We start from the raw sequence: 72,089 nt of genomic DNA, 5'->3' as shown, positions 1-72,089 counted from the left end.
ACAACCTGGGCATCTCTTAACCCAGTCAAGTTGCCACATAAAATTAACCATCACAGACCTCTTTTTCTAATTTTTACAAAGGTATCATGTGAGTTAGTGTATGGGTCAGTGGTCCCCTTGTGATCTTGGACACTTGCTTATCTTTTATGGTCCTCAGTTTCCTCATCTGGAAAATAGGGAGAATAAGACATACTTTATAATAAGATATATAAAAAAGCAGTCCGGTAAGTGCTTAGTACTGAATAATGAACCCTTGATAAATAGTGCCTTTATTATCAACCCTGTAATACCAGCCTCAATGATTTACTCTGATTAAAGCCTCAGAATAATGTAATTAAATGAGTTTTGTAAACATCATGCAACAAATGACCTGTACTCAATTAATATTAGTAGGAATTTTTTAGTTCTCTTTTCCCCCCTACAGTTTGATAATGTTACGATAAATAGCAGAAAGTATGGGTGAGATGCAGGGTGAAGAGAGGGCTAGAGCCTTTAAGGGATCAAGAAATGTCATAGTAGAGGCAGAATTTGAGTTGAGTATTCTGTGTGCAAAGATGCTTGGCAAATAAGGCAACAGGAGATGAAAGTTATTTTTTTTTCTTTTTCTCACCATGTCTTAACCCATAATTTAAAAATCTGCAAAAACCCTGAAGACAGAGGATAATTTTGGACAACTGAGGAGCTTCTTGTGAACTGGCAGTGGGTTGTACCTTCTTTACCATAGGAGCCCTTATCTAGCTGGCCATATGGCATCTCTGAACCCAGTCAAGTTGATACAAAAAGTCAAGTTCCATTCCTGAGTTACTGAAGGCTTGGTAACTATTCCTTAAGGAACCTGTTTGACTTCTAGCTGCACTGATTAGACAGTATTACTTCCACAATTATGCTGATGACATTTCAGCTAGTGAAAAGAGCCAAGGGCAGTAATAAATGGATCTGTCACTATCAACTGATATCCCATCACACCCATTCTGTAAAGACTGGCTGCTGCTAATTGCTGTGAAGAAAGAGAGGGACATCTTATCTCCATCCCACATTCAAAGGCCTACTTAGTCTAAGATGACAGACAGCAAAAGGATGCTGGTTGTTTGTTTGTTTGTTTTTTTCCATCTGTTTAAAAGGTAGCAGAAGTCTTGCAACTTTTCCAATTATCAAAAGCAAACATGAAAATTCTTATTTCTCTTTATCATCTTTCTGCCTTGTGGACTGGATCTTGAATCTAGGTCTGATTCTGCCTGTAGCTGCCTGTGCAAGCATAGGCAAGTCACGTCATCCCTACAAATTATTTTCCTTCATTATTTAAATGATAGAACACCCATCCTTTTTAAAGTAGATCTTTTCACTTTGTAATTTTTTTATAACACCATCATTTTAATTTTCTTTCAAGATTTATCAGAAGTTATAAATACTTTATATGTTTATTACTTTTTATTTTGTTTATTTCAATATATTTTGTGGTACAGTGGTTTTTGGTTACATGGATAAATTATTACATATAGTGGTGAATTCTGAGATTTTAGTGCACCTGTCACCTGAGTAGTGTACCTTTTACCCAATGCATAGTTATTTATCCCACACCCCTTTCCCACCCTCCCCCTTCTGAGTTTCCAAAGTCCATTGTATCACTCTGTATGCCTTTGCCTACTCAGAGCTTAGCTCCAACCTATAAGAGAGAACATACAGTATTTGGTTTTTTGTTTGTGAGTTACTTCACTTAGAATAATGGCCTCCAGCTCCAATCAAATTGCTTCAAAAACATTTTGTTCCTTTTAATGGCTAAGTAGTATTTCAATATGTATATATGCCACATTTTCTTTATCCACTCATTGGTTAGTTGGCACTTAGGTTGATTTCAAATCTTTGCAATTGTAAATTGTGATACAATAAACATAGGTGTGGATGTGTCTTTTTCATATTATGACTTCTTTTCCTTTGGCTAGACACCTAGTAGTGGAATTGCTGGATTGAATGATAGATCTACTTTCAGTTCTTTAAGGAATCCATACTGTTTTCCAAAGAGGTTATACTAATTTACATTCCCACCAGCTGTGTATAACCATTCCCTTTTCATCACATCCACACATATGTCTATTATTTTTTTGGCCTTTTATTAATGATCATTCTTGCAGGAGTAAGGTGGTATCTCACTGTGGTTTTAATTTGCATTTATCTGATGATTAGTGATGTCGAGCTTTTGTAAATGTTTGTTGACCATTTCAGTATCTTCTTTTGATAAATGTCTATTTATGTCATTTTTTGATGGGATTATTTGTTTTTTTCTTGCTGTTTTGAGTTCCTGGTAGAAACTAGATAATAGTCCTTTGTTAGATGCATAGCTTTATAATGATTTCCTCCCATTCTATGGGTTGTCTGTTTACTCTGATGATTATCTGTTTTGCTCTGAGTAAGCTTTTTAGTTTAATGAAGTCCCATTCATTTATTTTTGTTTTTGTTGCATTTCCTTTTGGTTTTAGTCATGAATTCTTTTCCTGGGCCAATGTCCAGAAGAGTTTTGTCAAGGTTATTTTCTAGAATTTTTATGGATTCAGGTTTTAGGTTTATCTTTGATCCATCTTGAGTTGATTTTTTTTTTAAATAAAGTGAGTGATAGGGATCCAGTTTCATTCTACATGTGGCTTTTCAGTTTTCCCAGCACCGTTTATAAAATAGGGTGTCCTTTTCCAGTTTATTAAAAACTCTGTCTTACTGGGCTAGCGAAGACTATATCTATCTTGTACATTGATATATCCTAAGCATACAAAATGCAGCCTTAGTAAGTAGGAGGTGCAATAATAATTGATTAGCAAATGAATAAATTATATTTATTGAGTATGTGGAAGTTTTTTTAAAGAATAAGCTATTACACAAATTTGAGACATTACTAAAATCTTTGTCATTGAGTATTTGTTTTCATTCTTGTTTTTTTTCTGTCAGTCCACTTTTGGGTTAAAGATAAAATCAGGAGAAGAGTACTCTGAATCATTCATGTCACGGTCACCATAGATTCAGAATCTCTGACCAGTTTTACTCTGAGGCTATTTTCTATGCTTTAAGGGATTTTTACTCCTGCCCTTAGGACCCTTTCTGTGCAGGCAAGCACAGAGCCCTAAATCTACTCTGAAACATTAGCTCATTTTGTTAAGGTTTTATATTTCAAATATAAATAATGTATTAATAATATAAACTCATTCCTATACTACCAGGCATTAACAGTTTTCATTAGAATAAGAAGCACTGCCATTCAGTAGAGCCAGGAGCAGAGATCTGATGTAAAGGAGTCCCACAGACACATATAAAATAAGTGCAGCATTGGGCCATGTAATGCCATTTACAGAAAACTATCACTTTAAGGAAAACAGTCTGCAGGGATGTATCACTCAACCTCTATCAATATTACACTACTCCATAAAGCTATGAGCAATACAGACATACCACAGAGATATTTCAAGTTCAGTTCTAGGCTAATGCAATAAGGCAAATATCGCCATAAAGCTAATTACATGAATTTTTTGGTTTCCCAGTGCATATAAAAGTTATGTTTACACTACAGTCTCTTAAGTGTTTGACAGCATTGTGTCTAAGAAACAAATGTATGTATCTTAATTTAAAAATACTTCTTTGCTAAAAAATGGTGACAGTCAACTGAGCCTTTGACAAGTTGCAATCCTTTTGTTGGTGGAGGCTCTTGCCTCGATGTTGATGGCTGCTGACTCCTCAGGGTGGTGCTTGCTGAAGACTGGGTGGCTGTAGCAATTTCTTCAAATAAACACTGAAGTCTGCCTCATCAATGAACTCTTCCTTTAGCAGAAAATTTGTCTGTAGCATTTGATGTTGTTTAGTAGCATACTTTCCGGAGTAGAGTTTCCTTTAAAATTGGAGTGAATCCTCTCAAACTCCACCACTGCTTTATTAACTAAGTTTAGGGAATATTTTAAATCTTTCATTGTCATTTCAATAATGTTCACAGCATCTTTACCAGGAGTATCTTTCGTCTCAAGAAACCAATTTCTTTACTCATCAACACGAAACAATTCTTCATATGTTAACGTTTTATAGTGAGATTGCAGCAGTTCAGTAACAACTCAGGCTCCACTTCTAATTCTAGGTTGCTTGCTATTACAGTCACATCTGTCTGAAATCCTGAACCCCTCAAAGTCATCCAGGAGGGTTGGAATTAACTTCTTCCAAACTCATGTGAATGTTAACACTTTTACTGTCTCCCATAAATCACTAATGTTCTTAATGGCGCCAAGAATGGTGAATCATTTCCAGAAGGTATTCAATTTATTTTGCCTAGATCCATTAGAGGAATCACTGTCTATGACAGTTATAGCCTTATGAAATGTATTTCTTAAATAACAAAACTTGAAAATTGAAATTACTCTTTGATCCATGCATTGCAGAATGGATCATTGTATTAGCATGCAAAAAAAACAACATTAATCTCCCTGTACATCTCCACCTGAATTCTTAGGTGACCAGGCACATTGTCAATGAGCACTCATATTTTGAAAGGAATCTTCTTTTCTGAGCAGTAGATCTCAACAGTGGACTCAAAGTGTTCAATAAACCATGCTGTAAACAGATGTGCTATACTTTGTTGTTCCGTATATAGAGCACAGGCAGAGAAATTTAGTAAAATTCTTAAGGGCCCTAGGATTTTCAGAATAGTAAATGAGCATTGGCTTCAACTTAAAGTCATCAGTTGCATAGACCTCAACAAGAGAGTCAGTTTGTCTTTTGAAGCTTTGAAACCAAGCATTGACTTCTCTCTAGCTATGAAAGTCCTTGATGGCATCTTTTAAGCTTTTGTTAGAAAACTGGTTGTTCAGTGCAGCCACCTTCATTGGTAATCTTAGATCTTTTGGATGACTTGCTGAAGCTTCTATATCACCACTGGTTGCTTAACTTACACTTGTATATTATGGAAACAGTTTCTCTCCTTAAATCTCATGAACCAACATCTGCTAGTTTCCAACTTCTCTTCTGCACCTTCTTTGCCTCTCTCAACCATCACCGAATTGAAGAGAATTTGGCCTTTGCCCTGATTATGTTTTGGCTTAAGGAAATGTTGTGGCTGATTTGATCTTCTATCAGATCACTCAGCCTTTCTCCATATCATCAATAAGGCTGTTCCACTTTCTTATCAGTGTGCCTCCTGGAGTGGCATTATTAATTTTCTTCAAGAGCTTTTCCTTTGCATTCACAGCTTGGTTAACTGTTTGGTGCGTTTGGGCCTATCTCAGCTTTTGACATATCTTCCTCATTAAGCTTAATTATTTCTACCTTTGGGTTTAAAGTGAGAGATATGCATTTTTTTTTTCATTTGAAAACTTAGAAGTCATCGTAGTCTTCTTAATTGGGCTAATTTTAACATTGTTGTACCTCAGGGAATAAGGAGACACCAGGAGAGAGAGAGGGGGACAGGAAAACAGTTGGTCAGTTGGGCAGTCAGAACATACACATTTATTGATGTGACTCACTATCTTCTATAGGCATAGTTTGTGGCATCTCAAAACAATTATAATAGTAGAATCAAAGGTCACTGAATACAGATTTTGATGAACAGATATAATAATGAAAAACTTTGAATTATTGTGAGAATTACCAAAATGTGACACAAAGACACTGAATGAGCACATACTGTTAGAAAGAAATGGTGGCCATAGACCTGCTTGATGCAGGGTTATACAAACCTTCAGTTTGCAAAACACACAATAACTGTGAAGCACAATAAAATACATTTTTAAAACATAGCTACATAACTAAAATGCTTTTTCAAATTTTGATTTCTACCATCAACTCAAGAAATAGTCTGCTCCCAAATTCATCCTTCTCGAAAAGCAGAAATTATTTGCAACTGTAAATTCACAGTATTTTCACTTTCAAGATTAATAATAACAACAAAAATCTGGGAATCTCATCCTCAGACATAATATCTCATATTATATAAATCTGATCTATTCACAATCCATCAAATGTTTCAAGTAACAAGAATCTACAAATAATAGTTTCAATGTATTACATCTGCATTATACTTTCAACATTATGATACATGTTTGCAGGTGTGTGTGTATATATGTATATATATATATGTATTTCTTAATCCTTTTTCATAAGGTTATACTTGAAGATTAACTCAGATAATATCATGTAAACTGCTGTTATATAAACAACTAGCTGTTTACTAAAATCCATGCTCTCCTTAAGTAATAGAACCATAGCTGTGTTCTTCCTCTCCTGCTAAAGAAAAACGTTTTGATTTTGGACTTACTGTTTTTCTCTGCTTCCTGATGAAGGACATGATGTTGGTGACAGCAAACATGGAGGCTTGGTCCCAAACATGGTATCACAGTTGTCATCACTGGTCCTTAAATGACCTCAAGGAGAGTAGTGTTAGATTCTTGCATGAGTAAGAAATAACTTATTTTGCTTGAATCCCTGCATTTTAGGGACCCTTTCTAAACAACAGCTGATATCGTAACTAATATAAACATTAAGGAAAATTCCTTGAACATAGAAATGGCTAGCTATTAATACCATTTCTATTGCTAGAAGTCATTATCCTTAAAACAGCCCTCTTTTTTTTTTTTTTTTGATGAGAATTATGGTAGATGATATAGTGAGTACAGGAAAACTATGTGCTATATAAGCCAGAAATTAGTTTCTAATGAATGAAACAAGGAGGCTCAGTGGAAGAGATGAACATTCTCCTAGTTGTTACTTCAATTACTAATTGGAAATCTGGCCTATTTTTGAAAATTTCATTTTTTTTCTTGTTCTGCAAATTTATGATAAGGGAAAGCTGAAAATAGAAAATGCCATTACAAGTAGAGGGATTCTGAATAAAACATCTATGAGAAGGGAAGCTGGTCTAGCACATAACTCTCCCCACAGATGAAGGATTCCATAAATCTAAATTCTAAGGAAATGGGAGAAAAAACATTCGCTTGCACTTTTCACTTCTAATGGCAAGTATTGACTCTTTGGAAAACACGCTATTTCTGAGGGGACCGTTCCAGAAAAAGTGATGAACAGTTCTGATTGTGATGTGTATGCCTTGGGGCCAGGATATGGAAGAAGCGTTCTGTGCTCCATTTAAATATGGGTTCTTCTGTCCATAGATTAATGAGGCACTTTCTCATATCCCACCAGCTTTCCTCATTATTCCATCCAAAATAGTCTAGGCTAAAACTGCTTAGACTAAGAAAACAAGAGAAGTAAGCAATTTGGAAAGCCTCCAAAATGAAGAATTTGGGCATGGCTTTAGGGAGCAAGACTCTTTTTTTCTGTTTTTATTATTGGCTACAGTGACACTACCTTGTATGGTTCCAACAAGCCCTACATGTACAGGAAAACCTGCAACTCATTTCTGCTGAAATATGTTTTCAATTTAGGATTTGAGTTTCCAGATTGACTTGCGAACATCTAGAGGACTCAATGTCACTGTGACATAATGTTCCTCCAAGGCCAGTTGGCCATCAGCAGAGAAATGGGCAGTGATTAGCTAGCTGTCAGTGGACAAAGGTGCTGATGTGGCTGCAGAAACCAATGTGGGAAAATGGAGAAGAACAGAGGGAAAAACAGGGTGTTGTGGGAGAAGGGAGATGGCACAAGGGAGCTTAAGGGTTGGAAGACAAAATGTGAAGAGGCACTAGATGGAAAAAGATGCAAATATTACAGATCATTTAGAATGTGTTTGAAAAACAACTTTCAATAGAAAAATGTTTTAAGAAATACATTTTCAAAACAAAGGGGTAGGAACCAAAACAAAAGGAAAGAGTTATCTGCATTTGAAGAAATTAGATTCACTAAATTTCTAGGGGCTAATTATGACATAATTATTTCAAAATATCATGCTAATAATAGCAATTACAATAAAAGAGCAATTACAACAATTGCTACCTCTATCTGTGAAGACCTGTTTTTATGCCAGTCATGTGGCTAGCATGTAATGTAAACTATCTCATTTAAGTGTTCATGGGATTATTAATAGTCCTGTTTTACAGGAGAAAACAAAAATCAACAGGAAATATAGGTCTCCTTTCCTTTCCCTGTATTCTTTCTTCCCTAAAACTATGGTTTGATTGAGATGTAGTTAACTGTATTTGAAAGGGAAAAGGATATCACAAAAGTATATCCCAGGTCACGTGCAGATGGGAGGAGGGTGATTCTGCATGACTTGTTGTATCTTAGGGATGCTTGCACCCCACATTTCACACCTCAAGTTTAACTGAGAACCATGAGAGAAAAATTTCTCTTGGAGTACATTTCTGTTAATGGAAGAAAGGCTTGGAGGGTAGACAGCCCCTTTCCAGCATTTGGTTTGAGAACCATCTATCTGGGAGAAAAGGAGGTATCATTTGCTCAGCAGAACTCCTGTTCATTATTTTGAGTATTCTGGGCCACGAAATCTTTCTTACCATATAGACACATTTGCCATTAAAAATGGTGTTAAAGAGGCCACTCTGAAAATTTAGAAAGTTAAAAATTTTATTATAGGTACCATCGCAATTTTCCTTTATGTCCTCTTTTCTCCTTTATCCCTTACTCCAATCCTAGTCTATTTCATTGTGATTTAAGGTTATTTATGAATAAGTTTGTATTTAAATAGAAAATTAGGTGAAGATGGCAGAAAATTTGAATTGAACATCAAGTAGATCTAGAATTACATATTCAATAGTACTTCTTTTTTGTTTTTTTTTTTTGTTTTTTTGAGACGGAGTTTCGCTCTTGTTACCCAGGCTGGAGAGCAATGGCGCGATCTCGGCTCACCGCAACCTCCGCCTCCTGGGTTCAGGCAGTTCTCCTGCCTCGGCCTCCTCAATAGTACTTCTTAGTAGCTTTGTGACTTCAAGCTTAACATCTCTCAGTTTCTTAAACTCTAAAATGTGGAAAATAAAGCCTATCTTTTATAGTCATCTTGGAAATTTTATGAGATAGGCTGTGAGCAGACTGTGCTTTTTTGCAAATAGTGACCTCTCAATAGTAGTTTACATTTTTGAACTCTAAAAAAGCCTTTTTAAAGTCAAGGAGTATAGTTATTATAATGGACCACTATTCTGTGGAACATGCATTTGTGGAATTTCTCAATCAGAACAACTTCTTGCTCTTTCTGTGCGCACAGTACTTTCTTCAGGTCAGTAGCATAGCACTTACCATACTATACTAACTAGTTGTTAACATGTGCGGCTTCTACTAGATTATCCATTTCTTGAAAGTTGGGACTATCTCTTTTTAATTTTTATGTTATTCTACATTTTGTATTCCAGCATTTTATTATTTAGTATTATTTTCTATTCTGTATTATTAGATGCTTAATACTTATTGGCTGTGCATCAATTTGCTTAGTGCTACAAACTCTTATCCCTTGTAGAAGCAGGTCTTTATCCAGGTCCATGGCTAAGTTTGCTTTTTAAGACTTGTAATGAATACATTCTTCTAAGATGTTAGTCTTCCTCTTTCTTTGTGGAGTATCTTTCCAATGAAAAATGACCTAACGTCTCAGCACAGGATACCAACGCCTGTGTGTGAGATACAGCTGCTACAACAGTACTCTGTCAACCGTCTGCAACTTACGACATTTTGAGTTTTAACAAAAAATGTCTTTTGTCAAAGGAATTTATTAGAATAAGAAAATGAGTTACAAAAAAAGTAAATGTTTTATCACGGTTGCCCAAAACTTTTAGTTCAGTTTTGGATTTTCTTTATCATTTGGCAACAGAATGGTAGGAAATTAACGAGCTCAAGCTCCAAACGAGATAAAATTGGTTGAGTCAGTTTTCAGCTTGTTCCAGTTGGGATAATTACTGTGTGGAGTGATAATTACCACCTAATTCCATATTTTACTGTCTGGGATTTTAGCTGCGGTTAATTCTATTTTCTGCATCTCGTATCTGCTTAAAACATCATCCTCGAAAAAAATCCTGACAATGGACCAATGAGTTCATTTTATACACCTTCCTTATTTAGCTTTATAAATTTGAACATTTATATCTATCAAGCTTTGATTGTTATAACTTTAAAAGAAATCTTTAAATTAAAATTTCTGGACAGAAAATACAATAAGGGAATTATATTTTGTGTAAACAAATTTTCTAACTGCAAGGATTTCCTGCCATCTGTTTGGTATGGAGAAATCTGTGACTTTTCCTAATGTCATTTCATTATCTGGAATCAACTGAATAGTGTTACAGATAATTCTTTGTGCCTAGTCTCATTACGCAAACTCTATATTAGGAAGAGGTATTAGTACACTCTTTTAAAAATTATCTGTTTCAAAATATTATTGTATCCTCTGCTTTCTAAGGCCTTGAAGAAGACACATTGGGACATTGGGTCTGGGTGAGCTGGGTGAGTGTCAGAAGATAATTAATTTACAATAGCATGACTTTTCAAAAGCCTTCTTCCGTTTCTTTTCTCTTTTTTCTTCATAGCTCTAATGAATAGAGAAATGTTTTGCTTTTTCAAAGTTCATAAAACCTACTTCTGTTCTTTTGGTTTGGTGTTCTCTCTGGGTGACCAAATTTTGTAAACGTTGTTGAATAATTGGCTCCCTTCTGAGGAAGTTCTTCAGAGGTCGGAGGCTAATGGTATCAAACATCAGGCTGCCTGGTTTCTTGTAAGGGTGTTTGGTTAAGATCAAGATCTCAGATAAGAGTGGAGCTGCTGGGAAAGGAAATGGCCTCAGATACAGCACAGCAATAGTAGGGAGCAGAGAGAGGGAGAGCCACTGAACACATGATGTAGTTTACTTTTTTCTCTAAAATCTTTAGATAATCAAAGTACCTTCATTTAACACAGAGAGCTATCTTGTGAGACACGAATAAAAATAAAAGTTTGCCTTCAGAGCTGAACTATCAAGATTAGTAGCAAATCACATGACTAGAAAGAAACAGAGAAGCAAAACAAATGAATTTCCAGTTCCCTGAGTTTAAACCCAACCTCCCTGGATTTGGAGGTCAAAGCTCACAACTCAAAGTGACACCTCATATTTAAGTGCTTTCCTTCTGAGGAGTTGAAAGCACCTGACAGACATTAACTATTTGTGCAGTGAAAGAAGACAAATATATTATCAAGTGAAGAGCTACGTTCAAGGATCTGAGTCTGTGGTCCACCCAGTTTAATAATATTGATTTTATCTTCACATTATTTTCTCCCTATGAACACTTTCAAGGTGATACGCCGCTTTAGCCAGTCCCTTGCTTTATAGGAAGATAGCTTTATCTACTTGGAATTTTTTTTCACAAGAGACTTTAGGGTTTCCTTCATGTCACCACAAAGTCGCTATGCGTGAGACTGTACGTGCCGCTAATTATACGTCTCCTTTTCTTTTTATTTCTCTCATTTTTCTAATTATTTGTTTCTCATATTTTCACTGATCAAGGACTGTCTTAATAATGTTCAACAATCAATTTAGGAGAAAATGCTCAGAAGAACATGAAAAATCATTAAAATGTGATGAGGAAGTGAAGGAGAGTGTTTATAGTGACATTGTAGTTCAACGTCTTCATTTTACTGAGGAGAAAATTAAAACCCAGACAATGCCAAGCCCTTCATTACCAGAAGAAAAAAAAATACTTTTGTTTATGGCGAAACTTTCCTTTGAAACTCCAACTTTACAGGAAGTCCTGATTAGGGCAGTACCTAGCCTGGGAATGGCTGCTCTCTTGGTCTGCGGCTACATTATCTGCAGCCATGAGCAGCTATGCCCGCTCAGGACGTGTGCTCTTCCCCCAGGAAAGGAGAATCATACCTTGAACAATGGCCTTGTCTTTCATCTCTAAATGACTAGACTGTCTTTTAATTTCTTCCTGGAATACTGTGACCACACTTTGTTCTGCAGTAGTTATGGCCGCAAAGCCATGGCTCATATAGATCAGTGATTCACATCTGGGTCACCTTGTACACATCAACCCAGTTGCCGCACTGGCTGTGTTTTCAAAATGCCAGGTGCTATTCTGGCAAACAAAGGAAGACTTTAGAGGACTAGTTGCTTCTGCCAGCAGATCATCTACTATCCAGCTCTCCTGATCTCTGCAATGCCAAGGACACATCACGACATTCCTCTGCATTCCTCTGCATCTACCCATCCTCTCAGCAGCAGCTGGGGTTGATTTTCTCCATGTAGCCTTACCTGACTCCCTATGCTTCTAACGATGATATAACCAGGTAATGTGATGTCGTTGGGCATGAAAGTGGATGCCTAACAAATTCTTTTAAACTTTCCTCTTTTAAAGAATGTTGGTTAAAAGGAAATACTTCTTCCTTATTTTTGTCTTTTTATTCACTTTCTCCATACCCACCGTGACAATGGTTGCTTGAATGTGACTAATATTAGACTAGCTTTACATAGGCTTATTTATATACATTGCATTTCAATTCTCACAATTACATTGTTAGATAAGCGTTATTATTTACAATTTTCAAATGGGAAAATGGAAGCCCAAAGAAATTGAACAAATGTCCTGGGATCACATAGACAGTTAAGTGTCAGAGTAGACATTCAAGACAGGATCTAGGGCTCTAGACTGAGGACACCCTCCCTGCTCTGTGATGTCTCCTTTTCCTAAGACAAAGTAACAGTGATGCTTTATACAAACTCTTCCACAATTAAAAATGTGGAGATTGGCCAGGCGTGGTGGTTTGTGCCTGTAATCCCAATACTTTGGAAGGCTGAGGAGAGTGGATCATTTGAGGTCAGGAGTTTGAGACCAGCCTGGGCAACATGGTGAAACCCTGTCTCTACTAAAAATACAAAAACTAGGCAGGGGCATGCCTGTAATCCCAGCTACTCAGGAGGCTGGGGCACAAGAATCACTTGAACCCAGGAGGTGGAGGTTAAAGTGAGCCAAGATTACACCACTGCACTCCAGCCTGAGCATAGAGCAAGACTCCATCTGAAAAAAAAAGGGCTGAGATAAGTTGTTTATCTTCTCTACTACAGCTTTACTCTCAGGGACATCCCTCTTAGTGGTCCTTCTGCTCTGAAAGTGCTCAGGATTTCTCATTGTCCTCACACTCAGCTTCCTCCCATATCCCTCCTATCCTGCTTATCCGGGGATCCTTTAAGCTCATTCACACTGAAGTAGAAATGACTGACTGAAGTAGAAATGGCTTAATGTATTATTTCTTCTTTCATAGGCCCTTGCAATTCCCAGGTGGCAGATGTTAAGTCAAAGAGATGATTTTCAAATGGGTGAGGTTCAGACATACGCCAGAGAATGTGGGAGTCTCAAAACACACTGCCTGACTCCCATTTTCTCTCACAAAGGTCCACAAGATAAAAATAAATATTTGAGAGAAGGACATTGTCTTTCCCCTAGGCAGATTTCCAAAATCATATCCTAGTTTTCCAGGTCTCAGGATCATTCCATCACAGCAGTGGTCTTTGTAAAATATGGTACAGATATAAAATCTACAGGTTGAGAATAAACCAGGTTAATGTCCCAGTGTGAGTATAATCCAAAGTGCAGATGCTCTCTTCAGAGCAACACTATAGTAACCATGAAACAAACAGGTGCAAGGCAGGTGGAATGGGATGAAGACAGCCTCAACAAGGGACTTCTACGTAGGTGTCAAAAAATACACATAAAAATAACAGCTCATACCATGCCAACATTTTACATTTTCCCTATTAAATCATTTTATTGAAACTACAGGTAAAGCAAATCCATCAGCATTTTCTAAGTACTGTACCCAACTCCAAAATCCTTTTTTTCTTTCTTTTCCACTTGATTAGTCAACTTCTATTATTTCTTCGTGTTTATCATACTCCTCCAAATTCATCTGCTTTGTGTAATGAGATTGCCTCCACAGGGTCTACTATAGCCTTTATACACTCCCTAGCTACCATGAGTTCAGGGCAGCATTAAGGGACGTTGACATGACCTCCCCTCCTTGCAACACTGGTTGGCTCAAAGATGAGCATGTAACCCAGCCCTATTTCAGTGACTGTTCAGGCTCAGGATCTAAGTTAGGTCCAATTGTAATCAAACTCTTGGCTTTTGTTTGTTAGTCAATGGAAGATAATTTACATCTTTTTCTGGATAACATGGAGATGTAAAACTTATGATGATTGTAGCCATTTTGCTATTATGAAAAATGCCAATCTGGGAAAAACATCTACTAGGACATAAGAAGAAAAGCCAAGAAGAGAGAATTGCAGAAGAGTAGAACTAGAGCATTGATTAAACCATGCCTGCAACTACAAATGGCCTTTCATTAAAAACCAATAAATCATCTGTATTATTTAAATCTATTGAGTCACATTTTGCATTTGCAAAATGACAAGCCAAATATCAAATCACAATATATTGGTACTTGTACCTCAAGGCACATATATACTTCTCTTTTTTTAATATTTAGCATTAGCTTATATACAGTAAAATGCACTAACTTTGAATATCCATTTGGACAATATGTATACTGTCACATAAATAACATTTTAATTAATATTGGAATAGATTGAAAGTTTGAAGGGCAGCAGATTCTTTCCATCCCTTTATTTTAGAGCTTATTGATTGAAAAGGCAGAATGTATTTTTTTTTACTACTGAACCCTAGGCTTGTTTATATGTTTTGCTTTGGTAATGGGACAGTTAAAAACATGATATGAGTAAATATTTGAAAAACACGTGGGCATTGGAACATGTTCTATGTGGAATCCTGAACCTCACAAGTGAATGAGGCTGGGCTAGACTTCTGGAGGAGGAGAAGCCATATGGAGGAGGACCAGGGTAACCCATTTCAGAGCCCACCAACAGCCAGAAATATGACAAGGGCCATTCTAGATCAGAGATCATCCAGCCTCCATATGACCGCAGATGTATATGAGAGATACGTAACATCAACTGGGCTTGTCCAGAGGAGAAAAACTACCCAGCTTACCAAAAAAAAAAAACCTATGTTAAATAAAGTGAATGTTGCTTTAAGTTATTATAAGTTTTGTAATGGTTTGTTACTCAGTAAAAACAACTAAAAAATATAGAACATTTCTCTTTTCTCAGAAAGTTTCCTCACACACATTTCCAGTCAGTTTTCTCTCTACCATAAGGCTCCACCACTCTTCTGATTTTTTCACCGTAGTTTATTTCTGTCTGCTCTTAAACTTCATAGAAGTAATTCATACTTACTATGTTTCATTTCTGACTCCTCTTGCTCAACACGGTGTTTCCAAAATCTTTGTTTTTCTGTATATCAGTAATACGTTCCTTTCATTGCTGAGTAGTGCAATGAAAGGAGCTTGTAGTGGTGACTAAATGACAAGTTGTATATTCCTTCTCTTTGATGAACTTTTCAGATGTTTCTAGTTGGGACAAATGTAAAAATAGTCTCACCATACATTTTTGTACAGATCTTCTTGTGGTCATATATTCTCTTTCAATTAAATACTTGAGAGTAGAAATGTTGGGTCAGAGGATAGATGTATTTCACTTTATCGGAAAATATCAAAGACTTTCTCAAACTGGTTGAACACTTTTTCATTTTCACTAGTAATGTGCGAATGTTCCAATGACTCAAAAACCTGCCAACACTTGAAACTGCCTTTATAGTTTGAGCCAATTTAGTGCCTAGGTTGTGATATTGCATTATGGCTTTAATATGCATTTCTCTAAATGATAATAATGAACATTTTTCATATGGTCAATTGGCCATTTGTGTGTGCCTTTGATGGATTGTCAGTTTAAATCTTCGGTCTCATTTTCACATATTTAAACTGTCAATTGTCTTTTATAAAAATTAAGGAATTAATATGTATTATATATATATATACATATATATATATATATTTTGTATTCATCCAAATACTTGTATTGCTTTTTTCTCAATTCCTTCATGTCAATCAGATATTCCTTTGTCTATGTATCAGTTTTATTTAGCTAAGAACATCCTTTAGCATTTATCATAGTGGGGTCAATCTGTGATAATTCCTCAGCTATCATTTATCTGAAAATATTTTTATTTCATCTTATTTTAAAAGGAAAATTTCACTAGATAAAGAAATTTAGATTACCTTATTTTTCTTTCAGCATTTTCATATTACTTTTATTTTTTCCTTGTTTGTGTTATGTCTCACATGTCAGCTGTTATCCTTATTATTCTTTCTTGTATTTGAGTCATGTTTGTTTATTTCTAACTATTACACAGTTCTTCTTTTTGGCTTTCAGAAGTCTGACAGTAATGTGGCTTATTGTGTTTGCCATAATATATTCTGCTTTGGGTTCACTGAACTTCTTGGATATGTGGGTTTACATTTTTCACCACATTTGGATAATTTATGGTCATTATTTCCTCACACTTATTTTTCTCCCCTAATGATTTCAGCTTACTTCCTCAGATTCTAATTCCATATGTGTTAGGCTTGATATTTTTTCTGGGGTCATGTAGGCTCTGTTCATTAAAAAAAAAAAAATCCCATTATTTTTGATTAATTTCTGTTGACCTATTTTTACATTTTCTCATCGTTTATTTTCTTGTGTCATCTTTTTCTTTACTCCTAATCTTTCTAATAGGTATTTTTAAATACTCAAGCTCTCAAGCAGGTCCAAAAATGCCTTTAGAGGGCAGAGAAAGGGGAATGGCTTGGTTTTTTTCATGATTAGGAAGTGAGACTGGGGTGAGAGCTCCCAGGTGGTGTGCAGCCCATGCCAAAGGAGAGGGAACTTACCACTTTGCCCATATACAGGAAGCAGAAAAAGAAGGGGAACTGATGAGGCTTGGAAGCTGTCACCAAACATCAAAAATGACAACAATCCTCCTATTATACCTTCTGACTCTAATCTCTACCCATCCAATCCACTCTCCATGTTTTATTTTACTTCTTAGCACTTACTACCATCCTCTGAGTATATATTTACTTATAGATTGTCTACCACTCACAGGATGAAACATGAATACAAAAGTTTTGTTCACTCCTATGTCTAATGTGCCTGGAACAAACAGCACCAAACTAAGTTTCATAAATGTTTGTTAAACTATTTAGAGGAAAATGTAATAAGACTAACACTTAAGCTTTATGGAGTATCTTTGCTATAGTACTGCGCTTGGTTTTAAGTAAAAGGAAACCTTCCATGAGAATGTCTTTAGCTCCTAGTCATCAGGTTATAAAACCTTTAGCAACCTCTGAGCCAACAAATCTTCCTGCTTCATCCGTGAGTTGGGAAGTTCTGTCTCACTGCCCATACACATTTACATACCATCGGCTTGTTTTTCTTGTCCTTTGTTGAGCTTTCTTGTCAGCACCATAAGAAAGAATGCTCAATGAGAAAAGGAAAAGCAACAATGTGGTTGAACTACATTCCCATTTCTCTGTGGGGTCAAGTCCTATATCTCCTTTGGAAGACATATTCCTTTTACTTATATATTTACCTTTCAAACCACTCACTCCAGTTCCCTCATTTCATCTAGCTCCTCACCAAGCAAAGGGTTTTCTCATCTGCTTGGTTGAGTGTAGACAATTGAGTTAATCATTAGGCCCCCTTTCTTAATTTATTTTAGCAACTCCTTAGCAACTGGTATCTTTGTAGTTACATTACAATTTATACCAGAACTGTAAGTTGCACAAATGGCTAGTGGTTTTATTATCCAATTCTTAGTCAGACTTTCTGTTGATTTCTCTTGTGACACCATAATATGAATGGTATGAAGATAATTCAGATGACGAATAAGCAGGAGGGAGAAGCAGGACATTGAGATTTTTCTCGTATTGTTGCTCTACCCATTGCTCACACTGAAAAATCTCTATTTTACTGGATAATTTTTCTTTCTTTCCTCTATGTCATTCTAAAGTTATTGTCCCCTTATAAAACTTTGATAGAAAATATTTGGTGAGTATCTTGATTATAACCTAGAATATGAATACATTAATAAAAACAACCAGATAAACTACAGAACTCTCTGTTGCCTCTGTTTTTCTCAGAACAGATAGCAGAGATAGTGCATTATGTTTTAATAAGAAAAACAAAATGGTAAACCTTGAGAAATTTTCAAAAGCCTAGTTGAGACATATTCATAATTATATACGTATCTATTTATTGCCCTTGGAAAATATATGTGTAGAAATTTTTCTTCTGTTACTTGTTGCTGTCTTCTTAATTTGTTCCAAAGATCATACTGCCATATTGCATTCTCTCAGGAAGAAAACAAAAACAAAACAAAGTTCACTCAAAACCAGCAAGGCTGCTATCAGATAAATAGATATCAATGTATACTTATGAGGAAAACGAAAAACTAGAATGTGTTTGTTAATTCAACCTTTTTCTATGTAATATTTCCAGGTCAGACTTTTTTACATTCCTGGAGTTCAGTTTTATATACCAAAAGTAATAACAATAAAATATTTGCTTTGATTACTGTGGGGGAGGAGGAGGAATGAAATGTTCAATTGTACTAAAATAAATGCCATTCTCAGAGATACTGGTTTCCTGTCCTTGAAGGTTATAAAGAATTTAGAGCTATTATATCTTTTTTTTTTCTTAAATTTGGCCGAAGGTAGCATATTATATATCCAGGCATGTCATTGCTGGTTTGGGTACATAGGAATTTGATGGTAGTGTATTAAAGTCTTTCCTTCACACTAAAAAATAATAATAAAGTTATTATCTCCAGAGAGCTTTATCATTCAAAACTTTGTTACTGTGCTAAACTAAATAAACATTTTTTTTTGCTGAGAGTATTTATTAGATACTTTATTAAAAATATGTTGCTCAGGTACTAAAAATGCTTTATTCTAGAAAAAGCATGTATAAAAAGCTTACATGATGCCTAGTGCCTTGGCTAGTACCTGATACATATTACTCTGTTTTCTTCTTTCTTCTGATAAATGCAAAGGCATATTTAAAGGATCGGTGGATATGTTCATAGGACATGTATATGGCAGGAATAAAGATATTTCTCACGTTCAAGTAGGGTAAATGTTGAAGAAGTAATGCCAGCTCTTGCACACACAGTAATTAACAAACGAGTTGGTCAATTCTGCAAAAGCCGAATGAATAGAGCTTAGTCACAGCACACGAAAAGTTTCCATGAGCAATTTTAGGGAGTTCTGACTTCCTACTCATTTTATTTATCTATGAGTTGTAATTCTAAGTAGCATATTTGAATGTGAATTTGATGAAAGAATTCCCCATGGGAGGCAAGAAAGTAAACATACACTGGCTCTAAAGATTTCTTGAGGAGTAAAAACCAATAATTATATTGAGTTTCAGAGTTGTTTTGCTCTGTCACTTTTTGGAGGACTGAGACATTTCCTACCTTGAACATCTACAAATTCTTCACTGCCAGAGCAGAAAGTTTTATCTCTAGTGTGACTTTTCCTCAATCTAGAGAATGAGGGCTATCACTCCATTGCTGAAAACAAGCAAAGATTTAGGACTTATTGGAGTGGAGAGTAAATGTGTGTAAATACAGAACAAATTTGGTGGTTGACTCCTAGTTCTCCCAATGTCTCAGTCTAGAAGTACTCTGCCATGTATTAATATTTCCCTGTTAGCAGTGCCTGCTGTCCTCAAGACATATCTGATAGGAGGTGAACTGGGAAGACTCTCTCTTCCAGGCCTTTGAATTGAATAGAGAAAATCTTGTTTCTTTGCATAGCACTGGGCAACGTCACAAATGAGGATTTGAAATAAAAAATGAAGGAAGATAGAAAAAGCAAACCATCTCTCTGATTGGCTGAGCTGTACCACTATTGAAACACAAATAAAATGAATGCCCAAAGTCAGGTTAATATCAGATAAGTTTTCAGGATAAATACTTATTTTGAAAGATGCTGCTTTTGAATTTGCTGTTAAAGCCTAAATGATTATTTTGATACAACTAGGCTTTTTTTTTTTTTTTTTGAGAAAGTCCTGCTCTGTCACCCAGGCTGGAGTGCAGTGACGTAATCTAAACTCACTGCAACGTCTGTCTCCCAGGTTCAAGTGATTCTCTTATCTCAGCCTTCCTAGTAGCTGGGATTACAGGTGCTTACCACCATGCCCATTTAATTTGCGTATTTTTAATAGAGATGGAGTTTTACTGTGTTCGACCCAGTCTGGTCTCGAACTCCTGACCTCAGGTGATCCACCTGCTTGGACCTCCCAAAGTGCTGGGTTTACAGGCATGAGCCACTGCGCCCAGTCACGATTAGGCATTTTCTTCTTTGTATAAATTCAAACGTGTTAAAGATGCACATCATAAAAGGATGATCTAAGGAAATATGGTAGCTTCTCTCTTATTAATATTAGAGCTGAAAATATGAAAATACACTTTAACAAAGAGTGGACACGCTAATGAACCTCTTTTTTTTTTTTTTTTTTTTTTTTTTGAGACAGAGTTTCACTCTTGTTACCCAGGCTGGAGTGCAATGGCACAATCTCGGCTCACCGCAACCGTCTCCTCCTGGGTTCAAGCAATTCTCCTGCCTCAGCCTCCCGAGTTGCTGGGATTACAGGTGCGCACCACCATGGCCAGCTAATTTTTTTGTATTTTTAGTAGAGACGGGGTTTCACCATGTTGACCAGGATGGTCTTGATCTCTTGACCTCGTGATCCACCTGCCTCAGCCTCCCAAAGTGCTGGGATTATAGGAGTGAGCCACAATGTCTGGCCCACTAATGAACCTCCTCTTAATAAGAGTTGCTAGATTAAATAATACTATCCATTCTCATTATTGACCATACTGGCTGAAGCCCACAGTATCCTGAAAGCTCATGATTAGCAGGCTTTTTTCTGGTATGTCCACACACTTCTATTCCCATTGGATGAGTTGAATACATACCAATACTCCCCTAAACCAGTCTGTGTCATTACACGCTTTAGAGTCATTATGTAATTCACTTAAATATTAATTAAATCTATTAAATATGAGCACGAGAGTCATTTTTAAGAAAAAATAAGTTGTGTGCTTTGCAAAAATGTGAATGGCTTACACAGTAAAAATTACTATAGAATACGGATGGACAAGAAGTTACAAAAAAAAGTGAAAAAAAAGATGTTACAATCTGTATATTCTCTCTGCACTCAGGTTGCTTCTCAAATTTCTTTGCAGCTTCTGCTCTGACTTGATGAAAGCAAATGTGGAAATAACAGATTCATTGTAGGTATGATTCTCATAAAATATTTAGATTTAGAAACCTGAGATAACAGATTTACGATCAGTGGACTCATACTAAGAAATGTCTTGGCCTTATTTCAGAAGTTTCATCAATAAATGTACTTTTACAAGTCTTAAGTTACAATATTTACATATTGTTACATAAAGTTACATCAAATATTTATGTATGGTTCTTCTCTTTAACTGACTTTTTGATTAATTGACCAATTATGTATTTGAAGCTGAGGAGTCTTCTACTGTTCTACTAAATTATATTTTAGCCTAATAAAAATGCCATGAAGAACGTAACACAAAAACTATTGTAATTCAGATATAAGTTGGAATCCCCCGTTCAGAAATCTAGTTAAAATTTACTTTAAGCTTCACTTTCTATGTTCTATGGAAACTCAAAGCAGTCCGTCCTGTGTTTTTTATAATTTATAGCTTTTCTTGGCTATCTCTGTTGGTGGCCCCTGAATCTACATGTAGTTCAGGTGTCGTAATCACTCTTCATTCATTACTCTATAGCTGTGGAGGACGTTAAAATAAAATATGGATGCAAACACTCTAACACAATTCCTGGTACTCATTCAAAGATAATAGCTCTTGTTGCATTAACATTTTTATTATTTTAAACCATGAAAATACTGTGCAGATGGCATCATCCCACTGTTATCTGTTAAAAGCTAAGGCTTGGATAGGTTGTGTGTGTGTGTGTGTGTGTGTGTGTGTGTGTGTGTGTGTGTGTATGTATGTGTGTTTTCCCCCAGGCTGCACAAAAGTAAGTCCAGATTTTTAACCCGGGCATTCTCTCTCCCAAGCCTGGGATCTTTGTGGTGTGTCCATAATGTGACGAAGGAAATCAAGTCTTCCTTAAGTGCACACAGAAGGGCCACCTATCCCAGGATGAGGGAAAAATGTGTTTCCAATCTTCTTCCCAGCACTAATAGAATATGAGTTTTATGTTCCAGCCTCAATGGATTAGTTATTTCTTTCTGACCTTCATGTCTTTGCTAGTATTTCTTGTTTCTTTTCTTCTTTCCTGCCCGGCAACAGTCCATTCTCCATCGTAGAAATCCTACAAATTTTTAATGGACCTGCATAGTCTTCTCAAATCCTCTTTGTTTAATGCAGTTATTTTGTAATTATTGATACTGAGGATAGCCAATGGCCATAATAATACTTAAATTAATGATCTCCTCTGTACTTGGCAGTGTGCTAAGTAGAAGATGTGGGCCACAGTGTCTTCCATGAGGTTGTTGCATGGGTGGAAATGTTAAGAATCAGGAATATTAAAATCCTAAGGCCACACAACTGTTAAGTGATATAGTGAAGTTTGAACCCAGAAATTCTGACTCCAGAGTCCAGATTCTTACACACTGCATTTCATTTAGTGAAGGAATGTGCTCAATATTGCTAGCAGTTATTCATAGGAAGCTTGGGGCAATTTATCTTTTCTCTAGAACGAGTATATCTATGAAGCCCAATGTGAGAGTGTTGCCTTGAAGGTGAAATCTTTTCATAAAGCAAAATAAATAATTTTTGAGCCACCAGATCGAGGAGGTTTGATTACAAAAATAGGATGTTCTTGGCAGAAAAACGGAGACATGAAAATAATAATGAAGTTATTATTAATTGCAAAAGAAAATGCCCTGGAAAGACAATAACCTGGGCATCAGGGACAGAAGAAAGTCACAGTAAATTTAGAGTAAAATACATTTCAGTGGAATCCACTTCCCTTCTCCCAAACAATTGCCATATACAAGTATGCTTCTTAAGTACTCAAGTCACAGAAAGCTATTTTTGCCATGTTTTTTGTCTTTACAAGTGAGTAGTTTTCTTTGCTCTATCTTATTTCTTATTTTAAAAATAGTGAATTAAATACATGTAAAGACATCTTCCATAAATCCTCCACAAAATTTCAGAGAAGTGAAAAAGAAAGAAAAATATATAAATTACTGTATTAAACACAATTTGTTTTTAAGCTGCATAAAAATTTTTCTTCAATTGTATAAAAATCCTTGTGAAATATATCTGCTGTCCTTTTTTTCTACATTGTCTGAGTAGATTTTTAACCATGAACATAAAAATTCAGAGAATTGTTTAGTAATACATAATAAAAATGCCTGCCAGTTTCTATTGACTAACTGGGTGGGTGGATGGATGGATATTTAATAACTTGAAGTGTTAACATATTTTGGCATCCAATATTTTATGTGACACTAAATTAATTCTTTGTTGCTGCTACTAATTCTCTTCTTTCCTACTCAGCAGTCGTGAGAATTTTATCATTGTTATTATTATTTTAATATTTAGGATTTGATGTTTAGTAAGTTCATAGAGTATTAAAAATATTAAATTTGAAATACAAATTTTATGCCAGACAAATTCAAGAATGGACTATAAGAATAGATTGCAAGCCTGATATCCTGAGTGTGTAGTATAATGCTTGGTACATAGTAGATGCTCATAAACTTTGTCAAAAGCAAAGAAACTGAGGGCAAAGAGTAATAATACAATATATGTGAAAGAGCTAATAGTAAGCTCTTATATTAAATATATTGTCAAAGTATGGAATAGTTTGCCAGAACTGGTTTAGAATTTATATGACTGCTTGATATGGTTTGGCTCCCTCTCCCTCCACCCAAATCTCATGTCAAATTGAAATCCCCGTGTGTTGGAGAAAGGGCCTGGTAGGAGATCACTGAATCATGGGGGCGAACTTCCCACTTGCTATTCTCGTAATAGTGAATGAGTTCTCGTGAGATCTGGTTGTTTAAAAGTGTGTAGCACTTCCTTCTCGACTCTCTGTCCTGTCACCATGTGAGGAAGGTGCCTTGATTCTCCTTTGCTTTCCGCCATAATTTTAAGTTTCCTGAAGCCTCCCAATCCTGCTTCCTGTTAAGACTGAGGACATTTTTTAAAAAGTAATATTCAGTGAAAATATACATAAACTATTTATGCAGTATAGGGTAGTGTTTATGGTACTTGAAAGGGAAGTTTCTGGATTAATCTTGCAAGTCTGAATCACCTTTCTTTCACATTGTTAAATTATACAAGTTAATCATTGAGTCTCTTTGGAAATATGGCTCTGTTTCTGACATTATCTTCACTGTAAAATGGGAATTATCAAAGTATTTCTTCATAGGGTTGTTGTGAGTGTCCACTGCCTGGTACATAGTCAACAATACAAAGATTTTAACCATTTAAATTTTACATTGTTTCCACCTTCCTGTTTAATACCATGTGTACCTTGAGAGCATTAAACGTTGTGAAAACTCAGGGCAAGCAATGCTTTTAAGGTCTATCTGTTCATGCTTGAAGTTATTTAAAGCTCCTTAGATCTCTAATAATAGAAATTTAGCTGAACTTTTGTGTTCTTATGTTTGTAGTTTTTAAAATAGACTTTTTGGTCCATCTTTCTTATTTAGCAAAATCAGTAGTTCTCATTTCTTCCTCTTATAGAAATTCTTTCTTTCTTTTTTATCAATACCCCCAATAAAGGAACCAACCATCCTGCAACCTTCATTTATACATTTCAGTTAAGTATACATCCTACCTGACTCCAAGCCTTTTTTCTCTTTTGGCCATTGTATTTATTTCATATCTCTGTCCAGGGCCAACTGGAGTTAAGAGCAACCACCGAGGCTTTGTTGTGTGTGGTTTAGGGGAGGGGATGGTAAAGGCAGTGAGAGGGGAACTTTTTCTTGCTGCTTTCATCAAAATTGAAAAATGCAATTCAAGCCATTCTTGAGGTTACCACCTAGAAGGAGAAAATGAAGATGGAGAGAAATTGAATCCTGGTTTCATGCTTGATCCCCTGGAGTCCCCCTGTGATGGGGATTCACAGATATATGGGTTATGAAACAATAGATTCTCTGTGTTTAAATGAGTTTAATTAGCTTTTCTGACACTTGCAACCAAAAGAAAGTAAGGTGATAATCTACCTGTGGTTAGGCCACCAGTTACTCTTTTTGATTTGATCAGTGTCCTCGCCTCTCTCATGCAATCCTGCAAACATCTACCAATTTGCTGTCACTGATCTGCTCTGGGTTTAGATGTGCGACAACCCAGTTTGTGAGGGTTTCATCCTGACAGGAATAAATAAACTCTGAGAGGCTTAGAGTTTTGTAACATGTATATTTAACATTGTAGAAACATTCATTTGTAAACATTTCTTTTGGAATCTTGGCTATATTTCAGCGTGTAATCAGCTTTTGAGAGGCGATGCTGCTTGATAGGGACATATTCCTGAAGAACGCTGTTAGCGCCATAGAGCCTCATAACATATCTTAGACTTACCACTTATTAGTGCCATATATTTGAAAAAGTTATTTAATATTGCATAATTTCAGTTTCTTATTTTGCAAAATGAGTATAATAATACCTGACATGGTTGAAATGAAGAATAAATATAAAGCATTTAGAAAGGGGCATGACATATGATGCCTGCTTGTTGAATGTGCTACATGCTTTTTAATTTTTAAATTGATGAGATACTTTCAACTATTCAAATGATAATTATTAATTTACATTATTCTGAATTAATAACATAATCCATGTTATTCTAAGTTTTTTAAATCTTCCTAAATATTTAATTTAGGATATTTCATTTTCCCCTTTTACATGAGAAAAGAGAGGGTCAGAAAGAAGAGAAAACAGTGTATATAAATATTACTCTTTGTTACCTGGTTTGAGTTCAGATATGAAAAAAAGGCAGATGAAGCCTTTCACTTCAATAAACTTTAAGACTTTTGATTTTTGGCAGCATATTCCTTTGTTCTTATGCTTTATGTTTAAAACTTCATTTTTCTGCACATACAGTATTTTACTGAACACTTAATTCTCTCGAATGATGGTAACTGAGGTAACTCCTGGTTTCATTCCATTTAGACACACCTGTAACTTCAGAGGAATTATTATGTGTTTCTGTAGCATTCTAATAGTTTAAATGTGCCTTAAACACATAACTGTTTATTGTCAGTCTTCCTGCTTTACAGTCTGTCCAGTTCAATCCCACTTTCCCCACAAGGAGGACAGCTAAGAAACCTGCTCAGATTTCCCTTTTCCGACCTTCTCTCTGCCAGCTTTTCTATTTTTCTCTATCCCAAAGGAAGCCCAAAGGCTGCTCAAATTTCCTTTGTGGGGTCTGTGTCCCACCTGGCTTCTTCCTCTCATGCTCAGCACAGGTGGTTGTTTTTGTACTGTCAGCACTCCCTACTCCCGGCTGTCAGAATTCATCCCAATGGAAATGGAGACATCTGAGTTTCTTCCAGACTTCAATGAGTAAATTGCCAATTTCCATTTTATGAAAATAATTGTCCTTTGATGGAATAATCTTGCTCCTGAACCATTCCTTTAAACAAAAACCAACAAACAAGCAACAGAAGGATTTTAGCCATATTTAATGGCTATGTCAGTGACCAATCTGTCCATTGCCTCTTTTCTGAGTCTTTTGGAAGGTCTCCAAGCATGTGGATCATATCCAGTTAACCAATGAACAATGGAATCAGAATTTTGACAACCCCTATCTTTAGCCATGTTGCATGAAAGATTTCCTTCCTTCCTCCCTCCTTCCTCCCTCCTTCCTTCCTCCTTCCTTCCTCCTTCCTTCCTCCTTCCTTCCTCCTTCCTTCCTTCTTGGTCCATGCTGGGCATTGCTAATAGGCTCTCTATCCTAGTCCACAAGATAACTTGGATTCAGGAAGCATGCTGGTTCACCCTGCACTTACCGGCTTGACTTCTTGGCTTTGCCTGGAGGTCCAATGTCTAGGGGGCACCAAATTCTTCTCTGAGAATGTCACCTTGTCAAGCTCTAATCCTCAACAAGAACTGTGGCTTGCAGCACTGCTCCTCACAGTTCCTGCAGATGTCTGTCCTCTCACAGTCTTGGGTTATCTTTCTGTTTTTAATAGTTTGTGCTTCAACCTGTTGATTGGTAATACTTTGCAGGGTATTAACCTCAGATGTGGTATGAAGTCCTTCCTCCCTTCCTCCCTTCCTTCTTCCCTCCCTCCCTCCCTCCCTCCCTCCCTCCCTCCCTCCCTCCTTCCTTCCTTCCTTCCTTCCTTCCTTCCTTCCTTCCTTCCTTCCTGCTTTCTTTCTTTTTTATTTGAGACATGGTCTTGTTTTGTCACCCAGGCTGGAGTGCAGTGGTGCTGTCATGGCTCATTGCCGCTCGACCTCCCAAGTTCAAGCGATACTCTCATCTCAGTTTTCTAAGGAGCAGAGACCATAGGCATGCCACCATGCCTGGCTAATTTTTTAATTTTTTATAGGGATGAGTTATTGCCATGTAGCCCAGGCTGATTCTTTTCTTTTTCTTGTTTCAACTGGGAATATTTTCTTCAAACAAAAATCTTACTGGGACATTAATTATTTAAAATATAAAAAGATGTGTTCCTGTTGAACACATCTTCTCAAACTTTCTCCACTTTTTCACCATTACTCCTCTTTCCTAGCATCCCAGAAATTCCTCTATGGAAGCCTAGTTTAGCTAAGGAAACACAGGTCTGGGGATACACCAGATATTCTGGTAATAAATTGTAATGAAGAAGTGGTCCAGACATTGCCATATATGAAATTCAGGAAAATGGTCACTATGATGTTTCAGATTATGTTCCATGGTAAGATGTTGTAGTTAAATGATGCTTTATTGAGAACTCAGCACCTTTAACTCAAGCAGTTTATCTTACATTTCAGTGCTGGCTTCCAGGCCATAAAAATTAAAAGCCTACCAGTGCCATTGGAAAGCAGCAGAAAATGTTTCATAATGAAAAATAAGATCTTGTCAATCTTATTTTCATAAAGACAAAGTAAACTGTGTTTCCTCTTTGTGTTTGTTCAAAATTTAAAATCTCTTTCTTTTTATTATATCAGGATTTAAAAGGTCAATATTCAGTAAGAGGAGGAAGATTTGGCCATATTTTATGAAACCCTTGGGAGAAAGAGAGAGAGCAAAAAAGAAATTTTCCAAGAGGTTGTACGGATGAGATATTATTGCGTGGTGTGTATGCTTACAGCTGGGAGTAATCACTCCCCAGCATCATATAGTTATTTCCCAGTATCAGATGTGAACACATGTGAGCCTTTCCCTTCAAGGGCCCTTTTTGTTCATGTTTTCGAATATAGGTTATCATTGTGATCCTAACCCACTTTTATTAGAGTCTGTTTTTAATCAAATGAAAGGTCTTTATTGGACCTTTCTTGTGGGTAAAAAAAAAAGTGAACCCAATGAAAAATTAATAACAGGTTTCTTTAGTAATTCATTTAGTTTTTTTTCTAAATTTTTAGAACTATGGCTTTGGTAATGTGTTCCTTTAGAAGCTGTTTCTTGTCCACATGTATTTACATATCCTTTTTCTGTAATGCAGTTAGCAGCTCAAGAAAGTAACTATTTTGGAGAAGACCATCACTTATCTCATATTAAAATAATCTTAATTAGCACTGAGGTGAAGGGTATTTTGCCCTAGGTTTGATTTTTTTCCAGAAAATTTAAAAGTAATTTTAAGGCATATTTCAGCTTAATAGCATTACTGTGGTCAGCTGACAAAACGGTCCCACAAAGATATATTCACTTCTAATCCCCAGAATCTGTGACTATTAACTTAGATAGCAAACATGTAAATGTTGCATTATGTAGCAAAAGATGTGGTTATGGTAAGGATCCTGAAAGGAGGGGCCACTTCTGGATTGTCTGGGTAAACTCTAAATGTCATCATAAATGTTTTTATAAGAAAGAGGAGATTAGATACAGATATATAGAGGAGTAGATATGTAAAGATGGAGCTGAGAGAGATATAGCCGTAAGTCAAGGAATACTGACAGTCACCAGAAGCCAAAAGGGGCAAAAATGGATTCTTCCCTACAACCTCTGGAAGGAGTACAGCCCTGCCTAAACTCTGATTTCGGCTTCTGCCCTCCTGAACTATGAGTGAATAAAATTTGGCTGCTTTATGCCACCAGGTTTGTGGTAGTTTGTTATAACAGCCACAAGAAACAAATATACTTACCTTAAGAAATAAAACATAATAACAAGATTGCCTAAAGGAAGGAGTTTAAATTTCTATTTCACGTGAAGTAAAAAAGCACCTGCTAACTTCTGTGAATTGTTGATTGTTTTGTATTTTTCAGGCTTTATATAAGATTGAATCCATTCTCTTACCCAATCCCATATTGCATTTTTTATTAAAATATTTTTTTCTAATTATGGTCATACATGAAGAATAATTCTAATTTGTTTGGGAAGATCTGGATCTTTGGTTAAAATTTAAGGCTGCTTCTGTCACGTGAATTATGGGAGATTCTTTCTCTCTCTTCATTCAGTGTATGTTTATATACACTGTTCTATACATACAACTTGTATACATACAAGTTCTATATGTATATTTATGCCCAAGAAACAACATTAAACCCTGCAAGATTAATGATTAGTTAACAAGCTAAGCATATCATTTTGCCTTCAAGAGGTTTACAGATGAAGAGAAGGTAATAAAAATAAACAATTGCAAAACAGTGGGAAAATATTTATCCATTGTAACTAAAGACTTTGCCATTTTGATCAAGTTTTGTGACAGTAATGAGTCTATGGAATTCTTAAAAATAGATTAACTTGAAGAAGTTATTGATTTGATATTGGATTCTTAATATAATGTTTTGTTCTTTCACTGAAAAGACAAATAATATAATTATATAACAGTTCCAGTTCTCTGATATTGCATGTGCTAGCAACTGTAAGATGCTAGGTGGGAACTGAAAATCAATTTTCTATTTATTTATTTATCTGAGACATGGTCTTGCTCTGACGACAAGGCTGGAGTGCAGTAACACCATAATGGCTCACTGCATCTCGACTTCCAAACCTCCAGTGATCCTCCCACCTCAGCCTCTGAAGTAGTCAGAACTACAGACACACACCAACATGCTCAGAATATTTTTTTTTGGAGAGTCTGGAGTCTTGCTATGTTGCCTAGGGTGATCTTGAACTCTTAAGTTCAAGTAATCTTCCTGCCTTGGCCTCCCAAAGTTCTGAGATTTCAGTTTGTATGGCATATCTACCTTCAGAACTGTCCTGGGCAAGGCACCAAGTTGTAAGGAATGCCTTATGATTGAACTTCTTCCTTCAAAGTTTCAGGGCCTAGTATCCTTTCTTTGCTACATTATTCCAAATGTAGAATTTTTAGAAGGAACTTTAACTTATTGTTTGATTACCAGGTTGTCAGCAAACATATGCTACACATTCATTATACTAGGTGACAGGAAATTAAGGAAAATCAGGTGAAATGCCTGACAGAGGAAGGCTGATGAAAATGAATATTAAAACAAATTCCTTTCTTTGTAGAGCATCTTATGAAATCACAGGAACCATATGAAATTGACAATACTTAATTATCTTTGACCTACAAAAACTGTGATTTCATATGTTCAGCACAATAATTAGTGGTGATTTGGCAGCTCACTGGTGAATTTAATTTGACTTAATGCAGTGTGCCAAACCTGGTGAATTTATTCAGGCGGGTTTTCAGTCATACTCAGCAAAAATAAGTGATTCTCTTTTACTTCCCTAAAGTTCCATGCAGACTAAACTGTATTCTTTGCAAATACCTCTGAGAGATATTCAACTTTTAATAGGCTGCAGTTTTAGAAAAATTAGGTAGCCGTCTACCGGAGTTCAGTTTCTTAATGCTGTAGACCAGGCATTGACAAACGTTTTCAAGAAAGGGCAAGATAGTAGATATTTTAGTATGGTAGGCCATGCGGCCTTTGTAGCAACTGGTCAGCTCTGCCACTGTAACATAAAAGCAACCTCAGGGGCCAGGTATGGTGGCTCAAGCCTGTAATCCCAGCACTTTGGGAGGCTGAGGCGGGTGGATCACGAGGTCAAGAGATCAAGACCATCTTGGTCAACATGGTGAAACCCCGTCTCTACTAAAAATACAAAAAATTAGCTGGGCATGGTGGTGTGTGCCTGTAATCCCAGCTACTCAGGAGGCTGAGGCAGGAGAATTGCCTGAACCCAGGAGGCGGAGGTTGCGGTGAGCCAAGATTGCGCCATTGCACTCCAGCCTGGGTAACAAGAGCGAAACTTCGTCTCAAAACAAAAAAAAAAAAGCAATTTCAGATAACACATAAGCAAGTGAGCATGGCAGAATTTCAATAAAACTATTTATTCATGGGGGAATTTGAATTAAGATATTATTGTTTTTAAAATTATTTTCCAATACTAGGTTCTGAGAAATTAAGCAAACTCTAAGAATCTAGCTCTAAGAATAGATTATATACGTGTGTGTGTGTGTGTACATGTATATTCAGTGATTGGTTTTATGTCTTGTGAACAAAAAGGATTACTTATGAGGTGTAAGTAATTGGGTGTGAGCAATCTCTGTTCTTCAGGAAAATGAGCACTTCATTCTGAGCCGGATATTGGTCAACCAAATAGTGATTTGGGAAATCTTTTTTTATTTTTTCCTTTCTTAGACAAGTGTTTCTTCCATATGAGATAACTGATATTTTCTCTTAAAGTGAATGGACCATACGGAAGCATGGACAGAGCTTTATATAGCCCAGGGCGGTTGTTTATTGATCCCGGTTCTAGAAACACACTTATCAAAATGTGTAGGAAACTCCTTGTGATCTTCTTTGGGGTCCATCAAGTAATGGGCTTAATGAAAGAGCCAAGAGACTCTTTTAAGTTTAAGTTTCCTAGAATCCTACCCTTTTAAAATTCTACTTGAGAGGGCTGCCACAAATGTCATTCTTTTAATATTCAGCAGGTTTTGTTCTTAGAAAGGAGATACCGTTTTTTCTCTATGAGATATTCTCAGCAGTACTGTCCAGTAAGTGGAGAAAAGGTAACTGAATCAGAGAGGAACCTAAATCAAGGGAAATTTCATTTTCTCTCAAGCAGAGAAATACCAGGCAGTGTCAGGTTTTTCGCCTCCATTCATCAACACCTGTTCCAGATGAAGGTAGTACTTTGAAGGTCAAATATAACAGAGGACTGGGCATCCCCATTGAGATCCAAGGACTTCCTCATAAGTCAGTTTCCTCATTCTGGAAGCCCTAAACAAGATTAACTTGCTTCTTTCTTCCCCCTTCTGTCGTTTTAACTATTAATATCTACTGAGCAATCTTTCATTTTGCCAGCTATAATCACAAACAGCTACAAGGCTGGACTGTTTATGCCCCTAACTTACAAAGATTTCATTCAGTGATTGATTTCATGTCTTATGAAGAAAAAAGATTAGTTACAAGGTGTAAGTAATTGGGTGTGAGCAATCTCTGTTCTTCAGAAAAATGGGCACTTCATTCTGAGCTGGATATTGGCCAACCAAATAGTGATGTGGGAAATCTTTTTTTATTCTTCCCTCTCTTAGATAACTGTTTTTTCCATACCACATAACTGACGTCTTCTCTTTCATCCCTGCCTGAAAATCAAGCCATGTGCAAATCTATGCCATTTTATAGTTGCTGGTTGAGGAGAGAAGGCAATGGTGTCATTTCTTCCTACTTCAAACAGAATAATATAATTTCAGTAGGATGGACAAAGAACCCTAAGTCACACTCAAACTTTTTCTCCTGAATGTGTAAAAAATCCAGAAATGAATGATTGGTTTGAGAATTGTGAGTGGTTAATGTTATGGGCAGGGTCCTTTTCTTTATTTCATAGCAGTTAGCTGCAGATTTTTTACATGATATGTTCTTCAGCACTACACCACCTATTTTGAGTCAAGACTTCCTGATTTACTGTGAATGATTTTCTTTACTCTGCTGTGCCTCAGTTTCCTCATCTGTAAAAAGTGGCAATAACAGGCTGTTCTGAGAACAAATGAGTGGATTAATGTTCTTTGTATGGTTTGCTTCATTTAATGATTATTGCCCGAAATATCAGTATCTTTGCGTATTATCTAAATTACAGTCACTAAGTACATTCTCTTGGGAAGGTGAGAATGCATACTGGCCCTTGATGAAACCCAGATTCTGCTTAACTCTTGTTGCTTTTCCACTTAAATCATATACTCTGGTCATAGAGGTTGCTTACTTTAATTGCTGTACATTTCTGTGCCTTTACTTTACACGTATACTATACCATTGGCTTAGAGACACACGTTTCTTCGACTTGCCTAAAACTCTAATTCCCAGTTGCTTAGATAGCTTCTCTGTCTATCCCAGTCTTTGTCTTTTGTCCCTCATTGTAAACTAGGTGCTCCATGCTGTATGTGACTTCTACAGGAGCACTGATCATATTGTATTATCTATGTATCTCTTCCTTTGGTTTCTATGCCAGGACCTCGTCACAGAAACAGCTGCTTTTCTTTTAGCTTTAATCCCGTAGCTTCTTAACATTAAGTCAGAAGTGAGAAGTGAATCTTACTACTGTAATTGATCTGTAAAAAATGATTTAATATAGGGCTGGGTGCTGTGGCTCATGCCAGTAATCTCAGCATTTTGGGAGGCCGAGATGGGCAGATCATGAGGTCAGGAGATTGAGACCATCCTGGCTAGCACGGTGAAAACCCATCTCTACTAATAATACAAAAAATTATTTTTTTTATTAGGCATGGTGGCATGCACCTGTAGTCCCAGTAGTCAAAAAGCTGAGGCAGGAGAAACGCTTGAACCTGGGAGGCAGAAGTTTAAAGTGAGCCGAGATCATACCACTATACTCCAGCCTGGGTGACAGAGTGGGACTCTGTCTAAAATTAAAAAAAAAAAATTAATAGATAAAATTTGAACTGTAAAGGAAAGCTTGGAGAGATTCCCTCTTTTTTACTCTTAGCTTTTGTACACTTAATCAAGGGGGAAAAATTCTAGAGCCAGAAGGAGATATACAATAAACCATGTTCTGGTTATACAGTCTCTCCAGAAATTCCCGTCGTCTGTTAGTTTCCAACTTCACTACGTTGGTTCCATCTTTTTCTGTGTGATTGCATTCAGTGGTATCACATTCCTGGCTATGTGTCACAGGAAAGTGAATTCATGCTGAGGGAAATGGGGGTATAAGGGAGCTTCTCCATATAGCCCCCTTCTTGGCACTGCCTTAATTATCTTGTTAGGAGACATTTAAGAGGCATTCAGAATCAGAAATCAGGTAACATGAATAGATAATTAGACCAGAGAACACATAGTTGTCCTAACATAGGCAAGTCAAATTTGTAAGTTGTATTTCCTGCCTCATATAGGCATAGCTAGGTGTCATTGTATCATTATGAACCAGAAGTGAAAAAGCTGGTTCTTACCCTGGCATTGTCACTTCCCATCTGTATGGATTGTACAGTGTGGTCCTTTTACTGCCAAGTTATCCTCTGTACAATAGGATTGATTATACTAAGATCTGACATGCATTTCATCTCTTTGTCAGAATGTCTAGCTAAACAGACCTGGGTCAGCTCTTTGATAAAAACTCTTACTCCTACCTAGTGCATTCCCAAGCTAAATCCTTTGTTTCTACCCTGCATCCTGGGGGAACTCAGTCTTCTTAGGAAGCCGTGGAATAGCAAATTTTGGGGACAGCACTTTAATCAACAGAGTGTTTCTAGCTTTAAAAAGCCCTGAGATATGGGCAGGCATTATCCAGAATAATCTGAATTTTCAATTTATATGAATTTTATTCCCTTAATCAAATAACTATAGGACGGAATCTATAGTAATCACTCCTCAGAAGGAAATCCCTCCTAGGCCTTGTTTCTGACTATGAGAAAAACAGGTCCACAGCAGATAAGCCCACTGTGCCTCTGCAAGAAGAGTGGTAGAAAGCAGTTGCCAAAACCCTGGGCAGTCCATACAAGTACAAGCCACTAGTGGAGGTGAGATCCAGATAGGGAGCTCAAATGAGTCTAATTGACAAAGAAATTTCCCATTTTCTAATAGAAATGCTCTTGTTCTTGATGAACACAGTGTTTCTTCTTCCTTACTTCTTAATGCTGGGCCTCAGAAGCCTAAGCATGGTGTAAAATGTGCACATGAATTAAGAGATGACATTTATGTGTCTATTCAATCAAAAGCACATTTTAGAACTAGCCTCCTTGTGTTAATTAGTTAGTGCTGTTCCTTCCTTTTTCCTCCACTCATTTTTTTTCTTTCTCTCTCCTTCCATGATCCATTGCATGTGTGTGTCTATCTCTCCCATAGCTCTAAGGGACCATTACACTCTTTCACTCCCAACTCTGAACACCCACTAAGTCTTCAGTTTTGAACTTCACCCTCTCTATGTGCTAGATATGAATGATTCAGTAGTATAGCTGAAGTTACATTGCCCATGGTAGATAAGAGTCTTAAGGCATCTCATTTTTCAAGTGTCAATAGCATTTCAGTGAGAATAAGTTATGACTATAATCGTGGGGTAGTATCTGCTCACATCCAATAATCGAATTGGCAGGCCTATATTCTGCCTTCAGTAAACCTTCCCTGCCTCTATGTTCTACCCTAGAGACCCGAGGTCTTCATTATTTCAGATTACTGTGGGTTGTCACCTGCCATGGTAGATACTTACTTCCATGCCAAGGAGGAAATTGTTGCTATAAGCTATATTATGTGAAATGACTCCTACTGATAATAAATTGGCCAAAGAAAAGATCTTCAGTCCTTCCATTTCATCCTTGCTTCCTTCTTCTCTGTGCCCTCACTCCTCCATTTCTGTGATTTCTTGGCACTGTGTTTAACAAAAACATTCCTTCTACTGGACGAAAGAAGGATGAAGACTCATTCCAATCTGGCTCCCAATGTTATTAAAAACCAAACTGTCCTTAAACACCCTCACTTTCCTTCTCTGTTGGTGATTATCAAAATGATTGACAAACATTGGCTTAGAACATCTTGATCCCGTTTCCAAGAGGTACATCAAACAAAAATAAAGCTTCTTGCTTTTGGCAGACTCAAACCTATTTTGAAACTTTCAAAATGCATTAATGTATGTAGTATTTTTATTTAAAAAATATTATTTATGCTCTGTTTATTCTACATGGTGTCAAACTTTCTTATTACTGCTCTGGGAAAAGGATAACATTTTGAGCTTTAGTTTACTCATAAGAGATTCGAATCACCAGACAGATAGTAAAGGAATTGATTCACATATATTTGGCAGAAAGAAGACCTTTGTAGCCCACCTCCCCCATGTGCTTGCTGTTGCAAAATCACCCAGCCAGAATGAATGGGAGGACCGCCTCTCCTCTGGATGAGACATCATCATGGCAATGTCTGGATTATATTAACTATTCCAAGAGAATGTTCACTCCCTGTCTGAAGCAGAAGTGGGAGCGTGGTCAGATTGTAAACACTTAGCACAGAAGAAAAGTCCAGAGATCCTTAAGCTTCCACTCACTCTTTGGGAACTCACTGGCCACAATGGGATTGATAGGCGGAGTAGAGAACTGTGTGTTACTTTTCTTACTATCACTCTAGAGTTGTGTCCTTTCTCTCCTGCTGACTTTTTCCTGTAGAAAGTGACGAAAAAATGTGTAATGGCAAAGGGACCACACCCTGACATTTTATTTCACCAGAGTTTCATAGCCAACTTGGGACAGTGAAAAACTTAAAAATAAATAAATAAATAAAATGAAATGAAGTTACACTCTAGGTCATTTTGTGGCTCTTTGTCTCTATGTGGCAAATAAATAGGAATGCAAGAAGCAACATGTCTTCTTGTTTTATTTTTAAGATGACACACATAAAATAAACCAACACTTTGGTCAACATGAACTTAACAGGGTCAATTAGTTTTGTTTCCCAGGGAGGCTTCAATAACACAGCCACTGCTCAATCTTCAGCCCTTACTACGGATTGTCCGGGTTTCCTCAGCCTTTGACATAATACATTTTTCTCTAACAATCTACCTTATTTCCCTTAAGTAGTACGTACATGGTTAAATTTTTTACCCTAACTAATAATTTAAGAGATTCATCCCATTTCTATTCTCTCCTTGGTTTGGCTTAAATAAAAATTGTAACTAAATTAGTATTTGTTTATTAGAACATTTTATTTGAAGTTCTGTGTTCTCTGTGAAGAGAGTTAAGATTTGGGAAAACTGTGTCTAGATACCAGTTTCTATTTTCTAACATCCAAAGTTTGTGGAATCAGATTGTAATACAGGTAACAATAATATGTTTTTTAAATTTCTGAAAACATGCAAAAAATTAGAAAATGGAAAAAGAATCCATTCTTGAATGACTAATCATAACCATTAAAATTAAGAGAGAAATCATATTTTAAACTGGTTGTATAATATTTTAAACAGTGGATTTGCTTCAACTATAAACAAGCAGTACTTGCAATACTAGGAAGAAGCATTAATGTTAGTAGTATTATCAGGACTTTTAAGTGCCAGTCAGATGACTCCTGAGTATAATTCATAGCGCTAGGCATAGGTTTTTAATCACAAGTTTTGATCTTTATCTTGGCTAGTAAGATAAAACATTCTTATAGATAGAATAGCACTGCAACAGTTCTCTATGAATACTCTAGTCACAAAGTACTGTGGGAACTCAGGAAGAGGAGAAACATTGCAATGTGATGATTAGCAAGGAGATATAATTTGAATTAGGCTTTGATTGTTTGGACTTTGAGAAGGGAGGAGAGAATGCACCAGGCAGGTGAGCTCAGGGAGCAAAGCTTTGGAGACCGTAATGAACACAACATACTAGAGAGACAATAAACAGCTCAGTATTACTGGCAACAGTGGTCAGTGGAGACTATGGGAGCCACACCTAAAGAGATACTTTTGGAGACCCTGCCATACTGGGCTAAGAAATTAGACTACGTACACCACTGTAATTGCCTGTTTCCCTATTCAAGACACACTTTTACTTCCTGGTCTGTTACTTATTAGAGATTACTCTAACATTTAGTGGTGTAAAACAACAAACATTTTGTTCTGTGCATGATTTTGTAGGTCAAGAATTTAGGAAGGGCTCAGATGAACAGTTTGTGCTTACAGTCTCTCAGACAGTAATACTCTGTCATTTGGTGCTGTAGTTATCTAAAGATACAACTGGGTTGGACCTTCCAAACAGTGCACTTACACAGCTGACTGTGCCCGGAATACTCAGCTGGTGCTAACAACTAGATTATCTGCACAACACTTCTCCAGCGTGATCCCAGGCTCACCAGAATTCATACAGGATTGCTGGCTTTCCTCAGCAAGTATCCCTAGAGAATAAGGCTGAAGCTGGCTGCATGGCCTTTGATGACCTCGTCTTGGAAGTCTCACAGGAGCTTTCTGCCATACTCTATTGGCTGAAATGGTCACAAGCTGCCCTGATTAGAAAGAAGAAGACAAAAGACTCACTGCTAGATGAGACAAATGTCTACAAATATTTAAACCATATTTTAGAGCAGCCACATTGTCTATTGTGACATCATTCTCTGCTAACTTCTTTTGCAGCCTATTCCATTTTTATTTATCGTGTATGCTGCTATTACTATTAAAGGTGAAGACCTTTAAATTACTTTTAAAAGTGTTATTTTCCTCCTTAACAGCCTTCAGTGGATCCCCATTTCCTTCTGAATAAAGAATCAACTCAATTTCAACTCAGCTTTCCAGTATTTTCTTCCACTTTTTAAAGCATTCAACCTGTTCTAGACTCAAACTTGCTGCTTCCTAGAAATATATTTGCTTAGGCTGGGCGTGATGGTAGCTCACACCTGTAATCCCAGCACTTTGGGAGGCCAAGGCAGGTGGATCACCTGAGGTCAGGAGTTTGAGACCAGCCTGGCCAACATGCTGAAACCCTGTCTCTACTAAAAATACAAAAATTAGCTGGGTGTGATAGCACATGCCTGTAATCCCAGCTACTCAGGAGACTGAGGCATGACAATTGCTTGAACTTGGGAGACAGAGATTGCAGTGAGCCAAGATCACACCACTGCACTCCAGCTTGGGTGACAGGAGCAAAACTCCATGAAGGAAGAGAGGAAGAGAGAAAGAGAAGAAAGAAAGAAAGAAAGAAAGAAAGAAAGAAAGAAAGAAAGAAAGAAAGAAAGAAAGAAAGAAAGAAAGAAAGAAAGAAAGAAAGAAAGAGAGAGAGAGAGAGAGAAAGAGAGAGAGAGAGAGAGAAAGAAAGAAGAGAAGAGAAAGAAAGAAAGAGAAAGAAAAGGAAAGAGAAAGAAGGAAGGAAGGAAGAAGGGAAGGAAGGAAGAAGGGAGGGAAGGAAGAAGGGAGGGAGGGAGAAAAAAAAGAAAGAGGGAGGGAGGGAAGGAGGAAAAAGAAAGGAAGAAATTTGCTTTCCTGCTTTTATTATTTTTGTGGACTTTTTTTCTTCCCCCTTAGTGTATAATTCTTTATACACTTCAATGGCTAAAATTACATCTACTCTTCAAGACCTAACTAAAAACACCTACTGCTTCATAGAAAACCTCCTCAATCTACTTCCAAATCGAAAAACAAAGTAAAACAAACAGGAAACCTCTTCTTTCATCTACATAAAATTTTTCTTAGCCTCCCTTTGAGCACATTCCACTTCCACCTGGCATTGTTGTTCTTTTTATACCCATCTTAATCCTTCTTATTAGATTGTGATGTATTTAAAGAAAGAGCTCTCTTTCAAATTTATTTTGGACAGAAACTGAACAGAAAGTTCTGTCTTAAATGGACAGTCTTTTAAAAAGTGTTCATGACAAGTTCATGCTATTATGAATATGAGGAAAACAAATGGAATGGAGAATAGAACTAGAAGGTGAATACATCCTTTCAGGTACTCATGTATTAATACTGCAACTGAAAATTTAAAAATTTTGCAACTGTTTTGTTGATTAGGAATTTATTACTCATTCTTTCTTCTTTTGCTTAAATTTAGAAGTCTTTCATAATAAAAGGTAAAAAATAATCAATGTGCCAAAGGAGCATCATATGTGTACTAATCTTTCCACACTCCTTAATTCAGTGCCCGCTGTGTGTCACAAGTGTTTTAGACACCGGGGCTATGGAGATGAAGCTTAAATTCTAGTATGAAATAGCAGACCATAAAAAATAAACAAAGCAAATAAAGGAAAAAAACCCCACTGTGCTGAAGCTTGAAACAGGAGGATGTGAGAAAGAATGAGTTGGTAGTCACTGGGTAGTTAGAGAAGGCCTCTCTCAGATCTGAATTACAAGGATTAGAGCCATGTGAAGAACATTCTTGGCAGAGGACCCAGCTACCACCAATGACTTAAAGCAGGAATTGGTTTGACGTGTTGACAACACTGAAAGACCATTGATTTGGAAAGTATTTCGTGACGGGAAGCAGCTCAAAGACGAAGTCAGACAGACAGGTGCTCGGTCATTTGGACCTTTGGGAGGATAAGGAGATTGGGTTTATACTGTGATTAAAAAGCCACTTGAAGGTTTTCGGTTTATAACTAAAGATTCGTTGTTCTGAACATCATGAAGAATTCGATATAAAACATAATTCTGAAATATATTCTATCTATATAGAAAGAAAAAGATAATGCATGTAAGGTTAATACCTTCTAATTAAAATATTAAAAATGGAAGAAAAAGTCAATTTTTATGCTTTTACATGAGTCTAGTGTTGGTTGGATATGAGGAAAAGAATTAGGAAAAACAGTGTATTTGAAATAAAACATATAAATAATAATTCTTCCTGGATCCACAGTCATGTGGCAGACTTGGAAGTAAAAACCTAAAAGAACAATGGATAGAAAAAGAAATTGGCAGCTGGGCATGGTAGGTCACACTGATAATCCCAGCGCTTTGGGAGGCCAAGGCAGGTGGATCATGAGATCAGGAGATCGAGACCATCCTGGCTAACACGGTAAAACCTTGTCTCTACTAAAATACACACACACACAAAAATAGCTGGGCGTAGTGGTGCCCACCTGTAGTCCCAGTTACTCGAGAGGCTGAGGCAGTGGAATCACTTGAACCCGGGAGGTGGAGGCTGCAGTTAGCCGAGTATGCTCCACTGCACTCCAGCCTGGTGACAGAGCTAGACTCCATAAAAAAAAAAAAAGAAAGAAAGAGAAGGAAGGAAGGAAGGAAGGAAGGAAGGAAGGAAGGAAGGAAGGAAGGAAGGAAGGAAGGAGAAATTAAGCCCAATGTCCAGATGTTTTATCAACATGACACCAAGCAAGCAGCTATTGTGACACAAGTTATAATATATACTCCATTAGCCTTTATGGAATCGTAAGTGCTAGGCTTCCACGAAAGCGGGGAATTTTAAGTTAATAGTCTTATTTATGAAGGGTGAATTAAACTGAGGGAGCCTTAGATATTGAGTGATTTCCCTTGTGATTTCTCTTGAGTAATGTCAGATTTTTAAAGACATGTTTCCTGTTTAGTAATTCTTTAATCTGTACTTACATTTTCACCATCATCATTCATTTTATTAACTAACCGATTAATGAAAGCACATGGTAAATGATAGCTACTCAGTAAATGTTAACTTCCCTCCTTTCTTGCTAATCATATCATTTGGTTAATTTGGAAAGCCATTGAGTATAATGTGGCCAGATAGACTTGACCTTGGATTTTAGCACTTCCACTCCTCACTGTGATATCCTAGCAGTAATTGGTTACTCCGCCTGCTCACAGCCTGATCACCATCAACATATGAAATTGTTCTGTATGAAATGTGCTCTTTCTTTTTAATTTTAAACAAAGTCAATCCAAGCAATCTAATTACCTTTGGTTTACTTGGCATAAACGAATTTATTCATTTACAACTTCTCATTTTTCTCAGTTATTTTTTTTTCTTTTTTTTCTTTTTTTTTTTTTTTTGAGAGAGAGTCTCACTCTGTCACCCAGGCTGGAGTGCAGTGGCACAATCTTGGCTCACTGCAATCTTTACCTCCTGGGTTCACGTGATTCTCCTGCCTCAGGCTCCCACATAGATGGAATTACAGACATGTGCCACCATGCCCAGCTAATTTTTGTGTTTTTACAATAGACATGTTTCTCTTATTTTACATAGGAGGAACCTATGTAAAATAGGTTCTCTTACATAGGAGAGATCCAAGATGGCTGATCACTAACAGCTCAGAATTGTAGCTCCCAGTGAAAGCTCAGAGAACGAGAGGATGCCACACATTCAGATGAATTTTCGTTGCTCACGGACCAGCAGATTTCTAGTGGAGGAGCCCCATGGGTCACCAGCGCGACTCTTGTGGCTGGCACAGCGGTTTTGCCAGCACCTTGGCGCGGCAGCTCTTCATGCAGAGTAAACGGGACTGGTTCCCTTACTGACCAGTGTTTGGAGCTCTGGGAAGGCAGAGCCACTTGTTGCGGACTCAAGAAGGAAGCCAGACCAGAGATTCCCAGACAGAAGAGCACCATCAGTCTTATCGCTGCTATTTTGGCCGGCGCAGTGGGTTGCTTGAATCCCAGCACTGGGAATCAATAAATTGGACGTCGACTCAGAAACCTAATTAGAAAGGTGGTAATTGTAAAGACGACAGATGGATAAATTTATAATAAAGGGAAAAAACCAGCCTAAGAAGGCCGAGCATACCCAAAATCAGAACCCCTCTCCCTCTACAGGGGATTGCAGTTCCTCATCAGCAACGGAACAAGCCCTGATAGAAAAGGACTGTGTTCCATTATCTGAAGTAGGCTTCAGAAGGTGGATGATAAGAAACTTCTGGGAATTAAAAGAACTTGTTCTAACTCAATGTAAAGAAACTAAGAACTTTGAAAAAAGGTTTGATGAAATGCTGCAAAGAATAGACAATATAGAGAGGAATATAAATGAACTAACGGAGCTGAAAAATACAACACAAGAACTTAGTGAAATATGCACAAGTTTAAATAGCAGAATGGATCAAGCAGAAGAAAGGATATCAGAAGTCGAAGACCAACTTAATGAAATAAAACGACAAGACAAGAATAGAGAAAAAAGGATGAAAAGGAATGAGCAAAGTCTCCAAGAAATGTGGGACTATGTGAAAAGACCCAATCTACATTTGATTGGTGTACCTGAATGTGATGGAGAGAATGAATTCAAGCTGGAAAATACTTTTCAGGATATTATCCAAGAAAATTTTTCCAATCTAGCAAAGCAGGACACTATTCAACCCCAGGTAATACAGAGAACACCACAAAGATATTCCTCAAGAAGAGCAACCCCAAGGCACATAATCATTAGATTCACCAGGATTGAAACGAAGGAGAAAATACTAAGGGCAGCCAGAGAGAAAGGCCAGGTTACCCATAAAGGGAAGCCTATTAGACTTACAGCAGATCTCTCAGTGGAAACCCTACAAGCCAGAAGAGAGTGGGGGCCAATATTCAACATACTTAAAGAACAGAACTTTCAGCCTAGAATCTCATATCCTGCCAAACTAAGCTTCACAATTGAAGGAAAAATAAAATCTTTTATGAACAAGCAAGTACTCAGAGATTTTATTACCACCAGGCCTACTTTACAAGAACTTCTGAAAGGAGCATTATACGTAGAAAGGAACAGCCAGTATGAGCCTTTCTAAAAATATACCAAAAAGTAAAGAGCATCAACATAAAGAAGAATTTACATCAACGAATGGATAAAATAGCCAGTTAACATCAAATGGCAATAACCCTAAATTTAAGTCGACTAAATCCCCCAATCAAAAGATACAGCCAAAACCTAACTGTGTATCCAAAGATACACAAAGACTCAAAACAAAGGGTTGGGGAAAAATTTACCAACCAAATGGAGAGCAAAATTAAATAAATAAACAAAAAGCAGGAGTTGCAATTCTCACATTTGATAAAATAGATTTCAAAGCAACAAAGATACAGTGGTAAAAGGATCAATGTAACAATAAGAGATCTTAATACCCAAATACATAAGACCCATAATGAGATTTAGACTCAATGAGACAGAAAATTAATAAGGATATCCAGGACTTCAACTCAGATCTGGAACAAGTAAACTCAATAAATATTTATAGAGTTCTCCATTTTAAATACACAAAATATTGATCGGCCATTATTAATACCCATTTTTAGAATGAAGCAATATTCCTGTTCTCTCTCCCTCTTTTACTTCCTCTTTCTTCCTCCTTCTCTCCTTTTTTTACTTTTCAACATCCTAGTTCCTCACTTCTAAGAGTGACATTAATATATATCCTTCCCTCTCTGGTTGAAGCTACAATCACCCAGTGCCATCATAGTCTTGCCAGGAAAACTGAAAATTGAACTAATAAAAAAAAAAAAAAAAGGAGGAACCGTTGTACCAAGAGAGGAAGTGAACTGACCTGAAGTCAGAAAGTTGGTAAGTGCAATTGGAATCCAGGTGTCTCTTGCTTCATAGCCTATACTCTTTGCAGTATACCATGAATCTTACCTGTAATATAATATGAATAGTTAATAATTATCTAGGTTGCATATTGTCCTCTCTACTCTTTACTGGATTATAAGATTGTATTTGGCTCTCTTGCATTGGTTCAAATGACACATTTTGGGAAAGAATATTTGATACTGAAAAGAAGCGATTTCAATTGCAATTTTTGCCATTTTCTAAACCATGAATTTTTTTTGTAATATATAATTACATGATGAAAGTTACTTTTTGCCAAAATATGTCATCTAAGTGTTTCTCTCCTAATTTTTTTATTCATTATCTATTTGTCACGTATTCGTAGTATGACCAACAGAATTTTAAAAGGAGTGTTTAAAACATGACTGACACAAGGATGTTTGTTCCCTGATGACTGTTACTTTATTTTTACTGAAGAGACAGGTAGTATAGGACTGTTTCAAGGTTGAATATAAAACAGAGCCAAGAGCTTTGTCATATATTTGATTTTTGTTTATTTTAAAGCATATTATCTATTGTGAAATAACCTCAAACATTCTACATTTTTAAATCCAAATGCAAAATGGAAAATTCTTCCTTAAACTTGATTCATTATATTTTAAAGAGTTTAATACAAAATTCTGTAACAGGCCAGGCGCAGTGGCTCATGCCTGTAATCCCAGCACTTTGGGAGGCCAAGGCAGGCAGATTACCTGAAGTCAGCAGTTTGAGACTGGGCTGGCCAACATGGTGAAACTCCAACTCCATTAAAAATATAAAAATTAGCTGGGTGTGGTGGCTCAAGCCTGTAATTCCAGCTGCTCAAGAGGCCGAGGCAGGAGAATTACTTGAGCAATTCTCAATTCTCTCCCTGGGAGGCTGAGGTTGTGAATGGAGATTATGCCACTGCACTCCAACCTGGGCAGCAGAGCAAGACACTCTCTCAAAACCAAAAGAAAACAAAATTCAGTATCTTTCAAAATTCAAGCGAAAATGCCAGGGTTAAGTAATGTTTCTTTAAAATACAACAAAATATACAATTTACAACATGCAACATATAATTACTTTTCTAAAAATTAAAACAATCACTCAGTAAAAGCTAGAAAGTATGTAATCATATACAACAATCTAGTAAAAGTTGAAAAAATTGCATTTGAAGTTTCAGTTCAGTACCTTTCACATTGATCGTGCTTTTTGCCAACTACTACTAAATTGTTTTTTTAATCTATATTGGAGATTAAATGAAACAGATCTTTAAGTCTTCTCTTAAGTTCTGAAGAATTCTGGTACAAACACATAAACCATACACTGTCTCTATGGCTGTTATACATACACATCTGTATGGCATTGTATAAATACCCCTTGCATGGCCTGGTCTTCTGCCTTTGGTTTGCTCAATATTTGGGGAAGGGTCCTCCTGTTCATCTTCTACTAATAGAACCAGTCAAGCCATTTTCTGGTGATGTCTAGCAAGAGACTGTATAATTTATTCCTTACCTAGAGAAGTAAGAAATTTGATGTTTATTAAAATATTGTCATCTAGGTAACTAGATATTTTTATTGGTGACATAGATATATCTCTTGCATAATTATAAAACAACTAAACAACCCAAAAAATAAATTTATGCAATTATATGGTTAATCCTACCACTTCTATAAATGGTAGGAGTTATCAGTGATTAAATCTTTGTTTTAATAAGTGATGAGTAGCATAAATGCACCATTCTTAGCCAGGCTAAGAATGTAGTTATATATTTATGTCATAAGTAAGACAACTTAATAATTACCATGGACTCCTGTTCTAAATATTAGGAGTTCATGATAAATCTTAAGTCATCTTACTTATGACATAAATATGTGAATACATATCTTATGTATTTATCTTATTTTATGCCATGGCCATTTTCTATACAAAGCTCTCTGTGTTTCATTTTCTGGGTATAGAACTTCTCCAGAAATGGAATTGAAGTCTATTTCTCTCCAAAGTTCTGATCACAGTGAATGTAATAAAAAAATACTATTGAACACATGGCTGTAATAATGAAACACTTGAAAGGCATTATGAAATAGCATGAACATACATGGATATTTTATTTTGCTAATTAACTAGATTTCTGAAAGATTCACTAGTGCTGCTTTAAATGTTGATTTAGGCTACTACATTGGTCTGTTCAAAATAAAATTAATATCAAAATATTTTAAAAAGTATTGTAAAACCTTACAGAAGAAAATTAGGAAAAAATAATAAGAGAAGAATAATACATTGGTAAATTATAGAATAGCCATAAAATAGATCACTAAGAAACTGTTTAAAATGAGGTATTTCTATATGACTGGATGTGAAATGATGTTCATTATATATTGTGAATTAAGGTAAGCTTCAAGATAATATACATAGAGAAAATGCCACTCTTTCATTCCCTTAGACCTTGGGATTGTCCCTGAGTCTTCTCTTTCGCTTTCATTCTGCTTTCAATATTTCAGGACGGAATCTTTTTCTTTGATTCAAAATATATCCAGAATTTGCTGTTGTCTCACACCTCCACTGAAACCACTCTGATCTGTGATGCTATCCCTCCATGCAATAGGCTCTTAACAGTTCTACTGTCCTTTGCCTCTCTTTAGTCTGTTCTCAATTTAGCAGTCAGAGCAATTTCTTTAAAACAAAGGTCATATCACGTTTACTGGTTTGCTCAAATCCTCCACTGGCTCTCACCCATGCAAAACTAAAGCCAAAGTTCCTACAATGGAGCACAAGTGATTCCATGATCTTGCCTCCTATTATCTTCTTGTACTTCTATTCTTGCTCTATTCTTCTGTTCTCACTCCTGCTCCACTTGTTTCCTTTTTGGCCCTAAAATATGTCAGCCATTCCACCATAGGCCTGTTTCATATATCTGGAATGATATTATACCAGATATCCATGTGGCTAACTCACTCACTTCCTTTACATCTTTCTTCATATGTCACCTTTTCAGTGAAGCCTACCTAAATCACCTTGTTTTAAAATTGCAACCCATGTTCCCAGACTCATCCCTAGTATGATCCTTACTTATACTTTTGATTCTTTGGTTTCCCATAGTTTTAGCCCCTCCTTATTAATATATTATACATTACCTTTTTATTATATTTAATATTTAGTGTCTGTTTTTTCTAAAGAAAGTAAGTTCTAAGCCAGGCATGGTTAGGTACACCTATAGTCTCAGCTACAGGGGAAGCTGAAGTGGGAGAATTGCTTGAGTCCAGGAGTTTCAGGTTAGCCTGAACAACATAGCAAGATCCTAGCTAAAAAAAAAAAAAAAAAAAAAAAAAAAAAAAAAAAAAAGGAAAGAAAAGAAAGTAAGCTTCATAAGAGGTTGGGTCTTTGTCCAATTTGTCTACTCTTATATTCCTAGATCTAGGGCCTGACATATAGAATGTATTTAAGAAATATTAATGGAGTAAGTTTTCTTTATTCTTTAAAAAGAAATTAAAACCTAACCTCAAGGGACCTATACAAATTGACTGGAAAATACAGAAGGATGAGTAGAATTTTTGTCCTTTACTTTCTATATATATGTAAGGTTAGAATTTTTTAAAAACAGCATCACTGTTATTATAACTGCATATCTAGAAACAAAAAGAAAAAAAGTCATTCTTTATTTCTTTATTCTACTATTTAACACATTATGGGCTAATTTTCATTATGTAATAAAAATATTTATAAACAAATTTAAGTTAAAATAATTTTGCATTTACATCTTTTTGGAAACTTGATTCCAATATAGTCTTGCAAACTTCTTTTCATTGTGAAGACTTTTTACATGTGTTTGTTATGAGTTAAGAAGAAGAGTTAAAATGCAGAATGGAACCTTTAGTGCCATCCATCTTTGATACTGCATTTTATCCATAATTTCTGATGAAACTATATTTCAACTCAGCATAACTCAATGACTGGGGGAATCTGTGTAGATATAGGTGCATGATAATTGTGTGTTCTTAAAGTTCATCATACCTTAGGTAGTACTTATGATTCCTCTTTCAAAAGAGTGGCAGCCTTAAATGTAAGGAAGAAATATAGATAGTAGATTGAAGGTGTTATAAGAATCTACCTTTGACAAAATATGATTCTGTTGGCTTATCATAGTACCCCAAATAAGTGGTGATAAGAGCTGTCTGCAAGATTACTGTTAAAATTCATTCATAGGCCGGGCGCGATGGCTCACGCCTATAATCCCAGCACTTTGGGAGGCTGAGGCAGGTGGATCACCTGAGGTCAGGTGTGCAAGACCAGCCTGACCAACATGATGAAACCCTGTCTCCACTAAAAGTACAAAAATTAGCCTGGCATAGTGGCACATGCCTGTAATTCCAGCTACTCAGGAGGCTGAGGCAGGAGAATCACTTGAACCCCGGAGGCGGAGGTTGCAGTAAGCTGAGATGGTGCCATTTCACTCCAGCCTGGCAAAACTCCGTTTCTAAATAAATAAATAAATAAAAATCCCCAAATAAATCTTGTGCTTTTTTATTAGCCCTCCAAATAGCAAACATGATTGCATCCCTTTCATTCAATTGTTCATTCACTCACCCATCCACTCAGCAAAATTTCACTGAGCACATACTGTGTCTAGAGCACTGTGGGAGGCAAGAGTACATTTGTAGACTATTAAGACACAGCATTTGCCTTTGAAAGGAACCAGAGTTGGAAATTCAGTGAGTTCAAGTGTCTGTTGCTTCCTGCCCCAGAGCAGCCCTTGTCAAGCTTACTTAGAGCTCTCCCTTTATTTCCTGAAGGGACCCAGCCAGTCCCAAAGCTGCCAGGAGCATACAGCGGTTTACACAATCTGACTCCAGCCTGCTGGAGCAGCTCACGTGCCCAGCTGCTTGGACAGCGACACACAAGGCAGCTGTGCAGGCCCACAGGCCTTGCTTGGCCACCCAGGAGCACTCCCTGGAGGGGAGAAGCCGGAGCTACAGCCCACCTGGCTACTGCAGGACATTGAGAGGTCAAGCTGGGAAAGGTCTGGAGTCTACAAATCGTCACCCTCAATGCTGAAGAGCAGGAGACAGGGCATTTGGTGGGGGCATTCTGAAGCTCAAAGCTTAACAGTTATAGGCTAAGACTAGCACTTAGTTTCTTCAGTTTTTTTGCTTGGCATGAGGAGGTGATTAAAAAATTGGCTTTGGACAAACATAATCCTTAGTTCAAGTAGAAGTCACACAGCTTAATATCTGTGTGACTGTAAATGAGTTACTTCACATCTGGGGTTTATTGGCCATGTCTGTGGAATAGGGAAACTAATAAGATCAACCTCACAAAGTTATCAGGAGGATTAAAGGAGAAAATGTATGTCAAGTAATTACCATATTTCCCAGAATATTGTAAGGGTCAATACTATTGCCCTTGTTGATCTGTATTTTTGTTATATATTTTTTCTGGTGGAGGGAGAAAGAATCTCACTTGGTTGCCCAGGCTGGAGTGCAGTGGCACAATCAGGGCTAACTGTAGCCTTGAATTTCTGGGCTCAAGGGATCCTCCTACATCAGCCTCTGAATAGCTAGGACTGCAAGTATGTGTCACTGGCTTGGTTAATTTTTGTTTTATTTTTTGTAGAGATGAGGTCTTGCTATGTTGCCCAGACTGGTCTTGATCTCCTAGCCTCAAGGGTTCAGCCAACCTCAGCCTCCTAAACACTGGGATAACAGGTGTGAGACACCTCACCCAGCCTTTTTGTTTTTTCTTTTAAATCTTCCAGTTTCTATACCTGCTCCCCTCATTATCCTGATTTATCCTATTGTATATTAAGGACCTGTTTCTTGCCAGACATTTTACAGGATATTGAAAGCTACAAAGTCCAAAGGGATATTTCTCCTTCATTCTAGGAGCTCTCAGACCACTGAGAAGAAAAAACACCCAGTGTTTATTGTGTGCCTACTATTTATCAGGATTTGAAAGGACTCTGACAAGTCCATCATATATATAGACTTATCTAGTGCTCACAGCAACCTCATAAATATAAATGTTATTGACAGTATAGATAAGAAAGGTGAGCCTTGCCCTCAGCTACTATGGGATGAAGCGGGATACAGTAGGGCTTTATAAGCCAGAACAATCTAGAATTAAATCCTGTCTCCCCCTACTACTGCTAAGTATATGACCTAATGTGTCCTCATAGCTACTCTAAGCCTTGAGTTACTTGACTCTAAAATGAGAATAGTAGCTAGTTCATTGGGTTTTTCCGAAGATTAAATGGAATCAAATACCCATTACCAAACCCAATGTTCAACACAAGGATGGCATGAAATAAATCCTATTATCATCACATTGTGAGAACTGACCTTTGAATGTATCTCTAACTTCCAAACTCCAAAATGTTTTAGGTGTGAGTTCTTTCTGAAATGAAAGTGTGTGTTCTGCTTTTAGAATTCAGTTTTGATTGCTGACAAGTAGGAAAAGAGATGTTCGTGTTAATTAGGGTACTGGCTATATTGCTCTGTCAATCAGGTACAAAACACAGAGGCTTAAATAACATAGAAATGTATTTCTTTCTGTCTCATATAATACCGTACAAGTCAGTGGTCCAGATCATTTTGTTTCAGGGGCCATTTAGGGAACCCGGGTCAAAGTTGGGTCACTTTCTGCTGCTCCAGGTTTCAGCTCACAGGAAGACCAAAAAGAGGACAAGTAGAGGGCAAACAGCATCCTCTAAGCAAGTGACATGAAAGTTGCAAACAATACATCCACCTACATTTTAAAAGCTGTATTAAGCTGCAGAGGAAGGTGAGAAATGCAGTCTCCCATTGGTTAGGCCAATACGTCCTATAAAACCTTATCTATGCAAGACAATTTGAGAGGAAATAAATAATAATTTTTTTTTTTCGAGACGGAGTTTCGCTCCCGTTACCCAGGCTGGAGTGCAATGGCGTGATCTCGGCTCACCGTAACCTCCGCCTCCTGGGTTCAGGCAATTCTGATTCAGCCTCCCGAGTAGCTGGGATTATAGGCACACGCCACCATGCCCAGCCAATTTTTTTTTTTTTTTTTTTGTATTTTTAGTAGAGACGGGGTTTCACCATGTTGACCAGAATGGTCTCGATCTCTTGACCTTGTGATCCACCTTCCTCGGCCTCCCAAAGTGCTGGGATTACAGGTGTGAGCCACCGCGCCCAGCCGCTATTAATAATTATATATGGAGAAATATAATGCTGCTTTTAAGTCTTAAGCATATTATGATCTTCCAATAATTTTTTTGATTTTCCTTTTATATATAATTAGATGAGGTGACTAGTAAGGTTACAGGCTTGGCGTTATTTTCTAATTTAAGCCTATTGCATGCACACTTTAAGACATAGTTTGAGTAATCTCCTGGAGTACACATTCTTCTGCTACTGCAGATATAACTTACGTCCCTCTCCTCTATTTTTTTTTTTTTTTTTTTTTTTGAGATGGATTCTTGCTCTGTCACCCAGGCTGGAGTGCAGTAATGCAGTCTTGGCTCACTGTAACCTCCGCCTCCTGGGCTCAAGCAATTCTCCTGCCTTGGCCTCCCGAGTAGCTGGGTTTATAGGCATGTGCCACTGTGCTCAGCTAATTTTTGTATTTGTAGTAGAAATGGTTATGTTTCCAGGCTGGTATTGAATTCCTAGCTCAAGTGATCTGCCCGCCTCGGCCTCCCAAAGTGCTGGGATTACAGGCATGAGCCACCACACCTGGCCCTCTCTTCTATTTTTAATCATCATTAATGTTTTATTGCAGGTATCTATTTAGAGGCTTTATCCATTCTCATGCTGCTATAAGGTCATAATTGAGCCTGGGTAATTTATTAAGGAAAGAGGTTTAATTGACTCACAGTTCTGCAGGACTGGGGAGGCCTCAGGAAACTTATAATCATGACAGAAGAGGAAGCAAACATGTCATTCTCCACAAGGTGAAGAAAAATTAAAGCCAAGTGAAGGAAGAAGCCCCTTATAAAACCATCAGATCTCACAAGAACTTACTATCATGAGAATAGCATGTGGGAAATCACCCCCAGGATTCAGTTACCCCCCACCAGGTCCCTCCCATGACACATGCGGATTATGGGAATTCCAGATCCTTGAATCTCTTCTTTACATAGGTCAGAATCTTGCTACATATCCTCTCTATGGCCAAACCGCAGGTCTGGCATATATAGAAAATTAATGTTAAATACATTAATAAATTGAAAAAAGATGCATCTAGAAACTTCCGAAATGGTGCTTGACTTATTTATTGAGTACCTGTTAAAGGGCAATGTTAGATGACAATGGATGGTGAAAGAATAGATGACATTCCCCTCTACCCCTGTAAATGTGGACTGTAAACATATTCAAATGTATTTGTTCCCATATTGGGTATATTCTTGATTGAGATGGATAAAAGCATTTACTAAATTACACAGCAAATAGTAATCCTTGAACAACTTCAAGGTCAATAAATACATAGTTCTTTGTGATATGAAAGGTTTTAATGAAAGACACGTTTCCTTCTCTTAGATCATTTGTTCTTATTCCCCAATGAATCTTTGAAAGGTTTGTGATTCAAGTAAAGCTTGATCTTCACGAAACAGTTTATGAGAACTTAAAAGAGGTCTCTCTCCACTCTAAACAAAATAAGCTAATTTGCTGATTTATTGTACTTTTCTCTCTTTCCCTAAAATCTCAGTCTTTATTATTATTATGTTTAAAGAGGTCTGTTTTAAAATTTTGTTTCCCTGGCAATGTCTTCCTTTTCCTTATTCAGAAACATCTTTTTTCTTCACTGCCTCCCAGCCACCCCAGTTACCACTTGTCTGAGTTTCTTTTTCCCAAATTGCTGCCTTTTGTCTTCTCACCTACAGTGTAATGAAATGTCTTCTTCCTATGAAGGTTTTGACCTCAAACCAAATAAGTTTCAGAGAAAGCTCACATGTTCCTCATCCTGTTGTAGCATTAACGTATTCTAGATCCATAGAAATGGATGCATTACGATGTGTTTATAATAGCCTGCATATTTAACAAATGTAGCTAACAGTGCTTAACGTGTCTTAAACAATTTCAAAGGAGACATACAGAACACATAAAATCAGCTGGCTACTTGTAAATCCGGCAACATTTATTGGTTTTGATTAATGCTACTTAACCTAAAACATATGTTTTCTGCTCAAATTAATCTTAAAACAAATTTGGCTCATTTATTCTTAGCTAAATTTTCTAATCAAATATACGCTCTTCAGCAAATTAGCCTTTCTAAAAATGACTGCTATGCAGTAAAGTTCAGTAAAATGTTCTGTGTCTATACATTGCCTATCAATTTTGCTATGTATTATCTACATTCAGACATTACATGTGTCTCAATTGTGAGTCACTGTGCCTTTTTTTCTGTCACTGGAACCTAAAAATGCTATGCACAACATATATTCTCAATTGAATTAAAAATATTTCTTTACTCTCTCAACTAAGCATCCAGTGTACCAGCATTATGTCAAGCACTGGTAAACAAAGGTGAATAAAATGCCACTATCTTTGCTCTTGTGAAAGGAAAACTCATCATGGGACCCACAAATCACTAAGCCGAGGGGCAAGTCAAGCTGGGGTCTATGTCAGGCAAACCTGCCACCCATTTTATTCCTAAGTAAGATAAGCTACAAAGGTAAGATGTTACATACCTCCCTATTTGCCCACAAGGAAATTCATTGTGGACAAAAGACAGAACTCAAAGTTATCCATTTGAGGATTACCTAAGACAAATGCATATCTGATTGGTTCCTTTGCCATATTGTTCATACAAAAATGCAGATTCACTGAGCCAGACTAAATTGTGTATTCAGTTGAAGGCTGATCTATGATTCATTAAAAGAATGCAATCATCTGTTGGCTTGTGCCTGTAATCTCAGCTACTTGGTAGGCTGAGGTAGGAGAATTGCTTAAACCGGGACCTGAGAGGCAGAGGTTGCACTGAGCCGAGGTCGTGCCAATTGCACTCCAGCCTGGGCTACAGAGTAAGACTCCATCTAAAAAATAAAAAAAGAATGTAATCATCCAGGATTCAAAAGAATGCAACCTTTTATCTCTTACCTACTTCTGATCTGAAAAACCTCACTTTAAGTTGTCCCCCCTTACTGGACCAAACCTATGCACATCTTACACATATTGATGGATGTCTCATGTCTCCCGAAAATGTATAAAAGCAAGTCGTACCATGACCACCTTGGGCACATGTCACCAGGACCTCATGAGGCTATGTCACAGGTGCATCCTTAACCTTGGCAAAATAAACTTTCTAAATTGACTGAGACCTGTCTCAGATATTTCAGGTTCACACTCTCAGGAAGTTCACAGTCTAACTGAGGAGAGAGAGACAATTGCAATCATTGTCAGAAGTTGCCTAAAAAATGTATTAAAGTGAGCAGACCAAGACTTAGTTGGCCTAGGCACTCATCTAGATCTGGGCAGTAAATGTTTCTAAAGACAAGCGGTTATTTTCTAGGCAAATAAAAATAGGATGCAGTTGTAACCAAAGTACAAGTCTGGGAGTCTAAATACTGTAAAAAATGTAAACAACATTTTTTGGTAATTTGGAAAGGTTATAAACATTTTTTAAAAATCATACCATTGTGATAATTTAAAACTGGTTTGCTAAAGTGAATAGCATATTGAAAATTGTGAAAGTCAGTGGGTAGCAAATAAATGCCTAGAGTTGTTGATTTTATACTTTTTGCTCCTGAAGCAAAGTTTTTCATACCTTAGATACTTGTCAAAATATAGGCACTTCCTTGACATGGTGTATAAATGCACACAGAGTTCACCTGACCACCTGACTTAGTGCTATGGAATTAAAGATGCTTATCTTAACCCCTGCTGACTTATCTCCCTAAATGCAAAGAGTGCGGACCCTGAAATCACACAATTCCAAGAAAAAATAGTGGACTTTTATCAGGAGAGTAACCTTGGGTAAGTATCACAAAAGCACTGAGATCCAGGGTCCTCAAAATTGAGAGAGATCCAAGAGTAACTATTTCAGAGTTATTGTGAGAATTAGATGAAATCAAATATCTAGTGGCTCCTGCCTGTAAAACCAGCACTTTGGGAGGCTGAGGCAGGAGGATTACTTTAGGTCAGGAGTTTGAGACCAGCCTGGCTAACATAGTGAAACCCTGTCTTACTAAAAATACAAAAATTAGCTGGCCGTGGTGGTGCACACCTGTCATTCCAGCCACTTGGGAGGCTGAGGCACAACAATCACTTGAACCTGAGAGGCAGAGGTTGCAGTATGCTGAGATCTCACCACTGCACTCCAGCCTGGGAGATAGAGTGAGACTGTCTCAAAAAAAAAAAAAAAAAAGAGGAGGGAGGGAGAGAGAGAGAGAGAAAGAGATCTGTATTAGCCAGGATTCTTCAGAGAAACAGAACCACAAGTGGAGACAGCTTTATTATAAGGAATTGTCCCTTGTGATGGTGGCTGGCAATTCCCCAGATCTTCAGGATGAGTTGGCATGCTGGATAACCATGAAAGCTAGTGGTGTAGTTCCAGTTCAACGGGCAGCAGACTTGAGTTTTAGGAACAGCCCATGTTTCAGTTCAAGTCGAAAGGCAGGAAAAAATGGACATGCCAGTTTGAAGGCAGGCAGGAGTAGTTCTTTCTTACCTGGGGGAGGGTCAGCATTTTTGTTCCATTCAGACCTTCAAATAATTGGATGAGGCCCATCCACATTAAGCCTACCCACATCCATCTACCAACTTAAATGTTAAAAACAGCCTCACAAGAACGCTCAGGATAATGTTCTGGACACCTTGCGGCCTAATCAAGTTGACACATAAAAGTAACCATTATAATATCAGGAGTTCATTTCCTAATGATTGAAATGAGGCTTCATAAAAATCTTGAGTAAGTGAAACCATAATATACACACAGAAGAAATGGCTTCCTCAATTATTGTTTAATAGCAAACAGAAAAAAAAATAGCAGAACATAAATAATTATTTCTGTAGAAGCTGAGGATCATTATGGCAGAGTGAGCTACTAAGAGTGAAAACGAGGAAGTGATTTCAAAAATTCACAATAAGAAAAATACAGACTATCAACACACTTTTCCCAAAAGTGAATAGAGCACAGAATCACCACCACAACCACAAATTGAGAAAATCAGCTTGTGGCCCACTCAAAGGACCCCTTTCTAACCACACACTGGGATGCCTGATGAGCCATAATTCTAGTGGTAATCCAACATGGAATTAAGGAAAAACATCCTTGTGTTTGATGCCGTATCTCTCAGTAGACTGCATTTAACAATTTCTGTAAGGCAATGGATAAAAACAGAAACCACGGAGGGGTGTCAAAATTTAATTCTCCTGAGAGAACTAAAGGGAATTCTTTGAGAAAAAGAAGCTATAGACATGAATGTGGCATGAATTATGTTTTTTAATAAATCTCATTATATGGACTTGCTTAAGTCTGAATAATGTATACTTACTGAGTGCCTACAAGTGCCAGGCATTATGCTGATTTCTGTCTCCTATGTCTCATTCATATAAAAACACTGTAAGGTCCATGAGGGTATCCATCTTACAAAGGATGATGCTGGACCTCAACAATGAAGGTTAATATCACATATCTAGAGAACACTGAATCTGGGATTCAGAGCCAAGCAATCCTATTCCAAAATCAGATGACTTGAAAGCCCTGGGTATTCTTCACAGTTGAAGCTTGGTTGTTAAATAGAGTAGGGCAAATCCAGACAGCAGTCAGCATAATGGCCCACCAACCCCCACCCCGGAAAACCTACTGCTTAAAAAATTATAATTGTCTAAAAATATGGTGGTTGTAAAAAAACCATATAATTGTTGTTAGTAAAATTACAACAAATAATAATAATACCTACCGATACTTCTTTATGCTCTTAGGTACACGATTATGTTTAAGTAACACTCTTTTTTTTTTTTTGAGGCAGAGTCTCACACTTGTTTCCCAGGCTGGAGTGCAATGGTGTGTTCTCGGCTTACTGCAACCTCTGCCTCCCGGGTTCAAGCGATTCTCCTGCCTCAGCCTCCCGAGTAGCTGGGAGTATAGGCACCCACCACCACACCCAGCTAACTTTTTGTATTTTTAGTAGAGATGGGGTGTCACTATGTTGGCTAGGCTGGTCCTGAACTCCAGACCTTACTTGATCCACCCGCCTTGGTCTCCCAAAGTGCTGGGATTACAGGGGTGAGCCACCTTACCCAGCCATAACACTCTTTAAATGACTAAATTATAGAAATAGAGGAGAGATCAGTGGGTTGCCAGGGTTAGGGCTGGGGTTGAGGTGGGAGTGGGAAAGGGAGGTATGGGTGGCTATAAAAATGTCAACATCCTATAACCCCAGCTACTTGGGAGGCTGAGGCAGTAGAATTGCTTGAACCCAGGAGGCAGAGGTTGCAGTGAGCCAAGATTGTGCCACTGCACTCTGGCCGCCTGGGCGACAGTGTGAGACTCCGTCTCAAAAAAAATAAGATCAACATGAAGTATCCCCTGGTGATGATAGAATTGTTTTGGATCTTGACTGTAGTGGTAGATACATGAACCCACACATGTGATTAAATTGCATTGAACTGAATGCACACATACACATGCACACATATAAATGCACACACAGAGACAAGTGAGTACAGGTAAACTGATATAACCTGAATAAAATTGGTGGATTTTATCAACGCCAATTCACTGGATGTAATATTGTGCTATGGTTTTGCAAGATGTTACCACTGTGGAATACTAGGCAAAGGGTACATGGGATCTTTCCATATTATTTCTTCTAACTGCATATGAATCTACAATTATCTAAAAAAAAGTGAATTAAGAAACATGTTACTGAATGTCTATTATCTACCTTGAGGCCTAGTATAACCTTGTAAGATAGAGATATTTTTCTAAGCCATTTCATATATTTTAATAAGACTTTGGACTCTGACCAATTTCCAGATAGACTCTTCTGCCCTTTAAAAGGCCAGTAACTAATCAGAACTACTGGCTCCACTATCCCGAGATAAACAAGTTAGGCAAATGTGAATGTATTAGATTTGTCATTTGATGAATGAGGAAAAACTTCTCCAGGAAGAATAGGAACAGCTTGAGTGAGTACAGTTTCTTGAGCATGCCCAGGGGGAAAATGAAGCCATTGTTATCTGATGTGACACCTAGGGCGGCCTGCCTGGCAAGCCCACCACCAGCGAAGACTGTCCTTAATGAGAGTCTGGGATCAATTAAGGAAAAATGAACTTCTAACCTATGTGAACTGTCTCGGTTGAGGCCTGGCCTGGCTGATCTCTGTGTTTCCAGAGGTTAATCACAGTGCTCCACACTGACAAGGGCTTCCCTTCTTTTCCTACCTCTAGGTACTAAGTTGTGCCCTCTGAGGCCCCAGGCAGGAGAAAGTTCCCTTTCCCTCTATTTTTAAAGTAGAATTTTTTTTAAAAGATAAGTATAGTTTTGTGCAAGAATGTTAGCCCCATATCTACAGCAGTGACTGGCATATAATAGGTGTTCACGACATTTTTACCAAATAGTAATTTCAGATAAACCTTAGGAAAAATTCCTTCTCACAGCTCCTGATCCATAAACCAGAAAAAAATCAGCTATCCGTTAAATGCTGACTGTGTATCAGACTCTGTCTTCACATATTTAAGTACCAGTCATTCCTTTCAAGTATTCGATACCACAGATAGTATTTTTAATGTCCATTTAACAGATGAAGCCATTGAGGCACAGGTAGATTGAACAACTTACCAAGCCACAGAGCTGATAAGTGGAGAGCTGGGAGGATATGCAGCCGGTACAACTCCACCACTTGTGGTTAAATCACCAGCCTGCCTTGCCTCATAATTTACAGAGAGTGAATTCACTAGGCAGAAATATGTATTCAAAAGTAAAGGCATCCTTCTTGGTTTGGAGCTTAGCCAAAATTCTCATATAGAATGTAAAATAGCATTCTAACAGCTGTTTTAATGTTTCCAATAATCCTACAAAGCAGAAGTTATCAACCCTAATTTATAAATGAGAAAATGGGGTCAAAATGGCTAAGTGGCTTCAAATGATAACTCATTTAGTAAGTGGTAAATTCTGTCTCCTGAGTTTTATCTTCTAAACTCAGCTCTTGGGTTGACTATATAACTATTGAATCTTGCGTTTCAGCATCAACCTTGCATCAGCAACAATTTTAATTCCCTTAGAAGAGCTGACTGCAATTAGTTTAATTAAGCTTGTTGAGGGATAATTTGCTCATCTATAATATGAAGCTATTATAATACTTGTACTTTCTGTCTAAATGAGTTGACATGAAGAAAAGATGAGATGATGAAAGTGAAAACTTTTTGTCAGCTGTAAACCAGAAGGCACTTTCAATGGCCACTATGGTTATTATTTTTTAAAATCATTTTTAATTCCAGGAAACAATGCCAGAATGGGAATCTCATGGGTTTTAAGGGGCATTTTACATTCAATTCTCACTTTATTTTTTCATGTATTCATTTGTTCAGCAAATGGGTTTTGAGCAGTTATTTTATGAGATACACTACACTAGACTCTGTAGAAAATTGGCTGGGCACGATGGCCAACACCTGTAATCCCAGCACTTTGGGAGGTCAAGGCGGGCGGATCACTTGAGGAGTTCAAGACCAGCCTGGCCAACATGGTGAAACCCTGTCTCTACTAAACATATAAAAATTAGCCGGGCGTGGTGGCAGGTGACTGTAATCCCAGCTACTCAGGAGGCTGAGGTAGGAGAATCACTTGAACCCAGGAGGCTGAGGTTGCAGTGAGCCGAGATCATGCCACTGTACTCCAGGCTGGGTGACAGAGGGATACTCCATCTCAAAAAAAAAAAAAAAAAAAGAAAGGAAAGAAAAAAGAAGAAAATAAGTAGTAGCACTGTAGATAAATATTACCTGTCAAATTGTAATCATACAGAAACCATGTCTTATTCACTTAGTCCATTTCACCATGATGTCAAATCTTAGCTGGTGCCCGGTAAATGTTGGTTAAATGCAGAAAAAGCATAAGTCTCAGGGTTTTTTCCCCATTAGAAGCTTATGATGGTGTTAAAAGGTAGTGAGAAAATAAATGTCATGAGTTAAAAGATAGATACATGTTAAAAATTTGGTGGATTAGAGTTATCCAGTTGATTCTATGGAAAAGTTATAATAAAGACCTGCCCAATACCCTTAGTTAGCCAAATATTATTTAGAAAGGTGCTTTTCAAACTTATTTTCGTCAGTGTGCCCTTGTGCTCAGATGTTCTGATTCCTTAGGCCTGGCAGAGGCCAAGAAACTGTTTTTAAGAAGCACTGCAGGTAATTCTTAAAATCAGGTAAATCTGAAGAACATTAAAGTAGAAAAATGAAGTTCTTAAATTAAGTCAGATAAAATTGTTGAAAAACTTTCTCTAATAGTAAGATTTAAACTCTTTTCTTCTTCATTTCATTTGCAAAGGTAATCTTCTAGAGACTAGAAACATTTGGGGTAGAATCTTCCAAAGTTTATATAACTTTAGGTATGCAGGGTTAGTATCAGTATTCATCCATTTGTGTTCTGAGTTTGACTGAGTCAGTAATTTCTACTTTGTAAACATGATTACAAATTATACCAGTGATTACTTCCTATTACACTTACCTTCTTCACCACCATCTATGTGTCTGTCCTAAACTCTCTCTGTCTCTCTCTCTCTCTTCTCTCTCTGTCTGTCTCTCTCTCATTAGGCAGTATGCTAGGCTATGGATATTAAGAGATAAAACAGTCTCAAGGATTTCACAATGTATACATGAAGTCAAACAATTTAAATCAATTACTGTGATTACAAGTACAATGATGGGGTTATGCAGAGAAATCTGACTTCACAGTATACTACTAATGCATGACCTTGCAAAATCACTTAACCTTTGTTTCAGCATCTCTGCCAGATTGGATTGGAAGAAGAAATGGGTCCAAAAACTAGAATATTCTGTGTGGTGATGTTTTAAAATGACTAGTAAGTGGTGATTTGCAAATAAGACTAAACGTTTTCTATTCGGTCCTACAGATGTCATTTTACGGCCACTGCATGGTGGGCACTGAATTTCTTGGCATCTTTGGAAGTAACCACAACTTATCTGTAGGCAGACATGTATTCCCTAGCGCTGTTTTTTCAATAACATTTATTTTAACAATAATATGCTTAGTCTGCCGTGCAAATACAACTTCACTGATTAGGCAACCAGCCCAGTCAAACATTGTTTGGGGATATAATTATAACTATTTAATTGTTGGACAATCTCATAATAGCTGCAAAAGAATCCCAGTTTGTTTATACACAGCATTTTAAAACTTGTTTCTTCTCCTTATCCTTTTTCCTCTTTAAAGGAGAACTCTGGATAATTCAATTCTAGCCTGAAGCCCCAGAGTACAGTTAAAGTCCCTGCAAACACATCAGGACTAGGAGACTCCCTTTTGGTTAAAGTTAAGAAGCTGTTGCCACAATTTGTTTTAATTTGATAAACAGAGAGAGCTGTTCTGTTCTGAGACTTCTTTCCCCTCACTCAGAAAGGGGGTGTTTATGTACAGCTGTGGGGAATTACTCACCGGAGGTTTAAACAGTGGAAAAAGAAAACATCCTGTTTTTTTTTTTTTTTTTTTTGGACCCACCCAGCCCACCAAGGTTTACAGACTTAGCCAATGGAAAGATAGACTATGGTTCATTGAAAACTCCCCTTGGATAATGGAGACCCAGTCTCTGTCAAGACAACTACAAGATCTGAAGGACTGACAAAGTAGCATTTGCTACAACAGAGAGATGGCAAGTCAGAATGTTTCTGAAAGGGCTTTGCTTCAGAAATGGCTTTCAGATTAGATACTGGCACAAACAGAGCCTCAGTGACCAGGAGTGGGTCAAAAATGTAAGATGGGGATGAAAACATAACTTGCACTGTGATTTCTGCAGTCATTAAACCCTGCCTTGGCTAAAAAAGAACAAAATCTAGATTTTTATTCTTATGTTGTGTGTTTGTTAGATAAACGTATGGTCTCTGTTTTCACAGTTTTCTTCAACTCAAGTAATTCTTTTCTTTGCATTTTATTTAATTGATTTTGCTTGTGTAAAAGGAAGCGAAGACTTTAACCAATGAGAAATTTAGCTTAACATTTTCAGAGTAACTTGCTCAACAATGTGAAATAATTGGTTAAAATTTTAATAAATCAATCACTAGTTATACTCTCATTATATCAAATTAAACATCAGAATCATGTTTTGTTGTTTATTCTTAAATATAGTAGGTTTTGGCCCACTTGAGAGAAGTCACATTTAATATGAACAGAATGGATTTTGAGCTTTATATGTTTTGAAAAATATGTTTTTTTCTCCCTGTCTGTATTACTTTTCAGTTTTCATGACTTTTTTGAGAAGTGACTCATAGGATTGAGTTCTAATATGATTTAATAAATGATCAATATATTCATAAGTGTATATATTATTTTGAGAGTAAAGAATTAAATTACATTGTTTTGTGGCATATATTTTAGTGACTACAATTAAAATACCAAAACCAATAACCATAAAGAAAATAATTAGAAAATTTTATGTTTATTTCTTGGAGTGAAATTCACCAAAGTATCTTCTATCAAAATATCTTTATCCAAAGCTATTATTTCAGAAAAATAATTTCAGCAAAAATATTTAAAGATGATTCCTTTATGCATAGCTTAATTAATTTGAGCTTCATTTAATCTTTCTTAAGCATTGATTGAATGTAACAGTTGATGTAAGTTATAACTCTTGATCATTAGTATGCCAGCTTTAAATATTTTCTTTAAATGGTCTCCTATGCGAAACCAACAACGTAAGGACAAAATTCTTAATTCATCTCAGTCTTTCAGCCACATTTGTCTCTTAAAATAACCTGAAAATTCAATACTGTTTACTTGTATGTTTTTGTAGAGTGATATGAAAATAAACTTGAATCAATAATACAAAATTAATTTTATTCAGCATTTAAAATTTTCATGGAATATTGGGACCAAGTACCATGACTCTATTTATTGATAGTAAACTCAGTTACTAGGCCATATACACAGGCTTTGCAATTTTAGTCTCTAAAATGATACAAAAAAAAATTCTTGCACTGAACAACTGTTTTGTTTAAATAAGTCTCCCATGATTAACCTGAGGTTTTTTCCTTAAAGTGTAACTTCCAAAAACAGGACTTTGCCTATTTCACATGAATGGGTTTTCTCCCTTAACGTGTATGCAATCATTAGGTAGAGATGAACTGAAATAAAATGTATTCAGCAATAATGGCTGTAGTGAACTCAGAAAGTAATTAGGATTATCCATAATCCTCCATTTAAAATGATAACAAATAATTGTTCTTCATTCATCTAATTCGTATTTTTTAAAAAGAAAATATATGCATTGACAAGTTTATATGACACAATTCTAGAAGCTCATTTATAAAGGCAAAAGTGATCACTGCCATGAGTTTATTCCAGAGAAAAAAAGTTTGGTTTATGTAAATTAGCCAGTAGTTAAAGTGGGAAGATACTTACTCAGTTTTCTAAGTGAAATAAAATCAAGACCTTAACTTTCAATTTTTGGGACATTTGCAAATAAAAACAAAATGACTTCCAGAAAATGTTTTCTCCTTCTTTTATTTTCTTTATCTCTGTCTTCCTTTCTTCTTAATTTCTTGATAAACTTGTTTCCATATTTGCATATGCCATTGTTAAGTTCATTTTTGTTTCTTTTTTAGAAAATATGTCATTTTGTTTTGTTTTCTTTCAATGTTTTATCTCCAGGGTCTAGATCACCTGGTTATAGCTGCTCAAAATATTTGAGAGTGAAAGTGAGTAAATTAAGTAATACTGATTGTAGAAATTGTGAAAAAGACCTCTATCCTCCGAAGAAATATATGAAAGAGGAAGAAAAGCCAGATTTTTGTTGTGCTGGACTTTTTCTTGGTTTGTCAATATATGCACAAAACCTGCGTTTGGGGCTGGGACTGTCCTTAAGCAGTTTGCCTCTAGGTTTGTCCCTTTTTGAAGTCCACTTAGGAGCTAGCCGAGCTAGAAAGGCTAACAGAAGCAAGCCAGGTAGAGGTAGCCTTTAAAATGTGATTATCCTGGACTCCACAGGCTTTAAAAAAGTTCTTTTGTGGCTAGAAAATGAACGTTATTTATCCAAAAGGTTGCAGCTGTTAAATTCTCTTGAGAAAATACAAAGTCAAACCTATCCATGCCAGGTTTTTTTTTTTTTTTTTTTTTTATTGCCTAACTTCAGTGATTCAGAGATAAAATCCCAAAATAGGCATTTATAAAGGCAAGAGTGAGAGAAAAGACTCAGAACTGGGGTTGGTACTCAGTGTTGCTAGTTCTTGAACTACAAACCGCCAAACTATTCTTCTAATTTCTCCAGTTTGCCTGAGTAAGTCTTTTTTCCAGTCAAAATAGTCACGGACATTTTTGTACAGTCTACTCTGTTCTGTCTCCATTGGTGGTAATTTCTAAAAACCAGAATAGCGAAAGCCCTAAATCAAATAATGCAATCAAAAAACTTTTAAGCCCTCCAATAAAAAGAGAAAACAAAAAGTAATAAGAGAAAATGTATTTTCCCAGGAATATCCACATCTCCACAGACTCCGTTTTCAAAGTGGATTTTCTCTGAATAGGGTTTGGATTTGCCAACAGGCTATTAGGATATAATGCTTTACTCACAATTCTTCAAGAAAAGATCTAAGGTTTTATAGTTTTCCCATTTTTCTCAGAGATGGGTAGAGCCAAGAGGAAGGGATGAAGGAAAGTGGGCAAAAGATTGTGAAAGTCGGAAAATACTTGCTGGAACCTATCCAGTCATCTTCAAAGGATAACCTCTTCCAAACAGAGCAAACCTTCAGGGAAAGATTATGCAAAGCCCCTGCCTTCCAGTACCCCTGAAAGCCCACCACCCTAGTCCATTCAGATTTGAGGATTAAGAAAATTAGGGGAATGAATGCATCTATTTATCCATGGTCCATGTCAAGAATTGTTCTTCTGGGCCATTCTGGTTTGGATCCTATGGCTTTTTTGGTGGTGTGATTGTTGCTTTTATGTTTTTTCAGGGGTGGGGGTGCATCTGCATTATCTGATAGTTCTGTGTTTATTTTTTTCCACAAAGATGCTTAATTGTGTAACTCCTGGCTAGGTTTCCCTAGCAAAATGATAGAAATGAGAGTTGGAAAAGACCTATTAGGTCATTTTTACCCTAACTCCTGCCAGTGAGAATTTGCCTCTAATATGCTAGATGAAGTGTCCACCCCTTCCCTCGGGAGATTAGATTCTACAATTTAATTAGCTCACACTGCCAACATATTTTCTCTGACATTGGATTTACAATTAATATCATTGTTTTTCTTAATTCAGTTCTCATAACTTACATGTTTACTTTCTCTTATTGTCTTCCAATTTTAATCCACTGATAGCTTATTTTCTTATTTCTCCCCAGATATACTCATTTATTTAATTTTTTCTAAAATGTTCAGTTTGTTATTTTTTCACAACTCTGTATCTCTTTGATAAAAAGATAATGATGGCTTCAAATTTCCCAACTCGGCATGTTGACAGGGATGTGTACCATACAATTAAGCAGAAAACCGAGACAGGTTCATTTTTTCTTAAAATTCAGGATTCCTCAATATTTTCTTTTTATTTTCTGTGAGTTCCTGTTGGAGCAGTTATTAGCCTGAGGTATGCTGGCAATTCTCAGTGTCTCAGCTTTTCAGTTGTGTGTGTGTGTGTGTATGTGTGCACACATGCGTGTGGTATTTGCATGTGTCAGATTTTCTGCTGTGAAAACCCTGGCTCAGATAACCAGATGAGATAACGCAGGCAAAGATAAGGCATAAGAGGGGAGAAAGAACACTATAATAATAAATTTAGGGACTGGAGAAACTCAGCTACCCACCAGGAGACTTTACTCCCTGGCAAGATTAACCCTTTTTAGGCTGAAGTGAACCATAGTGGACTGAGGCTGTCCAGTATTCCCATGTAGCAGACCTCTTGAGTAGGTAGCTCTCTACAGCAAGGCAATGCCCTCCTGGGATTTTATATACTTCGTTGTCTAAGTCCCTGGCTTCATTCCTGCCTTGCCTTGTCTCTCTCTCTTGACTCTTGGCCAGCAGATCTCATTTCCCTGTCCAGCGCACCATGCGAAATCAAGCCCCTCCTCGTGACCTCCTTCCTGCCTGCTGGTCTAAAAGGGAGGAGCCCCTGTCCTTGAATTTGCCCTCTGACTAAACTCTCTCTTGCTTCTCCACCCTTTCCTGATGATCCAATACTAACACCTGCCCAGACTCTCTTTCGTCTCCACATCCCTAATGATTTGGGTGTCAGAACAGCCAGTCCACTCAAATTTAAACTCTATCAGAGGCCACAGTCCTAACTCAAAGTAGCTTACATATGTGGTTCTTTCAGGTAGTTTTATAGAGAATTGTCTCTCGCAAACATAAGGGAAATATATTAAGGCCCTTTAAAACTCTTGCTTAGCCCCATAGCTTATCAAGAACCAGTGACCCCCTTCTTGCTCTGGGAAAGCCACAGTGGCTTCTCACCGGTTATTTTACTGGGATAACACCAATCTCTTTTCCGCTTTGGAATCTTCAGCCTCTTGTTTCCTCTACTTGGATAAATTTTACATATGCATTAAATAACAGGTGACATGGAACTCAGAGGGATTGCCGTGAAGTATCCTTCCCTGAGCTGAGTAAGGTTCTCTGTTACTCTTCATCATTTGCCCTATATTTGCACTGATAACACCAAAAATTGTGAAGATATATTTACTTATTTGTTAAGTTATTTGAAATGTATAAAACTCAATGATGCATGAAAATAGGGTCTTGTTGATTGCACATTTCTCCTGGTATATGGTATATTACAGGTGCTCAAACTGGTGAGCACTTCGACCATGACAGCAAAAAGTAGATAGAATAAAAGTTGCCAGAGTCATTCAGCCCATTGTTGATAATAAATTAACTATCTTAAACTATATGATTCTGTTTTTGCTTCATATTTGTAAATGTATAGTGTGTCAACTTTGTAAAAAGTTGACATTGTGGAAATCTGTATAGGTATACAAATAAGGATTCTTCGCTGCAGACAAGAAAGAGCAACTACTATTTTGAAAAGGGACTTAATTGTGAAAAACAGGGAGCTCATATAATTGATGTGAAAATGGAGGATTATGCTTAATGAGGGGACGGAGACCAAAAGAGCATACAATTCAGACAGTAGGAGCAATGGTTTAAAGATTCACATTGACACTATACCATTGCTCCCAGACACGACTTGAATCTCTAGGCACTATTATTGTCTCTCACTGCAGGAACCCTGCAGGAACTGTCATGGATGGCCTCTTTTAGTAACTGACTTTAACTTCAAAGTTCGGAATTAGAGGGCTGCTTGATCAAGGACTGATTACATTGTCTAGCCCTGGTCCCCGGATTAGAAAGAGAAAGAACTGCCCACTTTTTGCAGGCATTTTGATAGGGAATCTCATCCAACAGAATGAATTGTTTCCCCCAAATACAGACAAGAGATGAATGATGGGCATCTCTCAGGCAACTGATCAGTCAAACCAGCCAAGCAACATACCAACCAACAGCAATTATTAATCTTTGATCTCATGCTTCAGGTCCAGCTGTGCCTAAAGCTTGCGGTAGTATCTTCCTTCCTATCATCACCTTATTGCTTTCCATTTTATCAATTCTGTGGGTCTTCTTTCTCAAAAGTCTGTGTTTCTGAGATTTATTGCTTCTCAGAGGGATTCAGTGGATATTTTCAAAGTCTTCTGCAAGTTACTTTGATCACAGCTTGTTTGTAACATGCTCTTAGGCTTGCTGGAGGCTGAGTCTGAGACCCGAATTCTGTGAAAGTGATGCATTCACAGAAAAGCCCGTAAGGAAGGGACTGCAGCAGGATAAACAAAGCAAGAAAGTGGTCTCAGATAAAGTCTAACCTTTGCCAAGTCCCTAAGGGAAGGTCTTTGAATCACTAATCACTAATTCTGTTGGCCTGCTTAAGGCAAGAGAGTAACTCTGCATACCACATTTATCAGTCATTGGCTTTGGACTGCCCCGGGGGCATGCCCATAACTCTCCAGGTAAAGTAGTGGGCCATATTTTCCAGAGAAAGGGGCCATCTGTGAGCTGGTAGCAGATGATCCTCATGGAAGTTGGGGTTGGGTGTATCAGCAGGTTAAAGGGGGTATGAAAGTGTCAGAGGCATGTGAACCAGAGCAACTCCATTTTAAATAGGAGCTTGGTAAAATGAGGCTGAGACCTATTGGGCTGCCTTCCTATATGGATAAGTCATTCTAAGTCACAGAATGAGATAGGTGGTTAGCACAACATAGGGGTTATAAAGACCTTGCTGATAAAACAGGCTGCAGTAAAGAAGCTGGCTCAAACCAAGGTGGCCACAAGAGTGATCTTTAGTCTCTTCACTTCTACACTCCCACCAGTGCCATGACAGTTTACAAATGCCATGCACCATCCAGAAGTTACACTATATGGCCTAAAAAGGAGAGACATGAATAATCCAGCCCTTGTTTAGCATATCATCAAGAAATAACCATAAAAATGGGCAACTAGCAGCCCTCGAGGCTGCTCTGTCTATGGAGTAGCCACTTTTTATTCTTCGGCTTTCCTAATAAACTTGCTTTCACTTTACGCTATGAACTGGCCTTGAATTCTTTCTTGCAGGAGATCCAAGAACTCTCTCTGGGGGGTCTGGATTAGGACTCCTTTCTTGTAACAAAAGGGACATCACAGCATTTACCAAGGGTTATCTTCTATCTAAAGTCTATTGTTTTTATTAATTTATTTGTGTTTTCGCACAAATTAGCAAAAGAGCAACATCGTAAAACTAACCATGAAATAACCCCTCAGCTTCTCTTTTCCTAGGTGTAAAAAGGTTGTGACTACATCATGTCAAACAGCTAAACAAAACAGACATAATTCAATAGCAATTCAACAGCCAAACACTCTGCCCAGGCAAGCTCAAACTTACAGACACTCAGAAGGACAAAGATCACTCAATAGTTTATGATTTTATTTTCTCGTCCTAATGTTGACTGTTATACTAGGACATGAACATGTCCAGTAGCATTTCTTCAAAATCAATTAGTTCCCCCTCATAGATGCCAAACACTAGAGTTGAGATTTCTTATTCAGGAAAAATTTATGATGGTAATGTTATTGATAATAACAAAATAATAATAATTACAAAGTTTTAAGTTCTTTACATTTAGTTAGCCACAAGTCTAAGTACTATTATTATTATCCTTATGTAATCCTTGAGGAAACTGAGGCACAGACAAGTTCATCACTTAACCCAGGGGCACACAGCTAGTATGTGATAAGGAAGTAATTATTTTTTCACTACCATTGGGTGTGTCAGAATGACTAGCAGACTGCAGGTTAGTTTGACTCTGAATTAAAGAGTCAGTGGAGTCATTAACTTGCTTTGTGTATTTCTTACTTTCCAATTCATGTGTTTAAATCTTAAAGAGTAGTAATGCTCTGCCCTTTGGAGATAAAGATGTCATAAATGACCCACCATAAACAGGGCAAGCTCTGACCTCATGGCAGTGGATGTACTGCTAAACACATTGTGTAGATGAACACATTTAGCTTTCTTTCCTCAGGTTCCTCTCAGGCTTACCTCCATGAACATATACAAGTAACCCATACACTAAAACTCAGCTAATTAATTAGTTGACCTAAAAAATTATAATTAGTTTTTTAAATACTACATTTATCATTTTTGAGTACTTTGATACTATGCCAGTACTTGAAATAATGAAAAAGTTACTTTTTTACATTGTTTTTGTTTGCCTCAGAAGTCTACCCATCCATCTCCCACTGACCCATGTTTTGGTTGCAGATAAAATATTTCATATCATAGGTCTAGATAGACATATCCCAAACATGATATTTCATCCTCCTGACCACTGCTAATTGGTCCAAATGAACATGTGACATAAGCAGTGAATGAGAAGAAAATCCACATCCCCTCTCCATTGAAAGATGTTTCATCACTCAATAAAACTCCCTGTCTTGTTCACTCTTCAATTGTCAGTGCATCCTCATTCTTCTTGGGCATGGGAAAAACTCTACCCAGCCTGGGCGGTCCAAGAGGGTGGGCTGTTGCCTGCAGCAGGTAGCATGGCTGAGGGAGGGCCATGTGGGGTGTCACTGGCCAAAGGTCCCTGGCTTGCAAAGTGATTAAGAAGAAAATTCTGGATCAGCAGGACCAATTAAGTTTCTTCTCCAGAATTTTCCAATTTGAAGGGAGCTTCTTTCCTCTGTATTCATGAAATTTATGAGAATATTAGCTCTGAGCTGTCTGTAATCTTGGTTTTAACTTTTTGAGAATGATTATCTTGAGGTAACATGCCTCTGTGTAAAAAGAGAAAGGCACTGAAGATGAAATGATAATATAATGGTTTGAATCCATATATATATAATCACTGATGATTTTTAAAAATTATATTTTGGTTACCTAAAATACATTTTCTTTCTTTTTTTGTGGTCTTAAGCTGTCTCTTGTAGTCAAAGTGTTGTGTTTAATACGTACATATTATCACTGATTCACTCAGAAACCCCCTGAGTTAAATATTATTATCCTTATTTCACAAATATGAAAATCAAGACCTGGAGCATTGATGTCTCTGCCAAATTTGTACAATTAGCTAGAAAAGAGCAGATGTTGGGTACTAAATTTTCTTACTTCAAAATCATTAGCTAAATGCTGAAACCCTCAGAAAAACAACAACAACTGAATTGATTTTTAAAATGTAAGTTTATCAACACCTAAGATGTTCTACATGAATTGCAATAGAGATTTTACACATGCGATAATGTATACATTTTACCTCATGATTGTTTCTTATAGTTCACCCAGGAATTTTGGCTATATATTCTGGTCATTTAAGATGGCAAGCATAATTATAATGCTGGGGGCGTAACACAAAGCAATCATAACAATTTAAACAGAAGAAATTTTTTTATCATGTATGCAATACCATAGAGTATTTCATTTGGAGCAAAGAAACAAATACGCTGCCTGAAATACATCCTTTCTTATAAGGTTGCTTACAAAGCAGAAAAACTCAGAAAACTGATTATCTACTGAGTTTAATGATGTAGTCAGAAATAAGTGTTTTTAAATGGTAAGACACCGCACATGCTTTACCATGTAAGAAAACCTAGATGATGTTTTTTTCGTTCTTTTTGTGTGTGAAGAAATCAAACTTTTAAATTTAATTATAGGTTAAGGAAGTAAGAGACATTTTCAGTGTCACAATTATCTCACACAACTAGATAAGAACTATTTGCATATTTTTATCTTTACCTTCCATTTGCATCATTTTTTAAAGTTTGTCGAAAGAGCCCTTATGAGCACTTTAAGAACCAGTCTTAGCTTCACTGTCTTCGGAATGCCCTCCCGAAGACCTCAGGTATTTGGTTTCAAGAGTGAGGGACAGCTGGAGAAGTAGAACACCAGGGAAAATGCTATATATTGTGAAATGTAGTGTAAATGTAAAGTGGGAAAATTCTGATCCTTTTTGATCTTATTAATTGTGATTAATATTTCTTCCATTTATTCAACTGATATTTATAGAGCACCTGAAATGTACTAAACATTCCGCTGAACATTAGAGCTGCAACAGTGATGTAGGAGTGATGACAGCCCTGGAATGATCTATATTAATGTGAGAAGATACTTTTGTAAAAAACTTGAGGCAATCTTCCATATACATCACTATACATGCAGAGACACAGTCACTCATCTTGA

The sequence above is a fragment of the Callithrix jacchus genome, chromosome 16 (genome assembly GCF_049354715.1).
Source record: "Callithrix jacchus isolate 240 chromosome 16, calJac240_pri, whole genome shotgun sequence".
Lineage (NCBI taxonomy): Eukaryota > Metazoa > Chordata > Mammalia > Primates > Cebidae > Callithrix > Callithrix jacchus.
This window is presented reverse-complemented; position numbering follows the sequence as displayed.